General features: G+C 42.5%; 4 protein-coding genes across 5 annotated transcripts; 2 read left to right on the forward strand and 2 right to left on the reverse strand.

The window, feature by feature from the left end:
* The first annotated feature begins 23,065 nt into the window (after positions 1-23,065).
* Positions 23,066-23,984, forward strand: LOC120052208 (tripartite motif-containing protein 29-like). Its single transcript, XM_038999035.1, has 2 exons — positions 23,066-23,168; positions 23,489-23,984. The coding sequence occupies exons 1-2, from the start codon at positions 23,122-23,124 to the stop codon at positions 23,982-23,984; spliced, it is 543 nt and encodes a 180-aa protein (XP_038854963.1). The 5' UTR covers positions 23,066-23,121.
* Positions 23,985-24,401: 417 nt separating this feature from the next.
* Positions 24,402-36,017, forward strand: LOC120052870 (NACHT, LRR and PYD domains-containing protein 3-like). The gene is made up of 9 exons (XM_039000059.1): positions 24,402-24,601; positions 24,790-26,560; positions 26,755-26,928; positions 27,018-27,191; positions 27,316-27,489; positions 32,920-33,093; positions 33,260-33,433; positions 33,547-33,593; positions 34,696-36,017. Exons 1-9 carry the CDS (start codon positions 24,436-24,438, stop codon positions 35,220-35,222), a joined length of 3,381 nt encoding a protein of 1,126 aa, XP_038855987.1. The 5' UTR covers positions 24,402-24,435; the 3' UTR covers positions 35,223-36,017.
* Positions 36,018-38,123: 2,106 nt separating this feature from the next.
* Positions 38,124-48,269, reverse strand: LOC120052871 (cytochrome P450 4V2). Its single transcript, XM_039000060.1, has 11 exons — positions 48,022-48,269; positions 43,084-43,196; positions 42,279-42,364; positions 41,647-41,837; positions 41,418-41,484; positions 40,840-40,969; positions 40,402-40,575; positions 40,210-40,312; positions 39,383-39,517; positions 38,894-39,073; positions 38,124-38,514 (listed from the first exon to the last, which is right to left on the reverse strand). Exons 1-11 carry the CDS (start codon positions 48,212-48,214, stop codon positions 38,345-38,347), a joined length of 1,542 nt encoding a protein of 513 aa, XP_038855988.1. The 5' UTR covers positions 48,215-48,269; the 3' UTR covers positions 38,124-38,344.
* A 4,766-nt stretch (positions 48,270-53,035) lies between these two features.
* On the reverse strand, positions 53,036-58,781 carry tlr3 (toll-like receptor 3). 2 transcript variants are annotated; one of them, XM_039000061.1, is made up of 5 exons: positions 58,498-58,781; positions 57,661-58,156; positions 57,157-57,354; positions 54,775-56,627; positions 53,540-53,768 (listed from the first exon to the last, which is right to left on the reverse strand). In XM_039000061.1, exons 2-5 carry the CDS (start codon positions 58,120-58,122, stop codon positions 53,540-53,542), a joined length of 2,742 nt encoding a protein of 913 aa, XP_038855989.1. In that variant the 5' UTR covers positions 58,123-58,156; positions 58,498-58,781. The 2 variants fall into 2 exon arrangements, with proteins under 2 accessions (XP_038855991.1, XP_038855989.1); XM_039000063.1 differs by lacking the exon at positions 58,498-58,781 and having other exon boundaries at positions 53,036-53,768; positions 57,661-58,122.
* Positions 58,782-71,321: the final 12,540 nt, after the last annotated feature.

Here is a 71,321-nt window from a genome sequence, read left to right on the forward strand (position 1 = left end):
TAGGAGGCCTGCGTCTTGTGACCGTAGCGTACGTGTAGGTATGTACAGCAGGACCAACTCGGAAAGATAGGTAGGAGCAAGCCCATGTAACGCTTTATAGGTTAACAGTAAAACCTTGAAATCAGCCCTTGCCTTAACAGGAAGCCAGTGTAGGGAAGCTAGCACTGGAGTAATATGATCACATTTCTTGGTTCTAGTCAGGATTCTAGCAGCCGTATTTAGCACTAACTGAAGTTTATTTAGTGCTTTATCCGGGTAGCCGGAAAGTAGAGCATTGCAGTAGTCAAGCCTAGAAGTAACAAATGCATGGATTAATTTTTCTGCATCATTTTTGGACAGAAAATTTCTGATTTTTGCAATGTTACGTAGATGGAAAAAAGCTGTCCTTGAAACAGTCTTGATATGTTCGTCAAAAGAGAGATCAGGGTCAAGAGTAACGCCGAGGTCCTTCACAGTTTTATTTGATACGACTTTACAACCATCAAGATTAATTGTCAGATTTAACAGAAGATCTCTTTGTTTCTTGGGACCTAGAACAAGCATCTCTGTTTTGTCCGAGTTTAAAAGTAGAAAGTTTTCAGCCATCCACTTCCTTATGTCTGAAACACAGGCTTCTAGCGAGGGCAATTTTGGGGCTTCACCATGTTTCATTGAAATGTACAGCTGTGTGTCATCCGCATAGCAGTGAAAGTTAACATTATGTTTTCGAATAACAAGAGGTAAAATATATAGTGAAAACAATAGTGGTCCTAAAACGGAACCTTGAGGAACACCGAAATGTACAGTTGATTTGTCAGAGGACAAACCATTCACAGAGACAAACTGATATCTTTCCGACAGATAAGATCTAAACCAGGCCAGAACTTGTCCGTGTAGACCAATTTGGGTTTCCAGTCTCTCCAAAAGAATGTGGTGATCGATGGTGTCGAAGGCAGCACTAAGGTCTAGTAGCACGAGGACAGATGCAGAGCCTCGGTCTGACGCCATTAAAAGGTCATTTACCACCTTCACAAGTGCAGTCTCAGTGCTATGATGGGGTCTAAAACCAGACTGAAGCATTTCGTATACATTGTTTGTCTTCAGGAAGGCAGTGAGTTGCTGCGCAACAGCTTTTTCTAAAATTTTTGAGAGGAATGGAAGATTCGATATAGGCCGATAGTTTTTTATATTTTCCGGGTCAAGGTTTGGCTTTTTCAAGAGAGGCTTTATTACTGCCACTTTTAGTGAGTTTGGTACACATCCGGTGGATAGAGAGCCGTTTATTATGTTCAACATAGGAGGGCCAAGCACAGGAAGCAGCTCTTTCAGTAGTTTAGTAGGAATAGGATCCAGTATGCAGCTTGAAGGTTTAGAGGCCATGATTATTTTCATCATTGTGTCAAGAGATATAGTACTAAAACACTTAAGTGTCTCTCCCGATCCCAGGCCCTGGCAGAGCTGTGCAGATCCAGGACAGCTAAGCCCTGGAGGAATACGCAGATTTAAAGAGGAGTCCGTAATTTGCTTTCTAATGATCATGATCTTTTCCTCAAAGAAGTTCATGAATTTATTACTGCTGAAGTGAAAGCCATCCTCTCTTGGGGAATGCTGCTTTTTAGTTAGCTTTGCAACAGTATCAAAAATACATTTTGGATTGTTCTTATTTTCCTCAATTAAGTTGGAAAAGTAGGATGATCGAGCAGCAGTGAGGGCTCTTCGATACTGCACGGTACTGTCTTTCCAAGCTAGTCGGAAGACTTCCAGTTTGGTGTGGCGCCATTTCCGTTCCAATTTTCTGGAAGCTTGCTTCAGAGCTCGGGTATTTTCTGTATACCAGGGAGCTAGTTTCTTATGACAAATGTTTTTCGTTTTTAGGGGTGCAACTGCATCTAGGGTATTGCGCAAGGTTAAATTGAGTTCCTCAGATGGTTAACTGATTTTTGTCCTCTGACGTCCTTGGGTAGGCAGAAGGAGTCTGGAAGGGCAAAAAAAGGAATTTTTGTGTTGTCTGAGAATTTATAGCACGACTTTTGATGCTCCTTGGTTGGAGTCTGAGCAGATTATTTGTTGCGATTTCAAACGTAATAAAATGGTGGTCCGATAGTCCAGGATTATGAGGAAAAACATTAAGATCTACAACATTTATTCCATGGGACAAAACTAGGTCCAGAGTATGACTGTGGCAGTGAGTAGGTCCAGAGACATGTTGGACAAAACCCACTGAGTCGATGATGGCTCCGAAAGCCTTTTGGAGTGGGTCTGTGGACTTTTCCATATGAATAAGGTCCGATAGGAATTCAGGGAACTCAGAGAGGAACGCTGTATATGGCCCAGGAGGCCTGTAAACAGTAGCTATAAAAAGTGATTGAGTAGGCTGCATAGATTTCATGACTAGAATTTCAAAAGACGAAAACGTCATTTTCTTTTTTGTAAATTGAAATTTGCTATCGTAGAATAGAGACGGAGTGGGAATACCAATGCATCCAAACGTTTTAGTCCAAACAAGAACCCTAGTCACAGTGGAACTGAGTCTCACAAAGCATCCGCAATGAACAGAATCATACACATGGTTCTGCTGCGTTGTCAGTCAATTATAAATCAATGGTTTGAATAAAATACAAAGGCACTGACGTGAGCAGAGACGGTGAAGGGGGAACACTGAGTAAAGGGCATGCAGGCAATGAACAGAACATTGACCTCAGAACAGAGCACACACTTCTGAATGAATGAGAGCGAGAGAGGGGGGGGGGGCAGATTGCGTGTGTGTGTGTGTGAGAGAGAGAGAGAAACAGAGCAAGAACAGAGAGTGAGTAGAAAGACAGCAACACAATTAGACCCAACCAAATCATGAGAAAACAAAAATATAATTACTTAACACATTGGAGAGAATGTACAAAAAAACAGAGCAAACTAGAATGCTATTTGGCCCTAAACAGAGAGTACACCGTGACAGAATACCTGACCACTGAGACTCAAATAAAATTACATTTTATTTGTCACATACACATGGTTAGAATATGTTAATGCGAGTGTAGCGAAATGCTTGTGCTTCTAGTTCCGACTATGCAGTAATATCTAACAAGTAATCTAACAAATTCACAACAACTACCTTATACAACTTCTTGTCAATAGGGGGGCGCCATTTCGACTTTGTAAAAATTCATTCCCAAATTAAACTGCCTCGTACTCAATTCTTGCTCGTACAATATGCATATTATTATTACTATTGGATAGAAAACACTAGTTTCTAAAACCGTTTGAATTATTTCTCTGAGTGAAACAGAACTCATTCTGCAGCACATTTCCTGTCAGGAAGTGAGATTTCTGAAATCGAGGTCCCTGTTCTGAGGTCAGTTTATAAGTCCCCATGCAAGCTACGGGGCTACATGCACTGCATACGCCTTCCTCTAGATGTCAGTAAGCGGTGAGAATTTGAATGGAGTGGATTGCACCATCTGGGGCCCTATATAAGACCGTGGAACGGAAGTACCGTTCTTTTCAACGGGGCGCCTGGCGCAAGAGGGACATCACAATGGCGTCCTGCAAAGCTTTCGTTTTAGCAGTTCTATATCTCCGGTCATGTTTTTATTCGTTATAGTTGTTAAAGACATCACAAGGTAGTTAATTTAAACCGACTTATAGCAGTTTATATCAGTTTATTGCGATTTTCTGGGATTTCTTTGTGACGCGCTATCAGGAGTTGGACACCTTTCCGGCACATAGCTAACGTTAGCGGCTATTTCGACAGGAGAAGAGGACATCTTTCAACCAAAAGACGATTGTTCTGGAGAAAGGACACCTTGCCCAAGATTCTGATGGAAGCTCAGCAAATAGTAAGCAGTCTTTATGCTGTTAATTCGTATTTATGTTGACAAATGTCAAATAATAATTCCGCCATGAATTTCGGTGCGGTCTCGCTTTAGCGCACGCTGTATTGCGCAGTAACGTTAATTTTAAAAATATAACACAGCGATTGCATTAAGAACTAATTTATCTTTCATTTGCTGTCCAATCTGTATTTTTTAGTAAAGTTTATGAATAGTTTTCGATTAGATTAGGTGCCTCGCCAAGATGGCGCCGGACAGATTGCTTGAAGTTTTGGCCACTAATCACATTGTATAACCACGATTTGTGCCGCTAAATATGCACATTTTCGAACAAACCCTATATGCATTGTGTAATATGATGTTACAGGACTGTCATCTGATGAAGAATATCAAGGTTAGTCAAAAATTATATATCTTTTGCCTGTTTGTTACGATCGCTAACCTTTGCTGCTGGTAAATGGTGTTGTGTTTCTGGCTATTGTGGTAAGCTAATATAATGCTATATTGTGTTTTCGCTGTAAAACACTTAGAAAATCTGAAATATTGGCTGGATTCACAAGATCTGTGTCTTTCATTTGCTGTACGCTGTGTATTTTTAAGAAATGTTTTATGATGAGTAATTAGGTAATACACGATGGTCTCTGTAGTTATTCTAGTTGCTTTGGTGAGAGTTGTGATGGTGGCTGCAATGGTAAACTATGATTTATACCTGAAATATGCACATTTTTCTAACAAAATATATGCTATACAATAAATATGTTATCAGACTGTCATCTGATGAAGTTGTTTCTTGGTTAGTGGCTATTTATATCTTTATTTGGTCGAATTTGTGATAGCTACTGATGCAGTAAAAAAATGGTGGAGTAAGAAAAGTGGTGTCTTTTGCTAACGTGGTTAGCTAATAGATTTCATATTGTGTCTTCCCTGTAAAACATTTTAAAAATCAGAAATTATGGCTGGATTCACAAGATGTGTATCTTTCATCTGATGTCTTGGACTTGTGATTTAATGATATTTAGATGCTAGTATTTACTTGTGACGCTATGCTAGGCTATGCTAGTCAGCTTTTTTACTGATGGGGGTGCTCCCGGATCCGGGTTTGGGAGGAATTAGAGGTTATACAGACAAATGTAAAGGGATGAATAAGAATATGTAAATATAAATATATGGATGAGCGATGGCGTGCGGCATAGGCAAGATGCAGTAGATGGTATAGAATACAGTATATATACATATGAGATGAGTAATGTAGGATATGTAAACATTATTAAAGTGGCGTTATTGAAAGTGACTAGTGATACCTTTATTAAGTCTATTTATTTGTGGCCAGAGATTTGAGTCTGTATGTTGGCAGCAGCCTCTATGTTAGTGATGGCTGTTTAACAGTCTGATGGCCTTGAAATAGAAGCTGTTTTTCAGTGTCTCGGTCCCAGCTTTGATGCACCTGTACTGACCTCACCTTCTGGATGATAGCGGGGTGAACAGGCAGTGGCTCGGGCGGTTGTTGTCCTTGATGATCTTTTTGGCCTTCCTGTGACATCGGGTGCTGTAGGTGTCCTGGAGGGCAGGTAGTTTGTGCCGGTGATGCATTGTGCAGACCGCACTACCCTCTGGAGAGCCTTGCAGGTTGAGAGCGGTGCGATTGCCGTACCAGGCGGTGATACAGCCCGACAGGATGCTCTCGATTGTGCATCTGTAAAAGCATGTGAGTGTTTTAGATAACAAGCCAAATTTCTTCAGCCTCCTGAGGTTTAAGAGATGCTATTGCGCCTCCTTCACCACGCTGTCTGTGTGGGTGGACCATTTCAGTTTGTCTGTGACTACTGTCCCATCGATGTGGACGGGGGGTTCCCTCTGCTGTTTCCTGATGTCCACGATCATCTCCTTTGTTAAGTTGATGTTGAGTGAGAGGTTATTTTCCTGACATCACACTCCGAGGGCCCTCACCTCCTCCCTGTAGGCCATCTCGTCGTTGTTGGTAATCAGGCCTACCACTGCAGTGTCGTCTGCAAACTTGATGATTGAGTTGGAAGCGTGCATGGCCACGCAGTCATGGGTGAACAGGGAGTACATGAGAGGGCTGAGAACGCACCCTTGTGGGGCCCCAGTGTTGATGATCAGCAGGTGGAGATGTTGTTTCCTACCTTCACCACCTGGGGGTCCAGGACCCAGTTGCACAGGGCGGGGTCAAAACCCAGGGTCTTGATCTTAATGACGAGTTTGGAGGGTACTATGGCGTTAAATGCTGAGCTGTAGTCAATGAACAGCATTCTTACATAGGTATTCCTCTTGTCCAGATGGGATAGGGCAGTGTGCAGTGTGATGGTGATTGCATCGTCAGTGGACCTATTGGGGCGGTAAGCAAATTGGAGTGGGTCTAGGGTATCCGGTAGGGTGAAGGTGATATGATCTTTGACTAGTCTCTCAAATAACTTTGTGATGAGTGCAATGGGGCGTTCTTGGGAACATGAAAAATGGGTGCCATCTTGAAGCATGTGGGGACAACAGACTGGGATAGGGATTGGTTGAATATGTCCATTAACATACCAGCCAGCTGGTCTGCACATGCTCTGAGGACGCGGCTAGGGATGTCGTCTTGGCCGGCAGCCTTGCGAGGGTTAACACGTTTAAATGTTTTACTCACGTTGGCCACGGAGAAGGAGAGCCCACAGGCTATGGTAGCGGGCGGTGTCAGTGGCACTGTATTTTCCTCAATGCGAGCAAAGAAGTTGTTTGATGTGTCTGGGAGCAAGACGTTGATGTCCGCGACGGGGCTGGTTTTCTTTTTGTAATCCGTGATTGACTGTAGACCCTGCCACATACATCTCGTGTTTGAGCCGTTGAATTGCGACTCTACTTTGTCTCTATACTGATGCTTTGCTTGTTTGATTGCCTTGCGGAGGGAATAGTTGCACTGTTTGTATTCGGTCATGTTTCCGGTCACATTGCCATGATTAAAAGCGGTGGTTCGCGCTTTCAGTTTTGCGCGAATGCTGCCATCAATCCACGGTTTCTGGTTAGGGAAGATTTTAATAGTCACAGAGGGTACGACATCTCCAATCCACTTGCTAATAAACTCGCTCACCGAGTCAGTGTATACATCAATGTTGTTGTCTGAGGCTATCAGGAACATATCCCAGACCACGTGATTGAAGCAATCTTGAAGCGTGGAATCAGATTGGTGAGACCAGTGTTGTATTGATCTGAGCACGGGCGTTTCCTGTTTTAGTTTCTGTCTATAGACTGGGAGCAACAAAATGGAGTCATGGTCATACTTGTCGAAGGCAGGGCGGGGGAGGGCTTTGTATGCATCGCGGAATGCAGCAATGATCCAGAATGCTACCAGCTCGTGTCGCGCATTCGATATGCTGATAGAATTTAGGAAGTATTGTTCTCAGGTTAGCTTTGTTAAAATCCCCAGGTACAATAAATACAGCCTCAGGATGTATGGTTTCCAGTTTACATAGAGTTCAGTGAAGTTCTTTCAGGGCCGACAAGGGATCTGCTTGTCGCTAGTAAAGATTGAAAAATGTAAGGGGCCTGGATTATGTTGGAGAGGCTTTCATTAAAGAACACCCTCTGTGTCACGATCGTTATAAGGAGTGGACCAAGATGCAGCGTGGTATGTTTCCATCCTTTATTTTGGAATAGAACACTTTAAAGAACAAAACAACAAAACGAACAAACGAAACGTGAAGCTAATATAATGCTCAACAAGCAACTATAAATAGACAAGATCCCACAAAGCACAAAGGTGAAATGGCTGCCTAAATATGATCCCCAATCAGAGACAACGATAAACAGCTGCCTCTGATTGGGAATCATACCAAGCCAACATAGATATATAATTGCCTAGATGACCCACCCTAGTCACACCCCGACCTAACCAAAATAGAGAATAACAGGCTCTCTATGGTCAGGGCGTGACAGTACCCCCTCCGCTCGTGGACACGTCATCGGAGGAACCGGACCGTGAATCATCGCCGGATGCTCTGGACCGTGGATCGTCGCCGGAGGCTCCGGACCGTGGATCGTCGCCGGAGGCTCCGGACCGTGGATCGTCGCCGGAGGCTCCGGACCGTGGATCGTCGCCGGAGGCTCCGGACCGTGGATCGTCGCCGGAGGCTCCGGACCGTGGATCGTCGCCGGAGGCTCCGGACCGTGGATCGTCGCCGGAGGAACCGGACCGTGGATCGTCGCCGGAGGAACCGGACCGTAGATCGTCGCCGGAGGAACCGGACCGTGGATCGTCGCCGGAGGAACCGGACCGTAGATCGTCGCCGGAGGAACCGGACCGTAGATCGTCGCCGGGGACTCAGGACCGTGGTTCCAGGAGGTTCCGGACCGCGGAACGTCTCAGGAGGTTCCGGACCGTGGACCGTCTCATGCGTGGGACCAGTACAGGTGCCACCGGGCTGATGACACGCACCTCAGGGCAAGTGCGGGGAGGAGGCACAGGACGCACTGGGTTGTGATGGCGCACTGGAGACACAGTACCTATGGCCGGCGCAGGATATACTGGGCCGTGGAGGCGCACTGGAGGTCTGGAGCGTAGAGCTGGCACAACTCGTCCTTGCTGGATGCTCACTTTAGCCCGGCAAGTGCGGGGCGCTGGCACAGGGCGCACTGGGCTGTGAAGGCGCGCTGGCGACACAGTGCGTAGAGCCGGCGCAGGATATCCTGCACCGAGGAGGCGTACTGGAGACCAGGAGCGCTGAGCCGGCACAACCCGTCCTGGCTGGATTTTCACTTTCGCACGGCAAGTGCGAGGAGCTGGCACAGAACGCACCGGGCTGTGGATGCGCACTGGAGACACATTGCGAATCTCCGCAAAACATGGTGCCTGACTGGTCCCACGCTCCTCACGGCGACTGATTTGCTCCAGACACCAAAACATCCACTCTACCTCATCACTCCCCTCAACTATCTCACAATACTCCTCGCTCAGTCTATCCCAATATTCTTCTTCGCTCTCAGACTTGCCGACCAACCCGTGTGCCCCCCCCAAAAAAATTGGGGGCTGCCTCTCGGGCTTCCATCGTGGTCGTGAACTTCGGAGTTGCCGTTGATCCTCCTGCGTCTGCTTCCATGGAAGGCTTTCGAGGTCGAATAAATTGTCCATAGAGCTCCGAGACGGGATTGTGTCGAGGCACAGATCTGGGGAAGGTTACCAAACATTTCTGCAGTATTGAAGGTCCCCAAGAACACAGTGGATTCCATCACTTAAATTGAAGAAGTTTGGAACCACCAAGACTCTTCCTACAGCTGGCCGCTTAGCCAAAGTGACCAATCACTCAGTAAAAGGCACATGACAGCCTGATCTGATGAAACCAAGATTTAACTCTTTGGCCTGAATGCCAAGCATCCCGTCTGGAGGAAACCTGGCACGATCCCTACGCTGAAGCGTGGTGGTGGCAGCATCATGCTGTGGGGATGTTTTTCAGCAGCAGGGACTGGCAGACTAGTCAGGATTGATGGAAAGACGAACAGAGCAATGTACAGAGAGATCCTTGATGAATACCTGCTCCAGAGTGCTCAGGATCTCAGACTGGGGCAAAGGTTCACCTTCCAATAGGACAACGACCCTAAGCACACAGCAAAGAAAAAGCAGGAGTGGCTTCGGGACAAGTATCTGAATGTCCATGAGTGGCCTAGCCAGAGCCCGGACTTGAACCCGATCGAATATATCTGGAAAGACCTGGAAATAGCTGTGCAACGATGCTCCCCATCCAACCTGACAGAACATGAGAGGATCTGCAGAGAAGAATAGGATAAACTCCCTAAATACAGGTGTGCCAAGCTTGTAGGGTCATACCCAAGAAGACTCAAGGCTGTAATCGCTGCCAGAGGTGCTTCAACAAAGTACTGAGTGAAGGGTCTGAATACTTACAATACCAGTCAAAAGATTGGACACACCTACTCAATCAAGGATTTTTCCTTTTTTTTTTTTTATTGTCTACATTATAGAATAATAGTGAAGACATCAAAACTATGAAATAACACATATGGAATCATGTAGTAACCAATAAAGTATTAAACAAATCAAAGTATATTTTAGATTCTTCAAAGTAGCCACCTTTTGCCTTGATGATAGCTTTGCACACTTTTGGTATTTTCTCAACCAGATTCATTAGGAATGCTTTTCCAACAGTCTTGAAGGAGTTCCCACTTGTTGGCTGCTTTTCCTTCACTCCGCGGTCCAACTAATCCCAAACCATCTCAATTGGGTGGAGGTATGGTGATTGTGGAGGCCAGGTCATCTGATGCAGCACTCCATCACTCTCCTTCTTAGACAAATAGCCTGGTGGTGTGTTTTGGGTCTGTCCTGTTGAAAAACAAATGATGGACCCAGATGGAATGGTGTGACGCTGCAGAATGCTGTGGTAGCCATGCTGCTTAAGTGTGACTTGAATTCTAAATAAATCACAGACAGTGTCACCAGCAAAGCACCCCCACACCATCACACTACCTCCTCCATGCTTCACGGTGGGAACCATACATGCGGAGATCATCCGTACAAAGACACGGCGGTTGGAACCAAAAATCTCAAATTTGGACTCATCAGACCAAAGGACAGATTTCCATCAGTCTAATGCCCATTGCTCGTGTTTCTTGGCCGAAGCAAGTCTCTTCTTATTATTAGTGTCCTTTAGTAGTGGATGATTCTTTGCAGCAATTCGGCCATGAAGGCCGGATTCACGTGGTCTCCTCTGAACAGTTAATGTGTATATTTAATAATCTCATCCCACCCAATTCATATTAATTATATAGATAGGCACGTTTTATTTTGGCTGGTTTAGCGTCCCAGATAAAGCAAAATATTTTTTGCTCATATGATTTGAAAAAAGAATCATCAGGATTAAGCAGCGCCATAAGTAAGTGAGTAAACTGAGATATGACTATGGAGTTAATCAGGGCATTTTTTACCTCTTCATGGTTGCAGGATCTTGTCTATTGTTACAGGTTTTCCATTGAAATTCATTGTGGAGAGTTTATTTATAAATTTTGTGATATGAATACCAAGTATGTCTACTTCACCATCAGCCCATTTTATAGGTAAACTGCAGGGTAATGTAAAAGTTGTAATTTTTTAAAGATCCAAAACGTAATATTGTACAATATTGTACACACATCATAATTAGGTTTTAGTCCAGAGAGTACAGAAGTGTTATCTAGATCTTCAATGGGACATTGCAGGGATCTAGCTTGCGGACTTAATATAAAACTTGAGTCATCAGCATACATGGACACCTTTGTTTTTAAGCCTTGGATTTCTAATCCTCTAATGTTGTTATTGGATCTGATTTTAATAGCTAGCATTTCGATGGCCATAAAGATTAGATATGGTGACAGCGAACACCCTTGTTTAACTCCTCTTGACAATTCAAAACTCTCTGAGATGTAGCCGTTATTTACTATTTCACACCTGGGGATGCTATACATTATTTTTTACCTATTTTATAAGAGAATTACTGAAATTGAAAAAAATCCAGGCATTTATAAATACAATCCAGTCTTACTTTATCAAATGCCTTTTCAAAATCTGCTATAAATACCAGGCCTGGCTTCATAGATATTTCATGATGCTCTATTATTTCTAGTAGTTGTTATATACTATGTCCAATGTATCGTCCATGTAAAAAACCTGTCTGATCAGGATGAACAATACCTGGTAAAAACCCTTTTAATTCTGAGTGCTATGCATTTCGCTAGTATTTTTGCATCACAACATTGAAGTGTAAGGGGCCTCCAGCTTTTTAGATAGACTGACGGTGTTGCAATTGTGGTGGGGATCATGATCCTTAGTTCCTGGAGTGCCTTGTAAGGGAGAAGGAATTTGAGGTAGCAAAATTTAGAGCAGTTAATTGAATCTCCTATGCGGAGGCGATTCAAATAATTGAGAAAGCAAGTGATGCTAGTGAAGATATGGTAGTGGACGCAGCCTGTAGTAAATGTTTGCTACCAGGCAAAAGATACCCTGTGTGTTACAAAGGGGGATTTTGTGGAGTTCATTGCCAGTTTCAAACTGTAAGGCACAAGGCTCAAAGAAATCTAAGGAACTGGACATTATTGTGGCTGCGCAGAAAAGTTTTTGGGATTTAACGATTTTACATTTGAAGACTATTAAGTAGGGTTGCACATTTTGGGGAATATTCAGAGGTGGAAACTTTCCATGGCAATTAACGGGAATATATGGGAATTAACGGGAATATATGGGAATTAATATTAATACCATTTAAATATAGATTTTTTTGCATTGCACATATTTACCATATCATATGGAGACAGAAACATAAACCTTTACCTTATCATAAGTAGACATATTGCAAATGATTAAATCCTTCCAATAGAAATGTAAAAAACTATTTAGTTACGAACTTTAAACTTTAATTAAATGAGCTGAATCTTCATATTTCACTGAACAACAAAAGAAAGGGAATATTGAATGATCCCCAATGATCCATAGCATCCCTAAAATGTTTTCAACATACATCCTCTCAGGCTTCCATGTCTTCTCCCTGGACCTCCTCAATGTCCACCTCTTGAACATCAGACTCTATGAGGCCTCATCTTCACTGTCACTTTCCAACCTTGTTGAGGATGGCTCGTTGTCAGCATCAAAAAGCCAGAATTTGCCCAGATGGCCACACATTTTTCATTTAGGCCAAGGTGGTGAGACACGGTAGTGATGACACCATAGGCCTTGTTGATCTCTGCACCAGACAGGATGCTCTTGCCACGCTGCGGCATGTATGGGCTTCAGGCAGAAGTCTTCACACTTTTTGATGTATTTCAGAACTGCAGTTTCCTCTGCTTGGAGCAACAGCGAAGTGGGCAGGGCAGTACGGATTTATTCTCTTACATCTGCAAGCAGAGTCTGAACATCAGACAGGATGGCATTGTCTCCCTCAATCCATTGCAATGGCTATAGGTTTCAGGAGTTTCAGGCTTCTTACCACTCTCTCCCAAAATACATCATCCATGAGGATCCTCTTGATGGGGCTGTCCATATCGGCAGACTTATATAGCCATTCCTTGGAAGAGATTCCTTCCCCTCCAGGAGACTGTCAAACATGATGACAGCAGCTTCAATGTGGTGCTCTTATTCTTCTCACTTTTCTTGGTGAGGTAGATTGCTGCTATAACTTGATAACCCTTCACATTCCTAACCATTTTCTTGGCTCTCTTGTAGAGTGTATCCATTGTTTTCAGTGCTATGTTGTCCTTGAGGAGCAGATTCAATGCATGAGCTGCACACCCAATGTGTGTGATGTGAGGGTAGGACTCCTCCACTTTAGATCAAACAGCCTTCATGTTCGCAGTATTGTCTGTCACTAGTGCAAATACATTCTGTGGTCGAAGGTCATTGATGACTGCCTTCAGCTCATATGCAATGTAGAGACTGGTGTGTCTGTTGTCCTTTGTGTCTATGTTCTTGTAGAATCCTGGTTAAGGGGTGGAGATGATGTAGTTAATTATTCCTTGCCCACAAACATTCGACCACCCATCAGAGATTATTGCAGTTCAGTATGCTTTCTCTATGATTTGCTTGACCTTCTCTTGAACTCTGTTGAACTCTGCATCCAGCAAATTAGTAGATAAAGCATGTCTGGTTGGAGGGGTGTATGCTGGGCGAAGAACATTCAGAAATCTATTCCAAAACACATTGCTGTGAGCATCAGTGGTGAACCAGTTGCATACACAGCTCGAGCAAGACATTCATCAGCATTTCTCTGACTACGTTCCTCCATTGAGTCAAAAAAATATCTGATTCCAGGAGGACCATGAGCTGTTTCTATCGATAAGGTGTCTGATTCATAATTTTCACTTCGAATAGAAGTAGAGAGACTTTTGTCAGAGATTTCTTGTTGTGAGCGATGAGGGAACTTTATGCACTTGGCCAGATGATTCTGCATCTTTGTTGCAGTCTTCACATATGATTTGGCGACGTATTTGTAAATGTACACAGCTTTTCCTTCTACATTAGCTGCAGTGAAATGTCTCCACACATCAGATAGTGCCCATGGCATTTTCCTGTAATGATTAGAAGGAAAAAAAGTAAAACAACAACGAATACAATTCCATGTACAGTCGTGGCCAAAAGTTTGGAGAATGACACAAATATAAATTTTTACAAAGTTTGCTGCTTCAGAAATATTTTTGTCAGATGTTACTATGGAATAGTGAAGTATAATTACAAACATTTCATAAGTGTCAAAGGCTTTATTGACAATTACATGAAGTTGATGCAAAGAGTCAATATTTGCAGTGTTGACCCTTCTTTTTCAAGACCTCTGCAATCCGCCCTGGCATGCTGTCAATTAACTTCTGGGCCACATCCTGACTGATGGCAGCCCATTCTTGCATAAACAATGCTTGGAGTTTGTCAGAATTTGTGGGGTTTTGTTTGTCCACCCACCTCTTGAGGATTGACCACACGTTCTGAATGGGATTAAGGTCTGGGGAGTTTCCTGTCCATGGACCCAAAATATTGATGTTTTGTTCCCCGAGCCACTTAGTTATCACTTTTGCCTTATGGCAAGGTGCTCCATCATGCTGGAAAAGGCATTGTTAGTCACCAAACTGTTCCTGGATGGTTGGGAGAAGTTGATCTCGGAGGATGTGTTGGTACCATTCTTTATTCATGGCTGTGTTCTTTCGCAAAATTGTGAGTGAGCCCACTCCCTTGGCTGAGAAGCAACCCCACACATGAATGGTCTCAGGATGCTTTACTGTTGGCATGACACAGGACTGATGGTAGCGCTCACCTTGTCTTCTCTGGGCAAGCTTTTTTCCGGATGCCCCAAACAATTCCTCAGCAGTGCAATCCCTGTACCTTTTGCAGAATATCAGTCTGTCCCTGATGTTTTTCCTCGAGAGAAGTGGCTTCTTTGCTGCCCTTCTTGACACCAGGCCACCCTCAAAAAGTCTTCGCCTCACTGTGTGTGCAGATGCACTCACACCTGCCTGCTGCCATTCCTGAGCAAGCTCTGTACTGGTGGTGCCCCGCAGCTGAATCAACTTTAGGAGACGGGCCTGGCGCTTGCTGGACTTTCTTGGGCGCCCTGAAGCCTTCTTCACAACAATTAAACCACTCTCCAAGTGAATTTCTTGATGATCCGATAAATGGTTGATTTAGGTGCAATCTTACTGGCAGCAATATCCTTGCCTGTGAAGCCATTTTTGTGCAAAGCAATGATGACGGCACGTGTTTCCTTGCAGGTAACCATGGTTGACAGAGGAAGAACAATGATTCCTAGCACCACCCTCCTTTTGAAGCTTCCAGTCTGTTTTTCGAACTCAATCAGCATGACAGAGTGATCTCCAGCCTTGTCCTCGTCAACACTCACACCTGTGTTAACGAGAGCATCACTGATATGATGTCAGCTGGTCCTTTTGTGGCAGGGCTGAAATGCAGTGGACATGTTTTGGGGGGATTCAGTTCATTTGCATGGCAAAGAGGGACTTTGAAATTAATTTCAATTCATCTGATCACTCTTCATAACATTCTGGAGTATATGCAAATGGCCATCATACAAACTGAGGCAGCAGACTTTGTGAAAATTAATATTTGTGTCATTCTCAAAACTTTTGGCCACGACTGTACAGATAGAAAGTTAAGCATTTAGATTAAACTACTCCTTTGTAAGAAACATGTTTTAAAATGAAGCATGTATGGAAACAGTTCAATTAACACTCCTCAGTTAGCAGGCTCAAGCAAGTTAAAACCCACATGGTAGCAAAAACTAAGTAGCAGAAATTGTTAACAAGTTAGAAATGATTTAAACACACTTTGCTATAGGCTACTATTTACTAGTTAACAAAAAATAATGTACGTCATATAAAAGATATTCACCCCACCCAGTATTGTAATCAAAACTTACCAGAAAGCATGTAGTCCTTGGCTCAGACAGTGTAGTAGAGTGGGCTCAATTGCATATCATTAGTGTGCTAGATCTTGAGAATCAGCTGTACATGTGATGGAAGAATGCACTGTGCATGCAGAGGGTTGCAATTCCATTGAATTTGGGATAACCAAAATATGCCACAATACCTAGAATTGCCTTATGTGTATCCTACTTTTTTGAGGAATTTAAGCAAAATTCCCCAAAGACCCAGGCTTAACTTTCCATGGAAAGTTTCCGACCCTTCGCAACCGGTGTTGCCAATTTAGCGGCTTTGTCGATTTATTTAGCAAGTATTCAGACCCCTCTAGCGAACACATTTTCAAAAAAGCGACTAGCGACAAATCTAGCGACTTTTTCTGGTGTTATTGGAGACTTTTGGAGACTCTGACGTGAATGCACGTATCGTTCTTACTCTTCTCAACGAGCAGCGGATGCCACCCCGGTCCCACACCAGTCCCAAAGCATTCACAGGCGGCCCAGTCCTTGCGCAGTAGTCCCTCCCAGCTGCAGTTGGGAGATGTTAACCCCTCCGCGTCCAGACTGCAAATGAATTGCGCATGCGGGAAGCCGCTGCTGGCTGATCCCACCCTGGTTTACATTTTTTTTAAACAATAAAACTGAATTAAGGCCAGACTATTTACTCACATTGTCATTGATAGTTTTTCATATTGTCTCTTTTTGGTCCCTCTAGATTGTTAAATTAGATTGTATACAAAATAATGTAAAAAATGTTATGGTTAAAAATGTTCATGTTTTATTGTGACTTGTTGTAGGCTCTTAATAAGTGGACCATAAGGTTAGAAACCAAACCAAATTAAGAATTTAGTTTAGTTTATTTATTTATTGATAGTTTGGTAGTAGTTTTGGTATTTTGTTCCTTTATTGGGAATCTTGTTTGCATCCTGCCCAGTAGGTAGCGGATTGCACGTTAAATTGTGCGATCGCTAATATAACATAGAAGAACTACAATAACAACAGTAAGTACAATGTATGGTTCTGAATCACAATTCAAAGGTAACGCGTACCAAATTCACCACATGACTGATGTGATTGGTATGATGATTTCCACCTTTTAATCGGTTGATTGTAGTGTAATCGGTTTCGGGTTTCTGCAACAAATACTTTTTTGTTGAAATCGAAAGTAAATCTTTTGAACGACACAGAGGATCTGCCTGCTAAGCTACCAGGCGGAGGACATGTTGCTGGGCGTTGGCCTCTAAGGTTAGTGTTGTTGTTTTTTGTATTTGATTTAATGATGTGTATCGTTGTTAAATAATTGCCATATAAAAGCCTACTGTGGTGGTAGACCAATATATTGTAATTCAATTAAAATTAGCTGATTTTAAGAGTGTTAGCCTTGTTGTGGCCTATAGGTTTGCATTCACTAAAACAGTTTAGCTTTTTAGCTATATGTATGTAGCAGACATTGTTGTAGTATTCGGTCTCGAGACTACATTTTGAGTGTCTCGGTCTTGTCTTGGTGTCGGACACAATCGTACTCGGTCTCAGACAGTGACGACTCATATAGGAGTGCACTTTTTGTAAAACACAAAAGGGCCAGTGGTGTAGTGGATGCTATGCGCAGTTATACGCTTTATACCCACTTTTTTTCAGTGGGCATTGCGTAATCTCATTTCTTAATCCCCACTGATGTATATCAAAGTCGTTTAGTGGAGGTATATGAATGATCAATTATGTAGTACAATAGTGAAATCACGAGCAAAGTAGCCTACACAATTGCAAAACACGTGAAATATATTCGCATGCGCGCCGTACACATTGCCCAGTTTCAGGGGAATATCATCTGCATTCAGCAAGAGCGCGCAGGTATGGGATCAATATCATGCCAAATGTATTGTGAACTCACAGCATGCATTTTGTATTCGTGTATCATGATCTGTACAAATAAGTACCAATCCACAAATGTAAATCACCAATCCGAATATCTCTGCTATGTGCAAATCTTTATGGAAGTCATTTTACAGAAGGCCCTTGGAAATGACATGCATATCTGCAGTTATAAAACAATTGTAATGCAATATATCAATTTACAAATACAAATCAAAAGGTGTTTGTTTGTGGATAGTGATTTACATTTGTGGATTGGTGATTTACATTTGTGGATTGGTACTTATAGATCACTACCTTACAAGTTGTACTTAATAATACGTGTTTCACTACTTATTTACTACGTACATGAGTGGTAAGTCAGGACTGATGTTGACTGGTTTCCTTATATGAATTGTAACTCAGTAAAATCTCTGACATTTTTGTATGTTGCATTTATATTTTTGTTCAGTGTACATAATATTAAATTATCTTTATAATGTATTTCACTCAATTTTAGGTCCCACAGGCTGTCCCAACACATTATGACATGAAAGTGAATTCTGACAGTGTAAAAGGCCCTTAGTTGACTCTAAAATGTTGTATTCTATACTGATTTGAAGAGAAACAAGTTAATGTGCTTGATAAGATTAAAGACTCTCTCAGGGGACCCTATTTACATTTTAGGGGACCCCATATGGGTCCTGGACCCTAGGTTTTGGAACCACTGTGCCCACTGTACTACTAACCTCTCTCCCTGCTTGCTTCAATGCTTCCTCTCTCTGTGTATCTATTTGCCTCCTTCATTGCAGCCTGATTCACCACCGTCTGTCTCACTACTCTCTATAAAGAAAAGGTATTTTGTTATGAGAACTTATAGTAGCCCATCTTTTGATTATAGCTACCTTAATTTCAGTCAACTGCTCCTGCTGAGGTCAGGTTCTGTTCAACGTTAGCTTCTAACGTCATCCTTCTAGCCACCTAGTTATAGCTAGCTACCTGGCTAATAGCCAGAGTCCTTGAGGTAACTAGCTAGCTAGACATCTGACTGAAATATCAGCGACTATTTACCAGTTGTACACTCATTTTCCGAGAGTCAGGGGGGTTTGGGGGATATCTGTTGACACGGCAGGAGTCGAGGGATGTTAAAAGAATTCCCACTGACAGTGGCATTGTAGGTCTGGGCTGAGGTACACTACATGACCAAAAGTATGTGGACACCTGCTCGTCGAACATCTCATTTCAAAATCATGGGCCTTAATATGGAGTTGGTCCCCATTTTGCTGCTATAACAGCCTCCATTCTTCTGGGAAGGCTTTCCATTAGATGGAACATTGCTGCGGGGAATTGCTTCTATTCAGCCACAAGCGCATTAGTGAGGTCGGGCACTGATGTGGGGCAATTTTACCTGGCTCGCAGTCGCCGTTCCAATTCATCCCAAAGGTGTTCGATGGGGTTGAGGACAGGGCTCTGTGCAGGCCAAGTTCTTCAAGTTCTTCCACACCGATCTCGACAGACCATTTCTGTAAGGACCTCGCTTTGTGCACAGGGGCATTGTCATGCTGAAACAGGAAAGGGCCTTCCCCAAACTGTTGCCAAATAGTTGAAAGCACAGAATCTCTAGAATGTCATTGTATGCTCTAGAGTAAAGATGTCCCTTCACTTGAATTAAGGGGCCTAGCCCGAACCATGAAAAACAGCCCCAGACCATTATTCCTTGTCCACCAAACTTTACAGTTGACACTATGCATTCCGGCAGGTAGCGTTCTCCTGCATGTCCGCCAAACCCAGATTCGTCCGTCGGACTGCCAGATGGTGAAGCATGAGTCATCACTCCAGAGAAGGCGTTTCCACTGCTCCAGAGTCCAATGGCGGTGAGCTTTACACCACTCCAGCTATTGCACATGGTGATCTTAGACTTGTGTGCGGCTGCTCGGCCATCAAGCTCCCGACTAATACTTCTTGCGCTGACCTTGCTTCCAGAGGCAGTTTGGAACTCGGTAGTGAGTGTTGCAACCGAGGACAGATGATTTTTACATGCTTCAGCACTCGGCGGTCCCGTTCTGTGAGCTTGTGGGGCCTACTACTTCGCGGCTGAGCTCGTTGCCCCTAGGTGTTTCCACTTCACAATAACGGCACTTACAGTTGACCTGAATACCTGTTCTCCTAGGTGCCCAGCTTGTCTCTGTCTGAACTACCTTCACTGCTTCTGCATACGATATGTTACACTCACTTCTCACCTGCTGCACTTCCACCTGTCTTTTCATCACTGCACAACTCCGATATGCCACACTATGGGCGTCCCCAAAGTTACAGCACTTTAACTGGACCCCATCTCCACATTCCTCATATGCATGTTCTCCCCCCACACTTAACACATCTCCTTTTGCCTTTACACACCGTGCCCAAACCTTTGACAATTATAGCAACGCAGTGGTTTCTGAACATATGCTCGCACATCATAACTCATATGCCCAATCCTAACTTTTCCTGGCAGTACCCAGACCCTCAAAGTTTAGTAGCACTGACAGGCTATCCACCTTCTTCCCTTCTCGTGTCGTCTGGAGGTGCTTTGCTTCATTAAGAGAGCATTCACTTCAAGTGGTCCTTTATTTATTTAACGTTAACTATTTCTGGAACTCTCTTGACTCAGTGCCGTCCGGTTTTATCCGGCATGCTACTATCAACCACACGTTTACATACCTGCTTGAGTTTGAGCACCTTTTTGATGCTGTTTAGCATTGATATACACCACCACCAACAAACTTCCATCACAAAGAACTTAATCGACTATATGGCCAACAGCCGGCGCTTATGGAAAGCACTGTTGTTCATTGTTGGTTGATAAGTGTATTTCCCATTGATCTGTTCTGTCTTTAGGTGTGACCCACTGCCTCTAAAATGAGTCTCTCTGGGGAGAGAGAGGAGGGGACCACTGCCTCTAAAATGAGTCTCTCTGGGGAGAGAGAGGAGGGGACCACTGCCTCTAAAATGAGTCTCTCTGGGGAGAGAGAGGAGGGGACCACTGCCTCTAAAATGAGCCTCCCTCAAGACATCAGCTCTGAGAGGTATAACATTCATTCTGAAATATATATTTTCTTTTATGTCATATTTTTTAAAACAGTACATACATACACGTACAAAGACAACATACAGACGCACACAAACATCAACGACATCACACCTGCCCAGACTCACCTGTTCTCACCCCTATCTTCAATAGCTGCATTACTCTCCGCCACAAGTCCTCAAATTGCACCATTTTGTTTCTCTCCATCACCCACACTCTTTCAATATTTAGATAATGAAGCCTGTGATTTTTCCATTGTCTTAACGATGCTATTTAAGTATACGTTTTTTCAAGATGATTGACGAGAAGAGTATAGTCCAACCCATCGGGTAGCTCACTGCACCCTCATATTTTGTGGCGGCAAGTAGCCTAGTGGTTAGAGCGTTGGATTAGTAACCGAAAGGTTGCAAGATCGAATCGCTGAGCTGACAAGGTAAAAATCTGTCGTTCAGCCCCTGAACAAGGCAGTTAACCCACTGTTCCTAGGCCATCATTGAAAATAAGGATTTGTTCTTAACTGACTTGCCTAGTTAAATAAAGATTAAAAAAATTATATAACATGGCTTAAAATATGCAGACAGATGGATTAAAAGTACATTTACATTGTAATACTTCTAACAGCCAACTTTCTAACTCTGCCGATAACTTTTGAACTTTATAGCATTCCGAGAAAGAAATAATTATTGAGTCATTGTTAGTTTTACACTTAAGACATGACGTTGCCGTTGTGCTATAGAATTTGTGAAATTTGTCTAATAAATTCCATACATTAATTTATACAGGATAAAGCGTACATTTTCATTTACTAATTTCGTAAGTTGTGTTCCAACATTCCCTCCATCTTGTGCCAATATCAGTTATTTTCAAGTCTTGTTCCAATAGTTAATGTTTTTTTAACTAAGAGATTGTCAGTTGGACATCCTCTCTGCAAGGTTTTGTATATCTTACCTATGATATGAACATCCTTTTCTGACACAAATAGGATTCCCTCAAGATTGCTCAGATGTCCAAAATATGTATACATTCTGAGTTACAGTTATGCAACTGTTGAAACGTAGTTGTTGAGATGATCTGTCTCCCTGTTTTTGTTTAGTGTCCAGCAGCACCGAGCAGAGTCACCTACACCCAGCCTGGTATCAATGAAGAGTGACAACTCAATGTTTCTTCCACCTACTTTCAATCAGGAAACACAAACAGTTGACAACGGGTATGATAAGATATAAGCTACGCTTGGATAGACGATGGGTAATTGATGAAGCTTGGGTAGAGGATGGGTAATTGATGAAGCTTGGGTAGAGGATGGGTAATTGATGAAGCTTGGGTAGAGGATGGGTAATTGATGAAGCTTGGGTAGAGGATGGGTAATTGATCAAGCTTGGGTAGAGGATGGGTAATTGATGAAGCTTGGGTAGAGGATGGGTAATTGATCAAGCTTGGGTAGAGGATGGGTAATTGATGACACTGGAAGTCACATGTTAATGTTTCCATGGCTTTCTCTCCAGAGTTAGAAAGAGAAAGAGAGCAGAGTCACCTACACCCAGCCTGTTATCAAAGAAGAGTGACAACTCAATGTTTCTTCCACCTACTTTCAACCAGGAAACACAAACAGTTGACAACAGGTATGATAAGATATAAGCTACGCTTGGATAGACGATGGGTAATTGATGAAGCTTGGATAGACGATGGGTAATTGATGAAGCTTGGGTAGAGGATGGGTAATTGATGAAGCTTGGGTAGAGGATGGGTAATTGATGACACTGGAAGTCACATGTTAATGTTTCCATGGCTTTCTCTCCAGAGTTAGAAAGAGAAAGAGAGCAGAGTCACCTACACCCAGCCTGTTATCAAAGAAGAGTGACAACTCAATGTTTCTTCCACCTACTTTCAACCAGGAAACACAAACAGTTGACAACAGGTATGATAAGATATAAGCTACGCTTGGGTAGACGATGGGTAATTGATGAAGCTTGGGTAGAGGATGGGTAATTGATGACACTGGAAGTCACATGTTAATGTTTCCATGGCTTTCTCTCCAGAGTTAGAAAGAGAAAGAGAGCAGAGTCACCTACACCCAGCCTGTTATCAAAGAAGAGTGACAACTCAATGTTTCTTCAACCTACTTTCAACCAGGAAACACAAACAGTTGACAACAGGTATGATAAGATATAAGCTACGCTTGGGTAGACGATGGGTAATTGATGAAGCTTGGGTAGAGGATGGGTAATTGATCAAGCTTGGATAGACGATGGGTAATTGATGAAGCTTGGGTAGAGGATGGGTAATTGATGAAGCTTGGGTAGAGGATGGGTAATTGATGAAGCTTGGGTAGAGGATGGGTAATTGATGAAGCTTGGGTAGAGGATGGGTAATTGATGAAGCTTGGGTAGAGGATGGGTAATTGATGACACTGGAAGTCACATGTTAATGTTTCCATGGCTTTCTCTCCAGAGTTAGAAAGAGAGCAGAGTCACCTACACCCAGCCTGTTATCAAAGAAGAGTGACAACTCAATGTTTCTTCCACCTACTTTCAACCAGCACCCCGTAAATGAAAAAAGGTTTGATAAACATAAGCTCATAAATCAAATAACTATGGCATAATAGAACAATGTCCAGAACACTATTGCTGTAGTTCTTGAATAAAACGGTTTATTACAACTCACTGTATGGTTGTAAGAAATGCCTAATAAAAACACTATTTTTGAGATGTAAACAGCAACATGCATCTCATGACTTGTCAGGGCATAAATAAAGTGAATATGACAATGCATTGCAATAACACTGAACTTATGGCTCATTTATGCCTTGTGGTTCATTTGCATTGAACAAGCAGGTTGAGAAAGACCTATAAACTGTTCTCCCTTCCTCATCTCTTTAGTGGGCTAACGATAGACCTGTGTGCCCTGTGTGAAAGAGGGCCAAAGGCTCAAGGATCCATCCCCTGTGGACACAGTTACTGCAAGCAGTGCATAAGCGTCTTGGTCTCACCTAAACCTCTCCAACATCAACATGCAGAGTCAAGTCACTACTACGCTGGACCTGGAGATGTGGCCTGTGATCTCTGCACTGAGAAAAAGCTCAAAGCTGTGAAGTCCTGTCTGATCTGTACTGCCTCCTATTGTGAGAGCCACGTACGGCAGCATTACACAGTAGCAGCACTGCAAAAACACACCCTGGTGGAGGTGACAGGAAACCTGGAGCAGAAACTCTGCCAGCTGCACCACAAAGCTCTGGAAGTCTTCTGTAAGACCGACCAGATACTCATCTGTAATATGTGTGCCGTGGAGGACCATAGAGGCCACAGAAAGCGCTACATAGAGGTAAGAAATGATGTTCTGTATCTATTCTTACTAGAGGAACACAACGTTGAATAACCATCTCACTGGGCAAAAATGTTGAATCAATGTTGTTTCCACGTCATTTAAGCAAAGACAAAATAAATGTGACGACATTGAGTCAACGTGGGAAACTGACTGGCTTTGAAAAGTCATCAACGTAAAAGCATTTTGTCTTATTTTCACCCAAATTTTAACCTAAATCCAATGGCATGTTGACATGTTTTGTTAAATTCACGTTAGTTGACAACTTAACCAAATGTAAATCAAAACTAGACGTAGAAGTGACATCTGTGCCCAGTGGGATCTAGCCTTGTAGGCTGAACAACTTTTTAATCTTTCTCTTATCTTGCGGTCTTGTTTATATATTGACAGCTTTTTCACAAGATTGCTTTCTTGTAGAATGCTCTCAATAAGAGATATCTGCCCTTTTTTTTAGATCCCCATGTTGTTGGACACTTCATCTCTACTAGGTCAGTCACTGAAAAACATGAGTGATTTGAATCTCTTCAAAAATCATCTGATCCATTGTTACCCAGAGTGCTTTGAGACCCAGCTGGACAATGAAGATGTTCAAGATTTGGTTGAGAAGATGCTGGAGAGTTTTGGAACCGAGGGTGCCTTGAAGATCACACTGAACTTTCTAGACCTAAGAAGTAAGACTGCAATTCAGACAAAGGATCAAAGGGGGTTACAACCACCATCTCTTATACTTCTTCAACCCCCAACCCCCATTTATCGAAATCACTTTTAATGAGTAGTGTCTTGATAATCTAGTTTCACTTTTGAACTACTGTATCTTCTTGTTTTGTGGTAACTAATATCAATTGTATTATTTTCCTAGATAAAACTCTTTGGAAAGCCAGAGAAATTAAAACTAAAATGGGGCAGAAGTTTCAACAAATATTTGAAGGAATTGGACACCATGGAAAGCAAACTCTCTTAAATGACATCTACACAGAGCTCTACATCACAGAAGGTGGAAGTGGAGAGGTCAATAATGAACATGAGGTGAGACATATCGAGACGGTTTCTAAGGAACAAACCACACAAAAGACCGCCATCAAATGCAACAACATCTTCAAAAGGTTACCTGGACAAAGAAAACCTATCAGGACTGTGCTGACCAAAGGAATCGCTGGCATTGGAAAAACAGTTTCTGTGCAGAAGTTCATCCTTGACTGGGCAGAGGGAAAAGCAAATCAAGATATTCATTTCATATTTCCTCTTCCTTTCCGTGACCTTAACCTTAAAAAGGGTCAATATAGTCTGATGCAACTTCTGCAATACTACTGCCCAGATCTAAAAGATATTGACAGCATTCAGTGTGGTGAAATCAAAACTCTTTTCATTTTTGACGGTCTGGATGAGTGTCGACATCCTCTAAATTTCCAGAACAATGAGGACCTGTATGACATCACAGAGCCAACCTCAGTGGATGTGCTGCTGACAAACCTCATCAAAGGGAATCTGCTTCCCTCTTCTCATCTCTGGATAACCACACGACCAGCAGCAGCCAATCAGATACCCTTTGAGTGTGTTGACCAGGTGACAGAAGTAAAAGGTTTCAGTGACCCACAGAAGGAGGAGTACTTCAGGAAGATAATCGGTGATGAGGACCTGGCCAGCAGAATCATCACACAGATGAAGACATCAAAAAGCCTCTACATCATGTGCCACATGCCAGTCTTCTGTTGGATATCAGCCACTGTCCTTGAAACAATGCTAAAAGAAACAAAGAATGTCGACGTCCCCAAATCTCTGACACAGATGAACACCCACTTCCTGCTCATCCAAACCAGTGTGAAAAACAAAAAGTACAACAAAGCCACAGAGGAAAACCCTCAGAAACTGTCTCAGTCAGACAAAGGCATGATCCTTAAACTAGGAGAGCTGGCTTTCCAACAGTTGCAGAAGGGTAACCTTATCTTCTATGAGGAAGACCTGACAGAGTGTGGCATCGACGTCAGAGAGGCGCCAGAGTACTCAACCTTGTGTACAGAAATGTTCAAAGACGAATGTGGGCTATACCAAGACAAGGTCTTCAGCTTTGTGCATCTGAGCATTCAAGAGTTTCTGGCAGCAGTATATGCTTTAGAGTCATGGCTGGGGAAGTCTGAAAATGTGTTTGAGGAATCATTCAAGTGTGACAAGTTGTCTGACTTGCACATGAGTGCAGTGGACAAAGCCTTGCAGAGTAAGAATGGACACCTGGACCTGTTCCTTCGATTTCTTCTGGGCCTCTCACTGGAGTCCAATCAGAATCTCTTAAAAGGCCTTCTGACAAGGAGAGGAGGTCAAACACCGAGCATTGAGGAAACAGTCAAGTACCTTTCAGACAAGATTAAGATGGAATCCTCACCAGAAAGGATCATCAACTTGTTCCACTGTCTGAATGAACTTGGGGATAACTCTGTAGTTGAAGAGATCCAGACCTCCCTGCGATCGGGAACTCTTTCAGAAACAAGGCTACAACCTCACCAATGTTCAGCCCTGGCCTTTGTGTTACTGATGTCAGAGGGGGTGCTGGATGAGTTTGACCTGAAGACATATAACACATCAGCGGAAGGTCGTCTGAGGTTGCTGCCAGTAGTGAAAACCTGCAAGAAAGCATCGTAAGTTGTGTTGTATAATGAGATGCCGGACACCCGACATTAAACTCAGAAAATATAGGTCTAGATTGACCATCATCTGAGCTACTCTAAACATTGCATTAGTTTGAAGTAAGAGACTTCTTTTTCATTGTGTTTATGTATGTCATATTATTATTACGGTTTGGAATATCTAAAAGTGTAATACATCTCTTTAGACTGGCTGGCTGTGACCTCACATATACATCCTGTTGGACACTGGCCGCAGCCCTGCAGACACCAAACTGCCCCCTGGCAGAGCTAGACCTCAGCTACAATGACCTGGGAGACAGAGGAGTGAAGCTGCTCTGTGCCGGAATAATCAGTCCACTCCACAACATACAGACACTTATGTGAGCATCCACTGTGTGTGTGTGTGTGTGTGTCTGTGTGTCTGTGTGTCTGTGTGTTATGTTCAAGTGTGTCCTCTTCTCCACTACAGTCTAGGTCCATGTGGTCTGACAAAGGGTTGCTGTTCACATCTGGCCTCAGTCCTGAGGTCACCCAACTCACAACTGAAACAACTGGAGCTGAGATACAACAACCTGCAGGACTCAGGAGTTACACTGCTGTGTGCTGGACTGAAGGATCCAAACTGCAAACTGCAGACACTAGGGTAAGTGTGTGTGTGCACGCTGCATGCACATGTTTGTTTATGTTCATGTACTATTGTGTGTGTGTGTGTGTGTGTGTGTAAGTAAGATCGTGTTGGCTATTCAATGTTCCTCTACTCCCTCCAGCCTAAGTCAGTGTGGTCTGACAGAGGGTTGCTGTTCAGATCTGGCCTCAGTCCTGTGTTCAACCAACTCACAACTGAAACAACTGGAGCTGAGAGACAACGACCTGCAGGACTCAGGAGTTACACTGCTTTCTGATGGCCTGGCGGATCCAAACTGTAAACTACAGAAACTAGGGTAAGTGTGTGTGCGTGCACGTGCCTGCCTGTGTGTGTGGGTTAGGACTAGTGTTGCACGGTATACCAAACGTAGGTGCATTTTTGATACTTGACATGAAAAATGGTTCTGTACTAGAATTATTTTTACTTTTTTACTTTACTTTACATTCCTCCGGCCTGCCCCACTTAACCTGCACTGGGCTGCATCATGTTAGCTTCCCACAACCTGCACTGGGCTGCATCATGTTAGCTCCGCACTTAACCTGCACTGGGCTGCATCATGTTAGCTTCCCACTTAGCCTGCACTGGGCTGCATCATGTTAGCTTCCCACTTAGCCTGCACTGGGCTGCATCATGTTAGCTTCCCACAACCTGCACTGGGCTGCATCATGTTAGCTCCCCACTTAGCCCGCACTGAACTGCATCATGTTAGCTCCCCACTTAGCCTGCATCATGTTAGCTCCCCACTTAGCCTGCATCATGTTAGCTCCCCACTTAGCCTGCATCATGTTAGCTCCCCACTTAGCCTGCATCATGTTAGCTCCCCACTTAGCCTGCATCATGTTAGCTCCCCACTTAGCCTGCACTGGGCTACATCATGTTAGCTCCCCACTTAGTCTGCATCATGTTAGCTCCCCTCTTAGCCTGCACTGTCCTGCATCATGTTAGCTCCCCACTTAGCCTGCACTGTGCTTCATCATGTTAGCTCCCCACTTAACCTGCGCTGGGCTACATCATGTTAGCTCCCCACTTAGCTTACACTGGGCTACATCATGTTAGCTCCCCACTTAGCCTGCACTGGGCTACATCATGTTAGCTCCCCACTTAACCTGCGCTGGGCTACATCATGTTAGCTCCCCACTTAGCCTGCACTGGGCTGCATCATGTTAGCTCCCCACTTAGCCTGCATCATGTTAGCTCCCCACTTAGCCTGCACTGTCCTGCATCATGTTAGCTCCCCACTTAGCCTGCACTGTGCTTCATCATGTTAGCTCCCCACTTAGCCTGCACTGTGCTTCATCATGTTAGCTCCCCACTTAGCCTGCATCATGTTAGCTCCCCACTTAGCCTGCACTGTGCTTCATCATGTTAGCTCCCCACTTAGCCTACATCATGTTAGCTCCCCACTTAGCCTGCACTGGGCTGCATCATGTTAGCTCCCCACTTAGCCTGCACTGGGCTGCATCATGTCAGCTCCCCACTCATGCTGCTTCAGAAAACACACTTGAATAATGCAACACGGCATTGAAACTTTTCATTACCAGAGACGTGGACTCGAATCACGTCACTTGGACTCAAATACTACTCGAGTCGCAAATTTTGCAACTTGACTTGGTAAAAAGAGCAAACATTTGCCACTGGACTTCGACTTGAGCATCTATGATGCGTGACTTGACTTGGACTTCATCTGAATGACAATCTGACCTTCATATCGGAGTGCTGCAGGTTCTGTGCGTTCTGTTCTGTGCCTTGACCAATCAGATTCACTGAAATCACAGGTCCCGCAGGCTGGACACAAAGCAAGTCGTCTAGCAAAGCGCAAAGCGTGTGCCCCTCTCCACGGTCTTCCGGTATTTATTTAGCAAACCTTGATAACACTTCACTCCCGACAGACACAAGAAAGAACTCTTCACAGAAATGTTGCAGCAGCCTACACCTGAACAATATGGGAATATGATTTTCTTCAGCAGCAGGCTACAGCTCCCTGTCCCTTCTTGCACTCTGGCCGGGGTAAACGAAGGGGGAATGTTATGTAGCCTGTTTATAGCCCATTTATCTGTGTTAGGAGAAAATGTGAACGAGATCAAATTTGGTTTAGTCTATATTCAAACTCGGGCTGGCTAGGCCTCCTTGACTTTTTCAGTCCAAAATTGTGAACTGAAATGAATCAAACACAATACAGATTACATAGACTGTGCGAGTTACTTTTTTAATTACATATGCAAAGGCTCGACCCTCTTAGTTCTATTGTCCCACTGCAATGGTTGTCTCTGTGTCTGTGTGAAGGAAACCCCTGTTTGTCTTGTTTTAAAATATAATTCATATGAACATGTACAAGGTTGCTGCAGTTTGACATCCTCCCTATGTCCAGAAGTTGTTACAGATTCTTTTTTAAAACCATGTGACCTGATTAGAAAATCACTGGTCCCACTCCCATCTTTGCCCATAGAAGAAATGTTTTTTTACAACTGATGAATCACTGTCATACCCTATAGGGTCCTGAATATATACATGATTAGGTTACCAGAATAGGAAAAGCTCCGGGGAAAACAATTTGCCGCACCACTCTGGAAACTGTGCTGCTACCTCTGCATCAGGGCATCATCGGTCCCAAAAATGGTTGCGTTCGGTTTCAAGGACTATGTGGTAGTGGGAAAAAATGGTTCCAGTTTGTAAAACATGTGGGTCCAAAACCACTGATGCATTGCAATTTCAAAGAAATTGGCATAAAACACTTAACCATTGACTTGAGGACTCGAAATTAGTGATTTGTGACATGACTCGACCTGAGCTGTAGAACTTGGGATTTACCCATTATTACTTGGGACTTGACTCGAGACTCGAAGGTTAAGACTTGAGACTCGCTTAGGACTTACAAATTGTGACTTGGTCCCATCTCTTAACTACTGTTTGCAAAACAATGTCCATTCATACAGACTAGAACACTTTACAATGCAAGAAGATACTGGTAGCTTCTAGCTTTTGTAGGCTAACTTTCCTTGCTCACTTACAGCTGAAGATAAGATCAATTCACTACCTTAGTACTTTGTTTTTGATAATCAATAAAGCTAAATATGCTGATTTCAAAGCTGATTGCCACCAAAAGTTTATTAATTTACTTAATCTCACTTCTCTCCCAAATATGATCTATTGCCTCAGCGGACGTGTGTGAGTGAGTGAGAGAATAGGGCATGTTTTGCCTCATCCCAAATGGAACAGAAACAGATTGTTTGTCATCTGTAGCCCCATGCTATCAGCCAAAACAAGCTCAATAACTCAATGCATGCATACACTCCTATTGAATATGCATTCACCTGCATTGTGAATAGGTCTAGGCTACATCTTTACCCAGTTTATCAATAGAGATTTACCATTCAAATAAATGATTACCATTTTGTTGTTATGTAATTAGATTGTTTTTACCAAAGTCAAATTGATTGGATGACTGTATAATCGATTCGTTAATGCATGCAGGGCTGTCTCTGAAAAGTTTTGATGTAAACATTTTCAAATGTAATGATATTGGACTCAAAAGATGGCCAACGATCGAACAGAGCAGTAGTTTTATCTGTCTGGATCAAGTGCCATCCTGTGACTTTGGCTAATGTGTCTTCTTTTTTTGCCATGGAATCGTGATGGTATCGAGTGTGGTGATACTAAACCTGGTATCAGTAATCGAAGTCAAAATTCTGGTATCATGACAACACTAGTTAGGGCTGCGCAATTAATCTAATTCACATCAAAATTGCAATATTGACATGTGCAATATTTTGAAACGCCACTCAGCTGCATGTAAAGTCCGTTTTTATAGTTTACTCTGTTTGTCGTCTCTCTCCCTCTCGCCTCTCGCAGCTGCTTCCCACACACATAAAGCCTCCTCCCCACTTGTAGATATAAGTTTGCTTGCTGTTCTGTTAATTCAAATGCAGTCAACCGATTGCTCCAAACAAGAACGATGCTGCGTTAAAAACGGCTTCTTAATATACATTTCTATGATTGAATTTTTTTTTTTCAGAAGTGTAATGATCTATTGTATATCACAAATCAAATCGCAATTACATTTTCTGCCCATATCATGCAGTCCTAGTGTGTTTCTTTGCTCTTTTTTTGTGTCATATATACACACACACACATACAGTGCAGTCGGAATGTATTCAGACCCTTTCACTTTTCCCACATTTTATAATGTTACAGCCTTATTCTAAAATGGATTAAATATATTTTTTCCCCTCATCAATCTACACACAATACCCCATAATGTCAAAGCAAAAACAGGATTTTAGAAATTTTTGCAAATGTATTACAAATAAAAAACTAAATATTCAGACCCTTTACTCAGTACTTTGTTGAAGCACCTTTGGCAGCGATTACAGCCTCAAGTCTTGTACAAGCTTGGCACACCTGTATTTGGGGCGTTTCTCCCATTCTTCTCTGCAGGTCCTCTCAGGCTCTGTCAGGTTGGATGTGGAGTGTCGCTGCACAGCTATTTCCAGGCCTCTCCAGAGATGTTAGATTAGGCTCTGGCTGGGCCACTCAAGGACATTCAGAGACTTGTCCCGAAGCCACTCCTGCGTTGTCTTGGCTGTGTGCTTAGGTTCATTGTCCTGTTGGAAGGTGAACCTTCGCCCCAGTCTGAGGCCCTGAGCTCTCTGGAGCAGGTTTTCATCAAGCATCTTTCTGTACTTTTCTCTGTTCATCTTTCCCTCAATCCTGACTAGTTTCCCAGTCCCTGCCGCTGAAAAACATCCCCACAGCATGATGCTGCCTCCATGCTTCATCGTAGGGTGGTGCCAGGTTTCCTCCAGACGTGATGCTTGGCATTTAGGCCAAAGAGTTCAATCTTGGTTTCATCAGACCAGAGAATTTTGCTTTTCATGGTCTGAGAATCCTTTTGGCAAACTCCAAGCGGACTGTCATGTGCCTTTTACTGAGGAGTGGCTTCTGTCTGGCCACTCTACCATAAAGGCCTGATTGGTGGAGTGCTGAGAGATGGTTGTCCTTCTGGAAGGTTTTCCCATCTGGCGCTCTGTCAGAGTGACCATCGGGTTCTTGGTTACCTCCCTGACCAAGGCCCTTCTCCCCCGATTGCTCAGTTTGGCTGGTGGGCCAGCTCTAAAAAAAGTATTGGTGGTTCCAAACTTCTTCTATTTAAGAATAATGGAGGCCATTGTGTTCTTGGGTGCCTTCAATGCTGCAGAAATGTTTTGGTACCCTTCCCCAGATCTGTACCTTGACACAATACTGTCTCTGAGCTCTACGGACAATTCCTTCGCCCTCATGGCTTGGTTTTTGTTCTGACATGCACTGTCAACTGTGGGACCTTATATAGACAGGTGTGTGCCTTTCCAAATCATGTCCAATTAAATGAATTTACCACAGGTGGACTCCAATCAAGTTGTAGAAACAACACAAGGATGATCAATGGAAACAGGATGCACCTGAGCTGAATTTAAATTCTCATAGCAAAGGGTCTGAATACATATGTAAATAAAGGGTTCATGTTTTTGATACATTTGCAAACATTTCTAAAAAACAGTTTTTGCTTTGTCATTATGGGGTATTGTGTGTAGATTGAGGAAAGTTTTTATTTAATCCATTGTAGAATAAGGCTGTAACGTAACAAAATGTGGATAAAGGGAAAGGGTCTGAATACATTCCGAATGCAACGTGTGTGTGTGTGATTATCATGAATGCATCCTCAACATACTCGTGTGAACCCATGCTGCAGTCTAGGTCAATGTGATCTGACAGAGGGTTGCTGTTTATATCTGGCCTCAGTCCTGAGGGCACCCAACTCACAACTCAAACAACTGGAGCTGAGAGACAACGACCTGCAGGACTCAGGAGTTACACTGCTTTCTGATGGCCTGGCGGATCCAAACTGTGAACTGCAGACACTAGGGTAAGTACAGCTGTTTAAAGAAGAACAATGTTGTGAATTATTTCTGTTATCATTATTGTCTGTCAAAGTCTGGTTTTGTTTATGTCACGGACAAACGTATACTGTAGATGCCACGTGGTAGATCATTACACCAACCTACACAGCTGTTGTGTCTGTCCCTCTGTAGACTGTCTGGCTGTGAAGTCACAGAGGAGGGCTGTGCTGCTCTGGCTTCAGCTCTGAGGTCAAACCCCTCCCACCTGAGAGAGCTGGACCTGAGCTACAATCACCCAGGAGACTCTGCAGGGGGACTGCTTTCAGCTGGTCAAGGGGATCCCAGATGCAAACTGATGAAGCTGAAGTAAGAAAACAATTATGCAGACAGTAAGACCTGGTAGTGTGAGGAGCTTTTCTATCACATGAGTATGCATGTGTGTTCCTTGTTACGTAATAACCGTGTTGTTTTTACTACAGTGTGGATCACGGTGCAGAGTGCAGGCTGGTATCCGGGCTGAGAAAATGTAAGTCCTTTCAATTGTAATCAACTGCATCTTCAGAACTACAGATGTAGTAACTAATACATACTTCCACATACAAAATAGCATTTTATATGATTTAGTGTTTTTGTCGTTGAACAAACAATTTACCTATTTTTTTACATCATGTCTTACCAGTGTAAGACATTTTAATTGAGGGGGTAATGTGCAGTTCAAACGACAGCAAGGTGGTCACCCCACCACCGTTTTTGGTAAACAGCTGAGAGATGGGGCTGGAGAAAGAGAGCTATGGGTGCAAGGACTGACAGTCAAGGAGATCAAGTTCAAGTTTTAACCATGTTTTGAGGCTATACAGTGTTTGTTTACAATTATGTTGTTCACAAACATTGGAGTAAAACAAGCTTATATTTTGGGTTCTGATGGGGTACGACCATTGAACTAAGCTCATGAGTCATTTATTAGTTATATTCTTCAATAATCAATGGATATATAATATACACTGAGTATACCAAACATTAGGAACACCTTCCTAATATTGAGTTGGCACACATACACAATCCATGTCTCAAGGCTTAAAAATCCTTCTTTAACCTGTCTCCTCCCCTTCATCTACACCGATTGAAGTGGATTTAACAGGTGACATCAATAAGGGATCATAGCTTTCACCTGGATTCACCTGGTCAGTCTGTCGTGGAAAGAGCAGGTGTTCCTAATGTTTTGTACACTCAGTGTATATCGCTAACTTAAAAGTCCAAAAATGTATGTAGCAACTGCAGATGGCCCCTTTAACCATACCAGTGTATACATGCTGTAGAACCTCAAAGAACTCTGATTCTGGATTTAGCTCAAACCCTGTAGTAAAAAATAACTATTGATGTCATTGGGGTAATAAAAAAAAAAGATTGTCAAAAACGACACAAAGTTTCCAGCCAGTAGGAGGATGTTTGCCTGCTCTCCATGTTACTGCAAAATATAACTCACCGTTTTTTTATACTTCTGATTACATCATTGAGAGTAATGCACTTAGTTTAACTACAGAACATAGAAAATGACTAGTTTCATTTATGTAGACACTGGTAGGGTGCTGGAGATAATGAATATGATAATGTGTCCCCATTGTCTACAGATGCCTGTCAGCTCACCATGGACCCAAATACAGCAAACGCACACCTGTTACTCTCTGAGGAGAACAGGAAGGTGACACGGGTGGACAAGGAGCAGCATTATGAAGACCATCCAGACAGATTTAAATGGCATCCCCAAGTTCTCTGCAGAGAAGGCTTATCTGGATCTCGATATTACTGGGAGGTGATGTGGGATTGTGGAGAGCCTGACATTGGAGTGACTTACAAAGGAATGAGTCGGATGGGATGGGGGTCTGACAGTTGGATTGGACAAAATACCAAGTCCTGGAGTTTGAACTGCGCTGATGAAGGTTACTATTACTTTTACAATGCGGGAGGCAATATCACATTCTTCCGTGGTCCTGTTTTGCACAGAGTTGGTGTGTATCTTGACTGGCCAGCTGGTACTTTGTCCTTCTATAGTGTGTCCTTTGGTAAACAGAAACATCTTCACACATTCTACACCACATTCACTGAGCCCCTCTATCCTGGGTTTTGGATTTACCCAGACTCTTCCTTGTCTACATAAGTAGGGGTGCTGCAGCTGTCCCTGAATTTTTTTTATCATTTTCAAAAAAGTGACAGTATATAAATAAAAATATTTTTCCCTAAATTATATTACTCCTGTCTGAACAGACCAATACAACTTATTAAAAATAGTAAACCAGATAGAAAAAAATCAGAATTAATAGCATCTAAAAAGTTAGCTGTGGATTTTATCGTAAGCACTTCCTGTCAGGAAGGTTGCAATTTATGCAGCACATGCAGCAAATATAGAACAGCTTGTTATGAACAAGGCAGTTAACCCACTGTTCCTAGGTCGTCATTGTAAATACGAATTTGTTCTTAACTGACTTGCCTAGTTAAATACAGGTAAAATTTTAAAAACACGTTGTTGTCAATGGGAACTGCCATCTGTGGATTGTAATTCTATGGTTGGTTGCGGCTGTCAGTTTGCCGAGATAAGCTGGTTGGTTGTGGCTGTCAGTTTGCTTGAGATAAGCTGGTTGGTTGTGGCTGTCAGTTTGCTTGAGATAAGCTAGTGCAGTGTTTCCCAAACTTGGGGGTCGCCTGATTATAAAATTGCACTTCGTTCATAGAACCGGGGTTACCTGAGTAACCTGTAGTCACAAAATGTTTTTTATTTTTTTAATTCCTAGAAATGTGGATCTAACTTAACAGTTTAAGCTACAAAACATTATGACCCCATCACTGAAAGCTAATACTCTCAGGAACACATACACACAAAGGTATGTGGACACCCCTTCAAATTTTGTGATTTGGCTATTTTAGCCACACCCGTTGCTGACAGGTGTATAAAATCATGCACAGCCATGCAATCTCCATAGACAACCATTGTCAGTAGAATGGCCTTACTGAAGAGCGCAGTGACTTTCAATGTGGCACCGTCATAGGATTCCACCTTTCAAACAAGTCAGTTCGTCAAATTTCTGCCCTGCTAGAGTTGTCCAGGTCAACTGTAAGTGTTGTTATTTTGAAGGCGAAATGTCTAGGAGCAACAATGGTGCAGGCATAAGGTGGTAGGCCACACAAGCTCACAGAATGGGACCGCTGAGTGATGAAGTGCGTAGCACGTAAAAATTGTCTGTCCTCGGTTGCAGCACTCACTACCAAGTTCCAAACTGCCTCTGGAAGCAATGTCATCACAAGAACTGTTTGTCGGGAACTTCATGGAATGGGTTCCATTGTCATGAAGTTCCCGAAGTTTCCGAATGCACAAGGGTGGCTACTTTGAAGAATCTCAAATATAAAATATATTTTGATTTGTTTAAACTTTTTTGTTTACTATATGATTCCATGTGTGTTTTGAAGTCTTCACTATTATTCTACAATGTAGAAAAGTCAAAATAAAGAAAAACCTTGAATGAGTAGGTGTTCTAAAGCTTTTGACCGTGTGTGTGTGTGTGTGTGTATATACACACACTATGTGTACAAAACATAAAGGAACACCTGCTTTTTCCATGAAATAGACTGACCAGGTGAATCCAGGTGAAAGCTATGATCCCTTATTGATGTCACAGGTTAAATCCACTTCAACCAGTGTAGATGAAGTGGAGAAGACAGGTTAAAGAAGGATTTCTAAGCTTTGAGACAATTGAGACATGGATTGTGTGCGTGTGCCATGCAGAAGGTGAAAGCTGGTGCAACTATATTAGGAAGGCGTTCCTGATGTTTTGTGCACTCAGTGTATATATTCCTCTTAATATTGTACAATCTGTATGTTTGTTCATTGGCCTGGGCTATTGGTTTGTATTCAAGTCCAGGTTGTTTTTATTGCTCTGTTTCACTGTCAGAGTAGCCATTCATTTCGGTCATTTGTCTGGTATTAGAAGACATGAACATAATGTTTTTTCATCATGTAAATGACAGAATTGCAGTTCTTTTTTTCTCCAGAACCTGATTTTTTTGGGGTGGAAATCCTAAAAACCCCTCTGCTTAACTGTATGCCACTATGCAAATGTGATTATAGATGCATAGAACGCTTTTTCTCACCCCCCCCTTTGAGTTTTTTGATTCCCATTATAATAAATTATTCCATGCATTTAATAATGCGATTATAGGGGATTTCAACTCATAACATTCTTCCCAAGGCTATGCTTGTCTACCCAGACGCATTCATGTTTGCAAAAAAAAAGTTGTCTATCTTTTCTGATTGTAAATAAAAAACGATTTTGTACGATATCTGGCCTGTTCATTACCATGCTCCTTCCCTGACTTTAGCTTCGAGGACCTGACATTAGGATATTAAAAGGTGGCATAGTTCGGCTATGTTATAATTCAAACCCCCAACGTAACAAATAAATGCACAAATAAGAATACTCTTATTAAAATATACTATCCAAAGAGCTTGAAAAACAAGTGAAACAGCTTTGATGTTGGTGAAAAGGTTCACATGTGAAAAGGTTCACATGTTACAGTAGCAACACATTTTCAAGTTAATAACACATGACTTATAAATGAAGTTGTGGTAAAGTGTTATCGGATAGGGTAAGTATTCTTGGTGGTATAATTATGTGTTAATATGGTCTGTACCTCAGAAGCAGTGGGGGCTGGTGGGAGGAGCTATAGGAGGAAGGGCTCGTTGTAATGGCTGGAGTAGATGAAATGGAACGGTATCAAACACAAAACTATGGAAACCACCTTTGACTCTGTTCCATGTATTCCATTCCAGCCATTACAATGAGCCTGTCCTCCTATAGCTCCTCCCACCAGCCTCCATAAATAAAATAAAAATACCTATCTGAAGTCAATGTTGGGAAAATAAATGTTCCCCTAGTTTCCCACTTGGAAACTCAAACGATTTTGGAAATCAGAAAGCTGTTTATGACGATTACAAGAACTTTCTGCGAGTTATGCAGTTGCGAGTTTTTGATTTTCCTGTAATACAGAGAGAACACGAAACGCAATGTAAGCCTATGGGTTAAGGGTTTTATTCGGCCCTGTTGAAATACTTTAAGAATGTTTCCTTCCTTCCTGGATAGTAGAAACCTACAGTATTGTGCTATAACTACTACAGTATTGTGCTATAACTATTTACTTATACCTATCAATTAGTGTTAGATCAGCGATTACTCCAGAGGGAGGAAGAAATGGTCTCTTTTAAAGTATTCAAACAGTTCCCTAGATGATCTAGTGCTGCTGCTTCCTCTTCTCAAGTTTGATCCAGATGCCTTTCTCGGGGCGAAGAATGAGCTCCCCTAGTGGACGGAGGTCCTCGCGCTTCTGACACGCCTCCACGTTGAAGTAGCGCAAGATGGACGCCAGGATCACCTTCTCCTCCATCATGGCAAATCGCTGACCTGGGGGTAGGGATGTAACCAAAGCATGTGAGGATGACATCCTCATCGAACACACTTTTAAATTGTCCATTTTGTTTTCACCATTTCAAATGCCTTATTGTCTTCAACCTTAATCTGTAACCATTATTAAAGTAGCGAGAGCATGTGAGGATGACAACCTCACCGGACACACGTTTAGAGGCCCACTGTCGTAAAAAGTCTATGTTCCAAGGTGATAAAAGGTAGCCTGAGATTGATAAATACGAGTGATATTCTACAACAACGTGACAAATCGTATGTCGTTGATCTCAAATGGAATGATGTTGATTTACAAATGTTCTAAAATGTTTGTGCTTTAAGCGCTATTCAGTTGAATGTCTTGAATGTTTCCTGTTCTCACCGATGCAATTGCGGAGTCCAGCAGAGAAGGGGATGAAGGCATAAGGATGTCTCCCAACGCAGTTTTCCGGCATGAAGCGTTCCGGGCGGAACTCTTCAGGCTGGGGGAAGTGGCGCGGGTCGCGGTGAAGGGAGTAGGGCATGATGATGGCATTGGCACCTTTGGGAACCTTGAAACCATCTACAGGTGCAAAAATGTGAAACAAGTTAGGTTATTAGGTCCACAAAATGTACATGTGAATAAATTAACTAATTAACACAACCACAAAAAAGTATTAAACAAGATGACTGAAATGGAAAGGCGCTGAATAAACCAGGGTTGTAGGTTCCTCTTCCATATGGCACAGGCCACCCATTGTGAATATGTACATTAATTAGTATTAATTAAAAGTAGTGTATAGCTAATCCTGTAAATTTAAATAAGTTAGAAAATGAATGACAGACTGAAATAAACATTAATGGTTAAGAATGTGTCATTCATGTCACTCACTGATGTGGCAGTCTTCACAGATGCTGCGGGCGAAGAAGGGGACGGAGGGGAACAGGCGAAGGGACTCTTTGATGACACACTCCAGGTAGCGCAGCTTCTTCAGATCCTCTGTGTTTATTGGCCGGTCGGACACACCTGAGCACGGGGGTACAAGAATGCAGGTTACATCCCATTATATATGTTCCGTGGTGATGGGGCAATCGGACATAGCTATGAATGGGGGGGACAAAAATGGATGTTACACCGTATTATGACTGTTCTGTGGTGATGGGGCAATCGGACATAGCTATGAATGGGGGTACAGGAATGGATGCTATGTTATTCTGTCATCGATCATAGTAACTACACCGAACCCGCATCTACTGTCAAAGAGATACTCGTCATGGTAATATTTGAATGCTTGTTTGAATGCCAGGTCTGCCATGGCAGGGATGGAAGACATTCCAAAAACTCTTCACAAATCAGGCGATTACTGTATACAACAGCCCATTTTGATATGCCACAGAACCTAATTCAGTTCATTAAATCATTTTGCTTTGGTGAGACTTTCCACACTTTCCCACTGTGCGTGAACTCACTTTGACCTGTGAGAGAAGGATTTGAACGAGAGTCAAGGTGGATGAGAACCAAAAGTGACGTCATTTGATAAGAGAAGCGAGTATAGTGACGGGAGACTATGGGATTAGATTTTACCAAGTACTTCCTGCAGAGCCCATGGTCTAGCGGCATGTATGTGTCTGGGAAAGGAAGTCCCATGTGGGTACATATCATGTGACTACCAAAGCACATAATTGGCTATTCTAGGGTTAAAAAGAGGGGGGGATTACCGAACACCTCCTGAAGCTCTTGTTGAACCTTCCTCTGCACCTCTGGATGGGAGCCCAGCAGGTGAATGGCCCAATTCATGGCTGCGGCTGTAGTGTCATGACCCTGCAAGACGGGGGCAATAAAAATTACACTAATGATAAATCTGGAACACATTCCACATGGAGCGTGGGATAGTGGTTTTGACCTCTGACCCTGAACATGAAGGTATCCACTTCCTCCTGGATGTCCTGGTGGGTGAGCTTGTTGCCCTCCTCGTCCGTGGTCTTCAGCAGCATGTCCAGGAAGGCCCGCCTCTTCCTCATTCCCTGGTCCGATTCGCTGTCCGACTCGATGTAGGCGATGTATTCTGCCCTCTCGTAGATGACCTGGGGTGTTTTCAGTGAAAACATTTGACATGTTTCTGAACATTGCAGATAGAAATATAATGAATAGAGCTGACAGGATTTCTCATTCTATCATACAGACAATCATTGATGTTCTACACAATACGTTTCTATCTAAACATTCTGTAATGGTCATCCTTCTGAACAGGCCCTTGGCTGGATGGATGAGGTCTGATGGATGACAGCTTATTTCCCTGGGTGCAGCTAAGTAGTCGAAAGCCCCTTTTAGATTGACTGATGACTCACATTGGAGGTGAAGGAGTGGAGGACCTTGAGGCTCCTGTTGTGCTCCCAGCCCTCGCCAAAGTAGTTGTAAAACAAGTCGGGCCAGAACCACGGCATCCTCTGTCGCCGTGTGATGATGTCACTCATCCTGGGGACAGTAGGAGGGATGCAAGGTAGAGAAAATTATATTCATTCTATTACATTTTCTGCAATTAATATTATCCCCAAATGTCTGTTTATTTGTAGCACTTACAGACTATAACATGTGTGGTACAAGGTGGCTACTACTTGAGAGAGAGAGAGAGAGAGAGAGAGAGAGAGAGAGAGAGAGAGAGAGAGAGAGAGAGAGAGAGAGAGAGAGAGAGAGAGAGAGAGAGAGAGAGAGAGAGAGAGAGAGAGAGAGAGAGAGAGAGAGAGAGAGAGAGAGAGAGAGAGAGAGAGAGAGAGAGAGAGAGAGAGAGAGAGAGAGAGAGAGAGAGAGAGAGAGAGAGAGAGAGAGAGAGAGAGAGAGAGAGAGAGAGAGAGAGAGAGAGAGAGAGAGAGAGAGAGAGAGAGAGAGATATGATGGGACAGTGATGCATTCAAGACGAGGACTCACTTGTACACACCGGACATACTCTGAGTCATAGTTACTCTGAGCGTAGATTTTCTTCCCCATTGCAGTCTCTGAAAGGAAAATCATATGCAGAGATATTTATTGCAAGATTGGTAGCAATTTTGATATATATTTTTAGTTGATTTTAATATGGCCACAAGAATGGGAAATCTTTTTAACCCAATGAGCCTTTGGACCCACTAGAAACACCCCACATCCAGACCCGGACCCACCACAGATGATGTCGAGGGCACAGAGGGTGACGTGGTTGAAGCAGTTGAAGGGGCCCTTGCCTGCCTCCTTGTCCAGCTTCTCCACCAGCACCTCGGCCTGCTCGTTCATCACCTCCAGGAACTCCGTCAGGATGGAGAAGTGGAAGGTGGGGGTGAGCAACTTCCGCCGCCGCCGCCACTTGTCCCCCGTGCTGGGGAGAGGGAGGTGGGGAGCGAGGGAAGGGGGGAGAAATAGAGGAAGACAGAGACAGAGGGGTGAGGGGTGAGGGGGACAGAGAGAGAAAGAGAGGGAGGGCGACAAAGAAAGGGTGAGGCAGACAGACAAATAAAGGGAGGGGAGGAAGAGAGAGGGAGATGCAGAACAAGTGACACAGAGCGAGACCGTGTGAGAGATAGACAAACGATGGAGTTCAGAAAATATGGAGGGAATGTGTTGACTGGAAAGTATTGCCATTTCTCAGAATGTATTGTTCTTTGTCATAAAAAAAAAGGAAGTGTTTTCCCAAGAATTGTCAAAGGCTTATCTAAGAATTCCACGTTCCTATCTTGCGTTATAATACATATTTTCCGTTGTCTCAAATGCATATATACGTTTGATCTTTCTCAAATGAGGTCTGTTTTGAAACACCCACCTGGTTAGTAGACCAGTGCCGAGCCAAGGGTGCAGGAACTTGTAAGCATAGGCCTTGTCCATATGAACAGGGTTGTTAAGAACCGTCTACAGAATCAAATAGAATCAAATAGAGAATCAAATAGAGAATCAAACAGAAAATAGAATCGAATATAGTTGATTTATTTCTCTGAGGGAACGTTGGTCATTGGCATGGCATCATCAACAGACAGTTAACAGCAAATACATAAAAACTTAAAAGCCCAACTACTTATAAAAATAATTGTTAAAGTTAATTGCTTTAATAAATTATGTTTTTATGGAAAATTCAACTCTAGTATTGTATAGCCACGCCATTGTTTTTTACTGCTGATCAGTAATTATTTGTTATTCTTTTCTTACTTTTTGGGGGGTATTTTCTTAAAACTGCATTGTTGGTTAAGGGCTTGTAAGTAAGCATTTCATTGTAAGGTTGTATTCGGCGCATGTGACAAATACGTCGATTTGATTTAGTATTCAATATAGTCCATGTTTGCATTGGCACGCTTAAACCCAAAACAGCAGGCCAGAAGGGTTTGATATTTGATAGCAGTAACCATATATCGGTTGTCAGGCTACCTGTATGTGGTGTAATTACCACCTTATTTATGGAGAGTAGATTTCCATCTCCGGAGTGAAACGATGTAGTGTTCAGTAGGCAGAAATGTTGAGGTTTCAAAACAAGTGTGACACCACCTTGTATGTTTCACCATATTTAAACACTTTGTAAAACATTCAGGTGTTATGCATCAAGTTGATTCAAGTCAATTATTTGATTAATAGCCTACCTCAATGGTTTCTGCATGGAACAGAAGGAGGAAGGGTACTGGTCCGATCCAAATCTTCAACAGTGGGGAGTCCCTGAACTGCTCTGTGTAGCCAATGATTTGACGGAAGAAATCTGAAACCAAAGAAAGAGAACTCTGAAGTCATTCACTAGTTCAAGCTTCTGACTATCTGAGGTAGATAGTAGATACATACAGTTGAATTCGGAAGTTTACATACACTTAGGTTGGAGTCATTAAAAATCGTTTTTCAGCCACTCCACACATTTCTTGTTAACAAACTATAGTTTTGGCAAGTCGGTTAAGACATCTACTTTGTGCATGACACAAGTAATTTTTCCAACAATTGTTTACAGACAGAATATTTCACTTATAATTCGCTGTATCACAATTCCAGTGGGTCAGAAGTTTACATACACTAAGTTGACTGTGCCTTTAAACAACTTGGAAAATTCCAGAAAATTATGTCATGGCTTTAGAAGCTTCTGATAGGCTAATTGACATAATTTGAGTCAATTGGAGGTGTACCTGTGGATGTATTTCAAAGCCTACCTTCAAACTCTGTGCCTCTTTGCTTGACATCATGGGAGAATCAAAAGAAATCAGCCAAGACCTCAGAAAAAAAATTGTAGACCTCCACAAGTCTGGTTCATCATTGGGATTAATTTCCAAACGCCTGAACGTACCACGTTCGTCTGTACAAACATTAGTACGCAAGTGTAAACACCATTGGACCACGCAGCCGTCATACCAATCAGGAAGGAGACACGTTCTGTCTCCTAGAGATGAATGTACTTTGGTGCGAAAAGTGCAAATCAATCCCAGAACAACAGTAAAGGACCTTGTGAAGATGCTGGAGGAAACAGGTACAAAAGTATCTATATCCACAGTAAAACGAGTCCAATATCGACATAACCTGAAAGGCCGCTCAGCAAGGAAGAAGCCACTGCTCCCAAACCACCATAAAAAAAGCCAGACTACGGTTTGCAACTGCACATGAGGACAAAGATCATACATTTTGGAGAGATGTCCTCAGGTCTGATGAAACAAAAATAGAACCGTTTGGCCATAATGACCATCGTTATGTTTGAAGGAAAAAGGGGGAGGCTTGCAAGCCGAGGAACACCATCTCAACCGTGAAGCACGGGGGTGGCAGCATCATGTTGTGGGGGTGCTTTGCTGCAGGAGGGACTGGTGCACTTCACAAAATTGATGGCATCGTGAGACAGGAAAATTATGTGGATATATTGAAACAACATCTCAAGACATCAGTCAGGAAGTTAAAGCTTGGTCGCAAATGGGTCTTCCAAATGGACAATGACCCCAAGCATACTTCCAAAGTTGTGGCAAAATGGCTTAAGGACAACAAAGTCAAGGTATTGGAGTGGCCATCACAAAGCCCTGACCTCGATCCTATAGACAATTTGTGGGCAGAACTAAAAAAGTGTGTGCGAGCAAGGAGGCCAACAAACCTGACTCAGTTACACCAGCTCTGTCAGGAGGAATGGGCCAAAATTCACCCAACTTATTGTGGGAAGCTTGTGGAAGGCTACCCGAAACATTTGACCCAAGTTAAACAATTTAAAGGCAATGCTACCAAATACTAATTGGGTGTATGTAAACTTCTGACCCACTGGGAATGTGATGAAATAAATAAAAGTTGAAATAAATAATTCTCTGATTAAATGTCAGGAATTGTGAAAAACCGAGTTTAAATGTATTTGGCTAAGGTGTATGTAAACTTCTGACTTCAACTGTATGTAGGTAGATTGGGAGAGCAATGAATGACTGAATGATTGAGTGAGTGTTCGAATCTCCCCTCCCTAAACTACTGTCCTCTCCTCTCTCTTCCCGTCTCCTCGCTCCTCTCTTCCCACGTCTCCTCTCCACTCTCAATTCCGGCGTTGAACTGCAGTGAAATCCCTATGAGGGGGTATGTGCCTTCAATCTCCTATATGGACTTCATCTCCCACCATTTATACAGGTAAATGCTGAGTAGCTGGTAGGTGACGTAGGTCAGCATTGCAAAGAAGAGGCTCACCCCCAGCAGTTCCAAATTGTAAGCCCCCAAAACGATCACCATCTCTGGGTAGTACGTGCCATAAACATCCTCCAACTGGATGTCTGAGACCTGCTGGCTTCACCTAATGTCAGGTGGACTTTAATCCTGACCTGTTTGTCATGCACACGCATACACACAGAAACACTTAAATGTGCAAACAAACGCACATACTGACAAATATTGAATACATTTGTGATGTTTCACATGGAAAAATTCATTTTAGATGTTGCTTACAATGCTGCCCTGCACATTTATAATTCTCTAGAATCTAGATCGATGCTTCCTCTTTATGAAGTTATAGAGGAAGAAAAAACCATAGCTTTAGTAGTAGCTTTTTAATAGTAGCTTTTCAAACCATAGCTTTAATAGTTGGTTGCCCATGCCTTGCCCGTAACGTTGGGCCCTCTAATGTATTTCACAGTCACAAGGTCTAATGCCCCGTATACATCTCATTACGCCATACTTCATTTTCACGCAATCTCGTCCTGCTACTGGACGGAGAGCATAGGGTTTCACAACGCAAGACAAGATGGAGGCTAGTCTCTCGTCAGAGATCACATTTATTTTGGGAGATTGCAAAATATGACCTTTTCATTCAAGACAGGATAAACATATTGTTTCAGGTGATAATAAAACATGTTTTGTCAAGTTACTTTTTCTCAACTTGTTTCTCTAACTTCTAGCTAGTCACGCTAGCGTACATATTAGCTAGCTAGCTAAAAGCAAGGCTAGGTTGACGATACTGTAGCTAGCAACCTCCACTTAATAATTATCAAAAACAAACGTCAGTACCATCACAATAAACTTAAATGAGAGGCAACAGTCATGTAATATAATTGGTTAACAGCCACTGTGTATTATTTAACATTACTATTAAAATAGTATTCACTTATAGGAATGGGTAATTGTTTACAAGTTGCTAGCTATCCCATAAAGCCATCACCAAAAACCACATATTCATTCATCTTCTTCTGTGGTTTGGTAATTTCCTGTTCTATTGACAGACTCTGGCTGCGATAAAGAAGACACAAAGTTGGGAAAAAAATTATTGTATGCGGAATCCGTTTCGCAACAGAGCCTTCAACGCAAGGGGGCGCTGAGATAGCACAATGTTGCTGCTGTGATACCACTCCATTGCGGACGGTCCCCATTGAAATGAATGACATCCGGCGCAATGGACTGCTCAGACATAATGTGAATGAGGCTTACAAGCAGAAGTCCATTCATTCCAATGGGAGGCAAATTCGCACAGTTGCGACTCATCTGCCAAACAAGGATGCAGTGCAGTGTTGTATGCATTGGAGTTTTTCCAACTTGTGCATTGCTTTGCCGTGCGGTATCAGGAACGGAAGAAGATAAACCACAGAAGAAGTTGCTAATGTGTAGCGTGATCATTGTTGTTGTGATGCGCCGCATGGATTGTGAAGACGGTCACATTTACACGAGTCTCAGTACAGCAACAATGCAGGCAATACATTGGGTTTATAACTATTCTCATTTCTAGGACAGATTAACAGGATTCACTGTTCAAATGGGAAATTTGATTCACAAATCTTTTGAATCAATGGATTTATTTTCTCTCGTGTTAACAAGTACTTCTTAAAGTTATTATGGAAAGGCTGGCATCATTTATGTCATCATGGTTTGAACCCAAATGTTAAACTAATAAAAGCAACCCCTATTCAAAATACCCTTCTCGTCTCCCCCCCTCATAACCTCTCCTCTCTCACCTCCGGCGTTGGATTTGAACTGCAGTGCGTTCCCTATGAGGGGGTATGTGCCTTCAATCTCTGGTATGGGCTTCATCTCCCTCCATTTATACAGATAACTGCTGAGTAGCTGGTAGGTGGCGTAGGTCAGCATTGAAACGAAGAGGCTCATCCCCAGCAGCCCCAACGTGTAAGCCCCCAAAACTATCGCCATCTCTGGGTAGTACGTGGCCTTAACAACCTCCGAATGAATGTCTGAGACCTGCTGGCTACACCTCATATCAGGTGGACTTTAATCCTGACCTGTTCCCCACTTTTCCCTGATTCTCTGGCCTCTAGTTATGAATGATTAACCAGTTGGGAGGGGGTAAGAGGTAAACCTGGATGTTCATCAAGGGATAGTATTTTGTACTGTCATGCACGCACATGTAGTACACAGGACAAAAAAAGTATGAAAATGTATGCACTCGCTATTTATTGTAAGTCGTTCTGCTAAAGGACTAAAATGTAAAATACAAATGTAAACATGCACACAGACACAGACAGGTATAGATACACGTGCACACACACTCAGATGGTAACTCCCTATGATAACACAGCAACGTTTAATTCACAGCCAGTTATAAACCAAAACATGGTTAAAACTATAATTTTTATATCATGGATGGTCAGTCCTTGAATCCATAGCTATGTCTCTAAAGTTGAGTGGTTACATTTTCATTTTCCAGCCCAATCAGATTTTTACCAAAACAGTGCCAGCTTGACCGCTTTGTTGTTGTATGAACTGCAGATTGCATCTTTAAAGTGGGGGGCCCTCCAAAATATTTAACAGTCACACCAGGTCTGAATAAGTTGCCGTGCAACGAATCTCCATACAGCAACAATGCAAACAATATATTGTGTTAATGAGAACAGCCTCATTTCTAGGACATTTGGGACAAACAGATTGAAGTGATTCACCGTTCAAATTGGATATTGTATTCACATATCTTTTGAATCAATTGATTAATTTTCTTTCTTGTGTTAACAAGTACTTCTTAAAGTTATTATGGAAAGGCTGGCATCATTTATGTCATCATGGTTTGAACCCAAATGTTAAACTAATAAAAGCAACCCCTATTCAAAATACCCTTCTCGTCTCCCCCCCCCTCATAACCTCTCCTCTCTCACCTCCGCCGTTGGATTTGAACTGCAGTGCGTTCCCTATGAGGGGGTATGTGCCTTCAATCTCTGGTATGGGCTTCATCTCCCTCCATTTATACAGATAACTGCTGAGTAGCTGGTAGGTGGCGTAGGTCAGCATTGAAACGAAGAGGCTCATCCCCAGCAGCCCCAACGTGTAAGCTCCCAAAACTATCGCCATCTCTGGGTAGTACGTGGCCTTAACAACCTCCGAATGAATGTCTGAGACCTGCTGGCTACACCTCATATCAGGTGGACTTTAATCCTGACCTGTTCCCCACTTTTCCCTGATATCCCGGGCCTCTAGTTATGAATGATTAACCAGTTGGGAGGGGGTAAGAGGTAAACCTGGATGTTCATCAAGGGATAGTATTTTGTACTGTCATGCACGCACATGTAGTACACAGGACAAAAAAAGTATGAAAATGTATGCACTCGCTATTTATTGTAAGTCGTTCTGCTAAAGGACTAAAATGTAAAATACAAATGTAAACATGCACACAGACACAGACAGGTATAGATACACGTGCACACACACTCAGATGGTAACTCCCTATGATAACACAGCAACGTTTAATTCACAGCCAGTTATAAACCAAAACATGGTTAAAACTATAATTTTTATATCATGGATGGTCAGTCCTTGAATCCATAGCTATGTCTATAAAGTTGAGTGGTTACATTTTCATTTTCCAGCCCAATCAGATTTTTACCAAAACAGTGCCAGCTTGACCGCTTTGTTGTTGTATGAACTGCAGATTGCATCTTTAAAGTGGGGGGCCCTCCAAAATATTTAACAGTCACTCCAGGTCTGAATAAGTTGCCGTGCAACGAATCTCCATACAGCAACAATGCAAACAATATATTGTGTTAATGAGAACAGCCTCATTTCTAGGACATTTGGGACAAACAGATTGAAGTGATTCACCGTTCAAATTGGATATTGTATTCACATATCTTTTGAATCAATTGATTAATTTTCTTTCTTTAATGCTACAAAGTAGTTCCTAAAGATATTATGGATGGCATAATTGAAGTCTTCATGGTTAGAAGTTCCCCAGTGCTAAATTGATAAAAAGCACACCCTCTTCAAAATACTCAATATTCTTATATAAAAAAATATATATATATACACCTAACCTCTCGCATTACCTTTAAATGACAGAGCACTGCCCAGTAACGGGTAGCTTTGACTTATCCCTGGTATTGGCTTCATCTGGGTCCATCTGTGCAGAGCTGCTGAGGAACTGCCAGGTGAAGACGCTGGTCAATATGGTCACGAGTAAGACCAAAACGATCGAACCAATCAGCACCAATATCCACAGTCATCTTGGTTAGTTAGGTGGTGGTCCAATATTGACTCATAAATATACATTTGCTTCAGGGTCTCATTCTTTCACAATAGCAAACAAAAAGTTCTGTGTAATTATGGAAAGATGTCCAATCACTGACCATGTAATGCTCCTTGGTCAGTGGTTGGTCAGAATCGGGTAGGCTACCCCTACGAGTACCCCTGAAGTGATACTTATACAGTCAACTTGTTTAGGATGCAGGCCCCCTTGGCAAGCAACCGTGAGATGCTCTTAAAAAAAGGGTGTTACTTTTGTAGCGAATGAAGGGGGAAGAGCTATGATTGAAGCTTGAAAAAGTATCAAAATCAGGAAAAGGGGCCCACTTGCAATCCCCAAAACAAATAGGTTGGGTGTTGGACTTCCAATGAAGGCCTTGGACACTTTGGAATCCAAGGTGGGAGGGGGCCTGGGCTTGAACTAGCAGCCCGGCAGCGTAAGCGTCATTTGGGCCTCTAAGGTCTTAAGGTCCAGACCTCTTGGAAGTACTTTTTGATATCACACAAGAGAACATTTCAATCTTAGGATGTATTTTTATCAATAGTACATTTCCATACTCTATACCACACCAACTCAACTCTGGACCTGGGAGCCAGTTCCACTGGATTTTTAAAATTGTTCCCTTCTAATCAGATACTGATTTAGATCTGGGACACCAGGTGTGCACAATTAATTATTAGGTAGAACAGAAAACCACCAGGCTCCGGATCTCGTGGAGTAAGAGTTGATGACCCCTGCTCTATACTATTTCCAAACATTTCTGACACACATAAAGGACTCTGGCAAGGCTAGCCCTTGGTGGGCTAAAAGAGAGATCCGAATAAATAAACATAGTCCAATGTGTGTCCCCAAGCATATACAAATAGGGTAACATCATGTAGCGTATAATACAGAACTGATGGATTACTGACTGCTTATGAATGAAAATATGATCGTGTAACTAATAACCCACTGGTCAAAAACTGGTTGAATCAATGTTGTTCCCACGTCATTTCGACACCAAAAATCTATGCGATGACGTTGAATCAACTTGGAAAAATTTATTTTTCTCCCCACCCAACTTTGAACCTAAATCCAATGACATGGTGAATTGTTTTTGTTGATTTGACATTGACAACTCAACCAATTGTAAATCAAAACTAGATTTTAATATTATGTTTGTGCCCAGTGGGAGTGTTCATTATCAATTGAACCAGGGGAGAAGGTTAATCTACCAGCTGTATCTCATTAGCAATTAGCCTGTGAATGAGGTTGTTACTAATATAAATCCAAAACACATGTGTGAGAAAGGACAGTGTTTATCCCTTTTTCCTCCCTTTCTTAATCCACAAACCCTTGAAGTAAGCCTCCTTCTTTCTTTAAATTGGGCAAAGTTTAGTTATTCCTCTTCTTTAAAAAAAAATTCAAGTTAAGGAATGTTTTAAGTGACCCAAATGCCAATGGCTTACTTTCACGGTCCCATAGCTCCTGAAGTTAGTTTTAAGGATGTTGCCAGAAGCTGGCTAGTTTTTGGAATGCCTTTTTATTTTTTAAGTTATTCCTCAAAATAAAAATAAAATGTGAGAATGTCACATTTAAAACCTAGCTTTTTCTCGACCACTTGAGGGCAGAGGATTTAGGATTTCAGTTAATTTGTTTATTTTTTCACAAAGTTTTGAAGTAAAGACTAATAATACAAATGTCAAGAATCCAATTTTACTGAAAACTTTAAAGACATGCTGAACAGCATACAGATGGGAAAAAGAGTGTGTTCAAATATACTTGCAGTTCACTCAAATCAACACTAGGTGTCATGAGACAAATACAAAGAGATTTTTGTTGAACCATACTCTATTAAACAAAATTCGAACTTTCAATAAGTGTACAAAAGTGCTGAAACAAATATATTTAATATAGAGTTGTCCCAAACCCTTAACCTGAAATGACCTAATTAAAGCATTTCCCACAGTGGAAAAATAAGAATATGTAGGTTTGTTAAAGTTCTAAGTTCATCTGACATTTTGGTTATGAAGAGAACATTACATGGTTAATGTGTGCAATAGTGGGTTATTTTACAGTGTAGTTGTAATACTCCTGCTAGCAATACTAAAGTAACGCTGTAAAATAACCCTACTGTAATTGACCATGAAACCACATTTCAAAGCATTTTGTTAAGTCAGTGATCTACTCTGTCAGTGATCTGCAAATCACCTTGTAAATAACTACTCATTATGATTTGTAGATCAGTCAATGATCAGCGACTCAGCAGAATTGATGCTCTCAAACATGGCCAATACCTTCTACATCGAGGTCAGCAATAGACAACCCGCGAGCAAAAACCTTCAAGTGTTTTTTTGGGGTCCCCCAAAGTTATAACTTTTTTTGTTTTCGGTCAAAAAAGACTGAAGTCAAGAATTCAGCTAAACATGTGTTTAATTTAGGAAATCTGTTCCCAAGTATTCCTATGAATAATTTTTAAAAAGAGACCTGATCGTGTCTCAATGTAATCAACATATAAAATTGTTATTTTCAAATACAAATCACTTTTTGGGCTTAGATGTGGTCAATTTGCAGTGTATAAATATAATTACTGTATGTTCCGGCCCCCCGATCTAGTTGCCTACCCTGTTCTACATCAAATGAACCCGGGGTTTCTGTGCTAACACAGTTTTTAATTGCCAATACGCTGTACAAGTGACATTGTCCTACGTTATAGATCCTGGTCCTGTCCCCTAATCTTTTGAATAGGCTTGACGATCATATAACCAAACTCAAGGGTTAAAAATAGACTGTGCAATAAAACGGTAGCTACAACAAACATACAATTCCATGAAACAGTGTGGCAGGAGACGCCATGTCCTATACAGTATAGTGCGAAAACATGCTGGGTCCATTTAGTCAAATGTCACCTGTACAAATGAGTGCTAGGTCTAAGATATGTCTCATTTCCAAATCCACACTGCAAAAAGTTCAATCTAAGCAAGCCTAAATATCTTATATTGACTGATAATTCACTTACAATTAGTGATATGTTTTTTCTTACTTAAAAGGTAAAATCCTTTTTTTTTTTTTATCAATCACTCAATATTATAAGCTTAGATTTCACTTTTTGCACGTCACTCGGCTACTGAAACTGTGCCACTTAGCCCATTAAGTCCACTTACTTTTTCGTTCAGCGGTTAAATGAGACTTGCAAAATTGCACACCTTGTATCCTCGACCATTGTTTGAAACCGCAGCATTGTACAGCATTGTACTTTCAAGTACACTTCCTTAAAATCTTAGCCACTGAATGGAAGCTACAGTAGTGCACACTGTTAACTTTACTCTGAACCATACAATGAGAGCAACAGTTTTGCACACTTTCCACACCCTTACACCCACTGTCATCATTTAAGAAATATAGCCAAGTATTACATAAACGTAATAATACCATCTGCAAGCGCAGGGCTCTCCAGAGGGTGGTGTGGTCAGATGTCCTGGAGGGCACACTGCCTGCCCTACAGGACATCTACAGCACCCGGTGTCACAGGAAGGCCAAGAAGATCATCAAGGACCTCAGCCACCCGAGCCACGGCCTGTTCACCCGCTACAATCTAGAAGGCAGAGACAGTACAGGTGCATCAAAACCGAGAGACTGATAAACAGCTTCTATCTCCAGGCCTTCAGACTGTTAAACAGTCACCACTAGCCGGCCTCTGCCCAGTACTCTGAACTTTAGTCACTGTTACTAGCAGGCTACCACCTGGTACTCTACCCTGCACCTTAGAGGCTGGTGCCCTATGTACAAAGTCATTGAACACCGGTTGCTATAATAATGTTTACATCCTGTTTTACACACTTCACATGTACAGTATACACTGTATTCAAGTCAAGGCATATCCTATAGAACTACTGCTGTGCACACCTTTTCTATTCATATAGTGTCCATACACACCATCAAATACACACCATCAAATACATACAGTATATATTCATATCCCAAACTCAGACATTTCTTTCTTTACATTTTGGGGATTTGTTTTGTATTGCTAGTTATTACTGCACTGTTGGAGTTAGAAACATAAGCATTTCGCTGAACCTGTGATAACATCTGAAAAATGAGTACATGACCAATACATTTGATTTGGCTTAAGTCAAATTTTCAGTACACCTTTAAGCATAATGGCATGGAGAAAGTTACTGCACTCGGTTGGTGGTGCTCAGGGCGACGCGGAGCCTCTGGTGGAAGGCGGGCACCCTCTCCCTCTGCAGGGGCCAGTTGAGGATGCAATGTGGACGAAGCATGCCCCTGCGCAGGAGCAGACAGCGGGACAACTTGTAGTCCTGCACGTCCTCCAGGAAGACCAGCACCACCGAGTCCCGGCTGTCCTCGATCACCTGGTGCAGGGCGTGGTGGGCCGTGAACCTGAGGGGAAAGGGAGAGAATGGTAGGAGGTGAGGGGAGGGAAAGGAAATGGGAGGAAGTGGTTTTCAGGGAGAGGAGGGGGGGGGGGGGGAAGTGGGGAAACGCGGAGAGACAGAAGAGGGCATTTGTCAGAGAGGGCAAGTAAAAGAGGCTCAAAGTACAGAAACATAACAGGAATAACATTTCAGATCTCAATCATATACATATCATTTACACTTATCCAGAGTGATGTGCAATCAAATCAATCAAAAGGGTGAAACATGAAAAGTGCTAGAATAAAATACAATCAAAGTTTAAAAAATATATATAATCAATGAATGGCAACATTTAACACTGGTTTATACTGTACTGTTAGAGCAGCTTTCAAGAACACAGATTAAGCCAATAACCTCAACACTTCAAGGGTTTAGACAGAAACACCTGCCTTGGATCAGTGCTGTGTAGATCCTTTAAATATGCATTCTTCACTTAGACATTCTTTGAGCATTATGGTCCATAGCCAAAAAAAGGGTAACGAGTTCAGAATAATAGCATTTTACATTTATGTAATTTAGCAGACGCTCTTATCCACGGCGACTTGAGTTGTGAGTGTACTTACATAGTTTACACATTATAGAATCATTATTGAACTCAAATATTATTATTTTTTTGATGAAGAAATGGTTGTCCAGACGCTAAGAGAATTTTCTGTGTAAAATGTTTTTTTTTACTGCTTGTTTGGGTTTCATATCTTCTTCCAGAAATACCTAAACTCACTTACCCACTTCACACAATCTCCACTTCCCCTGTATGAGTAAAACTTGTTCAGTTTAATTTTAAAACAGAACAATTATGGTATTATCACTATCATAACACATTAAAACGCCTGAAATAAAGACTCCTGCAGATTTTCCAACCACTGTCCTTATCAATGTTCTCTTTTCCATGACCAGTGACCACACATGCTCTACCAAAGCTTATGTAACGTGAATGTTAGAAAAAATATAACAATATTCATTTTACTTACTGTCGACACATGGGGTCTTCGAGAAGAGTTTCGGTGACCACAAATAGTATTTTTCTGGACCTTCTCATATTCTCCACAATGGACTCCAGTCGCGAATCACCTGGCACTGCATCTCGATCCTGCAGATAAAATTTATACCCCTGTTCTTTCTCTAAGGGGATCAAGCTTCGATCCACCCAGGTTTTATCCTTTGCAACATGAATGACGTACGCGTCGTAGTTGAACTCTCTCCTCTCCCCGGAACTGGCATCGCTCAATCCGAGTGTACGGTTGATCAGAACTTTCCAGTAGAACTGAATCCTCCAACCCTGGAAGCGCACTAGGAGTGAGGTCACCATTAAGGTCAGGACCGCAGTGCTGGTGAGCACGTAGAGCGCCTGGAATGGTGTCATGTCCAGGCAGGAGAGCCTGTCGAACTCCATGATCGAGCGGTTGTAGTAGGCTTGCGGCGTGTTGCACACATATTCATCCCTGAGGCCCGGCACACTGGCGTTTGATCCGTTCAGCCACACCACAAACCACAGGATGCTCTCGCAGGTGCAGTCGAACGGGTTCTTCTCCATGACCAGCTGGCTGAGGTTGGCCAAAGCCGGCCCAAACACTTCCTTCCTCACCGACGTTATTAGGTTCTTCTGGAGCCGAAGCACCCGGAGCGACCCCAAGTCGTTGAAGACTGAGTCCTTGAGTTGGTTCAGGATGTTCCCACTGAGGCTGAGCTCTTGAAGGTTGGTTAATCCATGAAGAGCCTCCTCGGGGATCTCATCCAGACCGTTGAAGTCCATCTCCAGGGCAACAAGGCTGCGGAGCCCCCTAAGAAATAGCACCGGCCCACCCGGGTTGGCACTCTTCCACAGCCGGGCCAAGTTGTTGTGCTGAAGCTTCAGCACCTTCAGATTCTCTAGTCCATCCAGAAGATCAATTCTGATGTTGGCGATGTTGTTGTTGCTGAGGTCCAGGATGGTGAGGTTGGACAGCGGCTTGAACGGAGAGGTATTCATATACATGGTGCTTGACAGAGCTCTCCCCAGCATCAGGGTCCTGAGAGCGGGGACATGGACGAAGGACATAGGGCTGAGGATGAGCTTCTGGTTGCCGTTAGAGAGGTAGATCTCCTGTAGCTGGCCCAAACCCTGGAACTCTTTTCCCGTCAGGGTCTGGGAGATGGAGTTGTTGCCCAGCAGAAGGGTGGTGAGATTGCCCAGGCTGGAGAAGGCTCCAGGGTCTAGACGGGAGATTTCAGTGCGTGTAAGCTTTAGCGTAAGAAGTGGTGAATGTGCGAGGGACACAAAGGTCTGGTTGGTGATGATTTTGAGCGACATGCAGCTGGTCCCGCTCAGGTGGAGTTGGCGGAGACTCATCAAACCCGCAAAGGTGAGCACCGAGATGTTTCGAAAGGCAGTATTCTCCATGCTCAGGCTCTCCAGTGCCCCTAGTGGCTGGAAGGAGAAGTCGTCGATAATAGGGTAAGAAGAAGTGTGACTCTTCACCAGCGCCATATTCAGGTTGAGCCGTGTCAGATTCCCCAGCCCGTGGAAAGTGTTCTTAGTCAGGCGCTTGATGTTGCTCTGCTCCAGAGAAAGAACTTCCAGCATGGGCAGCCACTGGAAAGAACCATCCCCGATCTTAGCTATGCTGTTGTGGGATAGATCCAAAGTAGTGAGGTGGGTCTTCACCAGGCCTTTGAAGGTGGTGTTGTCTAGTGTAACTAGCTGTGTCTTCTGAAGGAAGAGGCTGCGGATCGCTGTCCCAGAAAGCTCTGTACAAAGTTTAGACGTGAGCGAAGGGCCAAGTTTGCTCCCATTCATGACTAACTCATGTATGCTTGCAATGGGCTTCAAGCAATCAGGCTCAAACTGCAAGGGAAAAAAACACTGATTAGTTGCTGATTAGATGCTGCACAAGATGCTGCCATAGACTGTAGATACGTTGTCAAAAGACCTTGAACCTACTAATTCCTACTTATTTGTGGTTCAATCAATGTTGTTTCCATGTAATCTCAACTAAATTACGTTGAACCAACGTGGAATAAACGTTGAATTGACGTCTGTGGCAAGTGAGCTGTCGCATTATTACAACCTTTCAAGTGAGGCGTTGAGTGATCCAGTTTTCACTACCATTGTATTTTTCTGGACCCTGCCTTGCTCTGTTCCTCTTTTGCCTAATTTGGCATCCATTAGTTTAATATGAAAATGTTGGTTCAAAATGCCCTCGATGTTAATTTGGTGGCTTTGCACTATGCCTAGAAAATAAGAGAGGAAACACTGAAGGGATCTTGACAACATAAAAAAAGGTGTGATTGGTTGAGCATGGTTCTTATTCCTAGTGTCAGCAGCTGAAATCATTAACATCCTTTCATTTCCCATTTCACAGGATCTTTCGTACCTTTGCTAGAGTTGTTAGATTCGACAGGTGGAGGACTCGTAGGGATGAGGAATTACTGAGAAAATTGAAGTCATCCTTTTTCAAGGTTGATATGCTGTTGCTAGACAAGATGAGAGTCACCAGGCTTGGAAGCTGAAGGTAGGTGCCCAACTTGGCTGTCTTCAGGTCATTTTTGGACACGTCCAGCAGTGTCAGACTCTGGTGAAAAATGGAAAGATATTCTAAGAGGGTTTGAGAGAAAATGTAACTGAGACAACTGCAATCAAATCATAATTTGTCTATGGTTTAGGCTTAGGCTTGAAAGAGAATAACCCAAATCCAAATCATTGGATGGTATATGAAAGAAACAAAAAAAATGGTCCCAAAATATTGTCCTGAAGAGTCAAGAGCATCCCCCGCTCTCTCATCTGTATCATCATCATCTAGTACTGTATATCATCATTATCAACACATCCACAACCCCTGCCATCCTTGTCTTCACCATGACACCAGGCAGATCCCTACCTGTAGGGCAGCAAAGGGCTCTCCCTGTAGCTTCAACCTGTTGCCAGCCAGGTTAAGCTCTGTCAGATTGGTGCAGTTGCTCAGGTCCTTCTCCGTCAGCCGATGTACCTCGTTGTGCTGCACGGTCAGTGTCCTCAGCAGGCCCAGGGTCTGACACAGGCTGTCCTCCAGCTTGGTGAGGCTGTTGAAGCCCACGTCCAGGTGCACGAGCCCTGGGTAAGTGGCCAGCGATGCTGGGGGTAGCTCCACCAGCCTGTTGTGGGAGACATCCAGGCCGGTGATATTCCATGGCAGGTTGGGAGGTATCTCCTTGAGGCGGAGGTGGCTGCAGTCGGCCCGGCCGTTTCGCACCTGGCATTCGGATTTCTGGCGCTTTTGAGAGGCGTGGCATAGGGTAGGGCCAGTGATGAGGTCACCCAGATTGACAGCCAATAGAATGAGGATTATATCTGGCCAATTCATAGCTTCAGATGGTTTTAACAGTTTTTCATAAAAACTGCAAAAGAAATGGATAGGTATATAGTAAGTAAGCAGAGCTATATAAAGAGTTCAATTATTTGGCAATGAATATTTGTGAACAGGTTTGGCAACATATGATGATTTATCATGAGTCATCAGAGAGAGAAAACAAACATAGCTTCTCCCATTTAATATACAGTTGCACTATCAGAGCCATTGTGTCATTTTGCACACAAGATTATCACAATCTACATTTTGATAAATTGAAACAGTTAAACTGACAACTGCTGCAAAACTCTGCAGAGCAAAAATAAGATACACATTGGCTACAGAAACCTATTTCGATTCTAACATTTGAAAGAAGAAAACAGAACCTACCAGATGTCGTTTATTGAGACGGAGAGTGTTGCTCGTCAGTCATTTTGAACGTAAAAGTTGCAGAGTTATATACACAGTAAATCCGAGGAAGCATAGAAGGCTTTGAGACATGAACAGCTGCCGTGTGGGCGGCTGCAGTGTTGTGGGAAGTGAAATGACACGTATCTGCATATCTATAGCAGTGCGTTGTTCCGTCAGGCTACGTGCTGGCCCACAGACAATTTCTTCAAAAACGAAACTGGCAAGGACCCAAGGTTTGTGGGTACAGTTGAATCTTTGGCTGCCACTTTCGTTGTTGGCGGGATGTCATTGGAAAGAGGACCCAAACAACTGTGCAAACCTTTTAAAGGCATCACCTTTGAACGTTTCTGGTTCATGTCCGGGTCTGTGTAGGTTATGTTAATGTACTTTAATAGACATGCAGTTATCAGTCATAGAAAATATGAATTATGTTTAGAAGATAGTTTTCCGTAAATGTGTATTTTTTTTTGCTCACTGTTAGGACACTTGAAGTAAGCCTATAGTGAAACATGTGCGTCGCTTTCATTGCCCATCCAATTACACAAGAGTCCTAGTGAAATTGATAAACTGTCTAGGGGCCACTTTCACAGACTTCACCCACTAAGCCTAGCTTTTTGCCTTTTGATTTAAAAAAAAGCTATACATAAATTAAAGCTATAGTCTGCGATTGGTGCATCAATTTGTTTACTTTTAAACTAATGAAATATTGATTATTGAATAATATAATATGTAAATGCCAAATGACCTTAGTTCAACTGAACACAAAATATAATGGCTATTATTAATTCTAAGTCCAAAAATGGACCAATTGCAGACTGCAGTTTTAATAATATTTGATGAACTTAATGTCAATGACTTGTTCAGCCTTGTGATAACTGCAAAGCTCACTAAACAGGGGCGGCAGGTAGCCTAGTGGTTAGAGCATTAGGCCTGTATCCGAAAGGTTGCTGGATTGAATCCCCGAGCTGACAAGGTAAAAATCTGTCATTTTGCCCCTGAACAAGGCAGTTATTAACCCACGGTTCCTCAGTAGACCGTCATTGTAAATAAGAATGTGTTCTTAACTTCTTATGGCTGGGGGGCGATAGTGGCGATAGTGATCAAGCAAAAAGTTAATTGGAAAATGTGTAAATAAATGAATAAAATAAGTAGGTTGCGTAATAGAACATGACTCAAGTCAGAGTCACCCAGTAAAACACTTTTTGAGTGAAAGTCTAAAAGTATTTGGTTTTAAATATATTTAAATATCAAAAGTAAAAATAAAAATAAATCCTTACATTAAGCAAACCCGACAACACCCTTTTCTTGTCCTTTTAATTTACAGAGGCACACTCCAACACTCAGACATCATTTACAAACTAAGTATGTGTGTTTAGTGAGTCCGCCAGATCAGAGGCAGTAGGGATGACCAGTGATGTTCTCTTGATAAGGGATTTTCCTGTCCTACTAAGCATTCAAAATGTAACAAGTACTTTTGGGTGTCAGGGAAAATGTATGGAGTAAAAAGTACATTATTTTCTTTAAGAATGTAGTAAAAGTAGTTTATAAATATTATAGATAGTAAAGTACAGATACCAACAAAAAAAATCTACTTAAATAGAGAACTTCAAATGAATTGTCTAAACAAGAAACTGTTCCATTACAACAATCTACCATTTCCTTAAGTCTATTTTCATTTCCCTTTTTGGTCCATTCTTTGTGTATCGGGATTTCCCCCTCAATCCCTAAAATAGCGGTTTATCCCTTTGAAGAGTAGAGTAAGACAAAGAGTAAGACAAAATTCCACAATATATTCCAAAATCAGCATGGCTATGAATTCATCTGAATCAAAGTAGTCTAAAATAGTTTGGTAAATAAACATAACTCTAATTTCTCCTTTGTCATAGTCTGAGATTTCGAACTTCTCTGTGGTACTTTCGCATCCCCATTCACACTGACTAATATGAATGAAGTTAGTTCAGTTGAATTTACACAAAATTACATTTAAGGAGTTTGTTTGGCTACCAAACGTTCTGGATTTCTTTCTCTATTGCTGACCAGGAAGTGAAAGTAGACCACATTGTGAATTTACAGAACCCAATGTTTTTTTATTACCATCCGAATCAGAGGTATTGTGTCGACAAAGAAGCAATACAATCTCACTCCTCGAGCTAATCCATTCCCCCGTCTCTAGGAAATCCAACAGGTTTGTGTCAAATCTAGTGATTGATAGGGGAGTCAACTATGCTATCCACTTCTCAGCACAGGTTTACTCAATTGACGAAGGGAGCACACCTCCGCTTTGCCTGTCTTAGAGCTGTAATCACCAAGATTCTATAGGCAAGTGGGTTTCAGCGCCATCCATTCTGAAACATTGGCATTCAAATCTCAAATAGACATTTTTGTTATAGTCCTGCACAAACACACCTGGTTCAACTAATCATCAAGCCCCTGACTTTTTGAATCAGGTATGTTAGGAGTGTTAGAACTTGTAGTGGCTTCCTTACCAATTGACTATAGCCATTGCCCAAGCCTGAAGCGTGGCTGTTTCGGACGCATACAGTCCACATTTCGAAGTTCCCAAAAGCCAAACGGCAAAACATTCAATGAGATCCAGGGATATGGTGCAACAACAACAACAAAAAAGGTTAATTCTTCTTATATATAACACAAAATTCTTCTCCAATCAACTTAAAGCATAGCTTACTTGAAATGAAAATAAATAATATGGTTTATTTGTATGTATCTATCTATGTATGGTCAAAAGACTATAACGCTCCCGAGTCTAACTAGGATTACAGTACCTTCGCCCACGAAGGCCCAACTTCCTGCCTTTATCCTATCACTAACACACTTACCGCAGTTCAATGAATGGGCAAGAGGGGGAGCCAAAACCTAAGGTACACTAATGCCAAAGGAATATATCTCAATCAGGTAAATACAGATCATAAAGGTACGTACCTAATATATTTTTTATTCATATTTCATATATTTACAAATACAGACATGGAGCTCTGTATGTTCTGTCTTTAATACAAATATGTCTAAATCGGCTCTAACAGTGCTAGTCTGGAACAAAAATGTGGAAACCATGTTGAAAACCATTGCCATAGAGTCGTAGATCTATAGATTCTAGACTGTATTGATTGACTTATTTACTCATCGCATCGTTGCCTCAGAAACAAACCAAATAGGGAAAGGATCCATACCTACCATATCTACCATACGATAGCTTGATTGAAACATAATCTTTTGGATATACACCCATTGATTCTTGAGGAATATAGCTTACAAATGTCTCATGGTCTTAGTTAAACTGCCTACCTGCATTAGAACCCAAAACGCAGTGGTGTAAAGCACTTAAGTAAAAATATTTGAAAGTACTACTTAAGTCGTTTTTTGGGGTATCTGTACTTTACTATTTATATTTTTGACAACTTTTACTTTTACTTCACTACATTCCTAAAGAAAAGTATGTACTTTCTACTCCATACATTTTCCCTGACACCCAAAAGTACTCATTACGTTATGAATGCTTAGCAGGACAGGAAAGTGGTATAATTCACACACTTATCAATAGAACATTCCTGGTCTTCCTTACTGCCTCTGATCTGGCAGACTCACTTAACACATGCTTCCTTTGTAAAGGATGTCTGAGTGTTGGAGCGTGCCCCTGGCTATCCGTAACTTTTTTTTTAAATAAAGAAATGGTGTCATCTGGTTTGCCTAATATAAGGGATTTGAAATGATTTATACTCTTACTTTTGATACTTAAGTATATTTTAGCAATGACATTTACTTTTGATACTTAAGTATATTTAAAACCAAATACTTTTAGACTTTTACTCAAATAGGATTTTACTGGGTGACTTTCACTTTGACTTGAGTCATTTTCTATTAAGATATACTTACTTTTACTCAAGTATGACAGTTTACAAAAGTATGGTACTTTTTCCACCACTGCCAAAATGTAAGCCTGTTTAACTGTACTGTTTGTAAACAATGCAATTGTAAAGCTTCAAAACACGGTTCAAAGTATCATTGTGATCTCATGGATGGTCAGTCCTTGTGTCCATATCTTTGTGTGTGAATTTGAGAGTACTTACATTTATCCTGCCCCATCCCTCAGTTGTGGCCCTTTGTTATTGTATGACATTCCGATTTCCCCTTTACATGTGCATATCGGAACAGTTCCAGTCTGGCACTAAATGACTTTGAAACGTGTTAATTGCAGAGCTGTCTGGGAGCTTCCCGTGTGAAATTACAGCCCTCTGATTCGCAGTTGTGTCGTTACCTGGCAACAACAGCAGGAAGAGAGCTGCGGTGAAAGGAACTGTGCGGAGATAACTAATTGACAGAGCGCTGCTTTACAGTTCCTGAGAATACATAAGAGGATGAGGGAACTGTGGGGCTCAATTTGCTCAAACTTGAACTGATTATCACTTTCCTTTGTTGATATTCGGAATATGAAGTCTGTAAGGATGAGGATGTTCATTATAACTCGCTTTGAATCGTTGGTAATTGGAGAATAAGTTGATCATGTCCAGTGGGAATGATGGCAACGGTGAAGGGATCAGTTTGCATGCTCTGATTGTGTCTATGAGTATCATTTCCTCAGAAAGTCTTACATCTAATGGCCTTCTTTTTTCTCTCTCTCAATCTGTCTCTATCTCTCTCTCCTCCCTCCTCTCTCTTTACTCTGCCATTTCTATCTCTTTCTGTCTCTATTGATCTCAGTGGCTGGGGGGGGTGGGGGTGGGGGGGGGCACCAACTGTGCTGTCAGTCTGCAGTCTTTCCACTCCAGCTCTTCTGCAGGGCCGATCACTGATCAATCTTTCGGGCCGTATGAATCTCTCCAGTCTAATGGATTACTGTACTACCGGGTGACAGAGGAGAGGATGTTCAATATGCTAGCCCGGCGCTATAGAGCGTGTAAGATTGGAATTACACTCTCGTGTTGTATTTTTATACCTTATTGAGACAGGTTAGAAGTGTAGGAGGGGAGATAAAGTCAGAAGGGTACACGTGGGGATTGAACTCCGGTCTCTGGTGGGGAGACACACATAACATATTATGTGACTAGCTTTGGACATACTGCTGTGAACTGCTATTTGTCTTTTATTTCAGCAATATAGTCCTCATTGATATAATAGGATGACTGATGCCATTGAGATTGAACGCGTCCTAGATTGTAATGGAGAGGTATCCCAAGTGTGTGGAAAGCTACCAATTAACAATTGAAGTCTTACAGTTCACATAATACACTTTTTTACACATCATTTGTTATTTGCTAAATATGATTGGCGAATTTACATTATGTTTATGGTAGTTTTACCATACACTTACTGTAATACATTTTAGGATAAGGTACGGAACAAAAGGACTCAAGTTTTTGCCCGACTAAAACTGTATTTTAAACAGATTCAGTGTAATTACTTATTTGTAGAGACAAGGGGTTCCTATGAGGCTTAGAGGGCTCTGTAAACACCAATAAATGACGACAACCACATAGTCATTCTCTGTCAACACTCATCTGAACACCAAATGAATCTTTGTTTTTATAATACACACCCCAAGGTCGTAATTTTAAAGCATATTGGATCGACGGATGAGGTTAGTGCTGTTGTAAGCAAAAGTCCAATTAGCCCCAAGTCCCGGGATTGCACTTGATCGGAGTTTCTGGATTTATTTATTGATCGCAATGTGGTTATTAGATTCTGGCAAGGTACCAATTAAAAAGATATGGAGGAGCCGAACAGTAGCTGGTTTGTGAACGTTTCATGAAGATGAACGGCATTGCAGTGGGATTCAGAAATCCCTGTTCATTCACAGTCAGTGGTTGCTTGACTTATTAGTTGTGTATAGCTCAACTTTTTCCTCCAGTATGTCTGTTATTAGTGTGTATGCTGAAACCAAGAACACTAGTGTTATCCACCATACTTATTAGTACTGTACGCTACTGTAATTACAATACTGTAAACAAGTCATGTAGTTGGCGTTTTGTTCTTCATTCAAAATTGCATTACACTCCATACATGCACAACCAACAATAGTATAATATTATAATCACTATTTCACGTGACCATTAGAGATTTCAGTTGAGTTTGAGAAATGCTATTGACATTAAAGGCATTTCTATATCATTTATTGTACAAATGATTCCTTTTCGAAATTTCTATGAGAGGAACACCTCCCTTCAAGTGCCTTCCCGAAACAGCTCCTAAGTTCCCTCACTTATTCATGTGTACAGCAACACTTGTTTGCTACATTATTAAACAGATACAACGATTTGCCCGTCTGTCTCAGGAGAGCTGAACCTGCTTTTGTTCCCGCTGTCTTTATGATCTCTCCCATGAGACCTTTCACTCAGAGCTGTGACCCTACCATGACCTTTTGTCAAAACACTCTCTCTCGCTCTCTCTTTCAGAAACCTTTGAGTCATGTTACTGTGAAGGAGAAGCATAAACATAATCACACAAACTATGTTGGTTCCCCTGTAGGGATTTTGGTTGTGTTATTAAAAGCAGTTATATCCAAGATAATCACTGACATTTGAAGTCATTGAGTAGTAGCCTATATTGGTGTACAGGCTAGCAGGATAGCATCAGCATAATCACACTATTGGTTCTCTTGGGGATGTTTTGTGTGATTTGAAGCAGGTATATCCAACCTGATGGACATATCTTGGAGGTTTTGGAGTAGTAGCCTGTACTGGTGTATACTGTAGTCTACCAGGGTTTGGCTCAATTCCATTTCAATTCAGTTCATTCAGGAAGTTCATTCTCATTCTCATAGAATCATTTCATTTTATTTCAATTCTGGTTGCAGTACTTCCTGCCGTGACCGAGCTGAAATGGCGTAATCCATGCTGTGAGTGTGTAACGGCAGTCCTCCTCCTCTTCAACCGAAAAGGAGGAGTAGTGATCGAACCAAGGCGCAGCGTAGTGAAATGACATAATTTATTGAACACGACGGAAAAACAAACTAAACTTGTATAAACAAACAAAACAAATAAACGATGCAGACAGACCTGAACGACGAACTTACATATAACGTGAAGAACGCAATGAACAGGAACAGACTACATAAAACGAACAAACCGTAAACAGTCCCGTATGGTGCAAACATATACACAGACACAGGAGACAACCACCCACAACGAACACTGTGAAAACGCCTACCTAAATATGACTCTTAATTAGAGGAACGCCAAACACCTGCCTCTAATTAAGAGCCATACCAGGCAACCCAATAAACCAACATAGAAACAGAAAACATAGAAATGCCCACCCAAACTCACGTCCTGACCAACTAACACATAAAACTAACAGAAAACAGGTCAGGAACGTGACAGAGTGGCTGAAAAGCGGAACATAATGGGACCATAGGTCAATGCAGATGTTCCTCTATTGGTCTTTTTTATTTCTAACTATCATACTTACACATACTGAACATTTTCAGGTCTTGGGGTAAATACTGTATTTTATTGGTTCAAGGTTATTAAGAACCATGGTCAAACCTGCACCTCTTGAACCCTTCTAGGATTCCGGTACAAATTAACATTTGCCTCCATGATGTGTAATGTGAATAAAATGTTATTACAGCAACACATTTTGGAAAATTCATGTCATTCAAAATGTTTAATTGCATGTCTCTGTAAGGAACGACGCTGCAGAAGAGAAGCGGGTAGGGGGAGTTGACATTTCATTTGGAACAGACATGCAACAGGACAAGAACAGTGTCAGAACTGGGAAACACAAAGACAGATGACAATCAATGCAGCGGCGGGGAACAGAGCTGGGGAACAGACGCATATAGGGGAGGTAATAAACAGGTGATTCCAATATCGCTGATGCGCGTGACGAGGGAAGACAGGTGTGCGTAATGATGGTGGCGGGAGTGTGTAATGCAGGGCAGCCTGGCGCCCTCGAGCGCCAGGGGGGAGAAGAGCGGGAGCAGGCGTGACAATTTCAAACATTCTCACTTACACTATCCACATTAGCCGCAATATAGTGGAGGCTGCTGAGGGGAGGACGGCTCATAGAGGCTGGAGTGGAGCAAATGGAATGGTAACAAACACGTTTTTTGTGTGTTTGATACCATTCTATTCACTCCATTCCAGTCCCAAAACTCCATTCCAGGCATTATTATGAGCCTATCAAGGCACAAAGCGAGACCCAAATGCAGACACAGGAGGCAGATGGTTGGAGTCTTACAATGTTTATTAATCCAAAGGGGTAGGCAAGAGAATGGTAGTGGACAGGCAAAAAGGTCAAAACCAGATCAGAGTCCAGGAGGTACAGAGTGGCAGACAGGCTCGTGGTCAAGGCAGGCAGGCAGGTACAAAGTCCAGAAACAGGCAGGACTAGAAAAAGGAGAAAGCAAAAAGCAGGAGAACGGGAAAACCGCTGGTTGACTTGGAACACACAAGACGAACTGGCACAGAGAGACAGGAAACACAGGGATAAATACACTGGGGAAAATTTTTATTTCACCTTTATTTTCACCTTTACCTTTATATAAATAAGCGACACCTGGAGGGGGTGGAGACAATCACAAGGACAGGTGAAACAGATCAGGGTGTGACAAAGTCGTCCTCCCCTCAGCAGCCTTCACAGCCACAATAAGATGGATTGCCCGTCTATAGTGAGCCGCTCTATGGCTGGATCCTAAATGATACCCTATTCCCTATATAGTGCACTACTTTTGACCAGGGCCCATAGCGCCTCATACCCTGGGTCAGTGTCTGTGGATACAGGACAGTACCTTGTAGACATGGTGCAGTAGTGGGGCCCAGCTATTGAAAACTGAGGTTGGCTGTTATAATACTAGCCCTCCTGAGACAGGTTTCTATAACTGTGCAAGATAGATGCAGCGATAGAGAGATATGAAGAAAAGAGAGTGAGGATTTAGAGGTAGATAGAGAGAGATCGAGAGAGAGAGAGATACTGAAAGGGAGACCAGAGAGGAAGAGAGAGAGGCAGATAGGGAGACAAAGAGGAGAGAGGGAGGCAGATGCCTCCAAAGATAGACAGACAGAGGGAGACAGGGAGACGGAGAGAGGAGAGGGAAGCAGAAAAGGAGACAGTGGAGAGGGGGAGTTAGAAAGACAGAGAGAAACTGACAGTGAGGGGGGAAAAAAGAGTAGAGAGAGAGAGATAGAGAGAGAGAGAAACTGACAGGATTCCAATGCGGATCAGATATCCCCACAGGAGTGAAACGACTTGCACTGGAGCCAGTGAGCAGGGGCTTGTGGGAAAAGGAGTACACCCAATTGTAGTACTTACTGACAGGCACAATGTGTTCTAGATACTGCAAGAGAGGTTAGTGTGTGTGCATGAGTGTGTGTGTTTGTGTTTGTGCGTGCAAGTGTGTCTGTGCATGTTTGTGTGCACTCATGCAGAATGGATAACTGAGGGGGTGGTGGATCCATCATTGATCGTGTGTGTGTGTGTGTGTGTGTGTGTGTGTGTGTGTGTGTGTGTGTGTGTGTGTGTGTGTGTGTGTGTGTGTGTGTGTGTGTGTGTGTTTCGCTCCTGACCTCCCCAACCTGGTTCAAATCCCTACTCTGTCAGTTGCCGACTGCATCTCTCAGGTGCTGGAATACCACGCAAATGACAGAAAGTTTTACCTTCTGCTTCTCTTGTGTTTTTACACACTTGGTCTTGTGCTCAGTGTGTGTCACTGTGTCTGTGATATGGTTGTGTTTCTGTGTAGTAAGTCAGTTTAATCTATATTTTTACATGTGTCTCTGCATGTTTCCTCTTCCGACCGTGGCCGATGTGATTGGCTATTGATTTCAGTGGTGTTTTCCTAATTGCATTGTGGTCAACCTAACACTTTATAACATGTATTGTATGGTGCATTGTCTGAGTTTAAAGGCATAATCTGCAAGATTTCCTGCAGTTCAATAGTTATTTCAATTGGACTAAATGTCCATGAATTGTAATCCACATAATAATTCACATTTCCTGTTGCTGCAAGATTATTTTCCTGCTGTAGCAAACTGGCTCAAATTAAGATACTACACCTGTGTCTGAAAAATATCTTTGCAGTTGGATTAGGAACATTACATCGGACAAGCAAATGTAGTTAAATAACAATCAAAAAGACACATGCGCTCTTATCTTCTTATGGGAAGTCACATAATGTTAGCATAAAGTATATTTTCTATGTAAACATGGTAATTGAACTGACAGTTGCAACACGGGTTCCTACTGAGCAGAACAGCTGAGGTAAATAGAGCCTTCAACAGATTTCCCAACCCCAGGAGGAAGGGAAGAGGGAGAAGAAGAGAGAGCAAGCAGGAGAGGAGAGGAAAGAGAGAGGGTAGTAACGCGAGAAATAGAGAGCGGAAGATAGAGACAGAGGGGTGTGGAGAGTTTAGAGACAGAGAGAGGAAGAGAGAGGGGGTACATCGAAAAATGTAGAGACAGAGGGGGGAGCTTAGCGCGAGAGAAAGAGGGAGTGGGAGAGCAAGAGAGAGCTAGGAAGGGGAAGGAGAGACGGGGGAGCGAGGGAGAGGTGAAGCAGGAGAGGGGAGGAAAAGAGAGAGGGCTAGCGAAAGAAACAGAAAGATATAGAGACAGATGGGAACAGAGACAGAGTGAGAGAAAGTGGGATAGGGGGAGGGAGAAGGCAGCAGTACTACATTATCTCTCCTTGTAAAAAAAGGAAAATCCCTGCAGTACATCTCCCCCTCCTCATTTGCTGACAGAGGATGTTTAGAGATCAGACACAGGCAGGTGGCAGCGGTGGGATCCAGAACACACTGGGCTTGCGTTCCCAATTGCATCCTATTCCCTACATATGAGGTCAAAAAAGGTCAAAAGTAGTGCACTATTAAGGAATAGGGTGCCATTTGGGACACCGTCTGGGTAGTACTGGATCAGAAAGTCAAGGACACAGAGTGCGTCCCAAATGACACCCTAGTCTCTGTGTAATGCATTACCTTTGATCAGGTCAAAAGCAGTGCACTATGGGCCCTGTTCAAAATTTGTGCACTATATAGGAAGTATGCGGCCATTTTGGAATCATCCAAACACAAAAACATGGTGTGCTCAGAGCCATACTGCATGACATAGCCATTAGTCATAGTGACAAGGGCTCAACAAGGGCAGTACATGCTGGAAAATGGATTATAGCCATATACAAACATTGCAACTTTTTATGCTTATATGGTGACTTTCAATATTCAAAAATCTGAAATCATGTTCATCCATTTCTTATACTGTGTAGTTGTGACTCATTTGATTAAAACGATTCAAATACATCATTATTGCATCATATACAGCTTACATTTTAGGTCAAAGTATTGCATCTTCATTATCATTTCCCGCCAATCCGCTATCAACCCTAACCAAAGAGCCCCTACTGCATATACAGTAGCCAGTAGGCGCTGTTATTATCAATGAGGTCAGTGGCATAGTGATTTTGAACAATGGCTGATGGTGTGTGTTTCTCATTGCTGGCCCGTAGACAGGGACAGACTGGGACCAGAAATAGGCCCTGGCATTTCTAACACACTGGCACAATATATTTTTTCGAGGGCCCCACACTTGCCCATTTTGTTTTCCCTTGAGGCTCCATTATTAGCCAAATAATGTGATTTCTGCATGAAAACTCAAACTTAGACAGACCTGCTGGGCTATATGTGGACCAGCCCATCTGGCATTTGCCAGATGTTCCCGATGGTCAGTCCATCTCTGTCCAGGTGCTGAGTCAGGTCTCTTCTCAATCTAAAGCCCTGGGGGGGGGGGCGACAGAACATCAATAACTGAACTGGGATCAGCAGCGTGGCTACTCTAGGCTCTCCCCTCTGCACTGCACTGTAATGTATTGTAATAAGATGACATCAACACTGAACTGGGATCAGCAGTGTAGATCTACAGTACTAGGATCTCTCCTCTGTAGTGTATTGCAAGAAATAATGTAATGAATTGAGAGGCCCACCATGGTTGACAAATCAATCTGCTATCGGTGCTACATGACATCAATACTGAACTGGGATCAGTACCGTGGATCTACATCACTGTGTTTTCCTCTGTACTGTAATGTAATGACATTAATACTGGACTGGGATCAGTAGTGTTGATCTATTAGGCCCGGGAGCAGACAACTTCAATGTCAGTCTGTGTGCAGGGCCTTTTAAAAGACAGTTTGATGCATATGCAAATCAAACGATAAAAGGCCAGTTGATTTGATTGATCATTGCTCTGAATCACATGCACAGTGAGGCTAGGGTGCATATGTTTGTGTAGGTGTATGTGTGACTAAGGAACACACTCTCTAAGTTGAAATGTGCAAGCCCTCAGCAAAAATCTCCTTTCCACACTCTCATAGGCTCTCCAACCCTGAGCTTTGACAGATGTGTGTGTGCATGTGTGCTTGTGAGTAAGTGCATGTGATTGTGTGTGCATGTTTCTGTATTTCCTCACACAAACCACACACACACACACACACACACTCACGCACACACATACACTGTGCATAGCCTAGGCTCTCTTGGCAGCGGCCGTGGGACCTGGGTCTGTTGGGCAGATAGAGGAGGGCTTGGTGGTGATAGTGAGTGGTGGTGGTGATACTGACTGGTGGTGGTGATACTGACTGGTGGTGGAGATACTGACTGCTGGTGGTGGTGTTGGTGTTGATAGTGAGTGGTGGTGGTGGTGATAGTGAGTGGTGGCGGTGGTGGTGATAGTGAGTGGATGTGGTGGTGGTGGTGATAGTGAGTGGATGTGGTGGTGGTGGTGATAGTGAGTAGTGGTGGTGATAGTGATAGTGAGTAGTCGTGGTGATAGTGAGTGGATGTGGTGGTGGTGGT

Source organism: Salvelinus namaycush, chromosome 8 (assembly GCF_016432855.1).
Source record: "Salvelinus namaycush isolate Seneca chromosome 8, SaNama_1.0, whole genome shotgun sequence".
NCBI classification, from domain to species: Eukaryota; Metazoa; Chordata; class Actinopteri; order Salmoniformes; family Salmonidae; genus Salvelinus; species Salvelinus namaycush.

What these genes read in the sequence shown, in the direction of transcription:
- LOC120052208 (XM_038999035.1), top strand. Translation starts at nt 23,122, where the DNA reads ATGTTTCTTCCACCTACTTTCAACCAGCACCCCGTAAATGAAAAAAG. An exon ending in CACCCCGTAAATGAAAAAAG is followed by an intron (nt 23,169 to 23,488) that starts GTTTGATAAACA and finishes TCATCTCTTTAG; the next exon opens with TGGGCTAACGATAGACCTGT.
- LOC120052870 (XM_039000059.1), top strand. Translation starts at nt 24,436, where the DNA reads ATGAGTGATTTGAATCTCTTCAAAAATCATCTGATCCATTGTTACCCA. An exon ending in TGCAAACTGATGAAGCTGAA is followed by an intron (nt 33,434 to 33,546) that starts GTAAGAAAACAA and finishes TTTTTACTACAG; the next exon opens with TGTGGATCACGGTGCAGAGT. An exon ending in GGTATCCGGGCTGAGAAAAT is followed by an intron (nt 33,594 to 34,695) that starts GTAAGTCCTTTC and finishes CATTGTCTACAG; the next exon opens with ATGCCTGTCAGCTCACCATG.
- LOC120052871 (XM_039000060.1), bottom strand. Translation starts at nt 48,214, where the DNA reads ATGGCGATAGTTTTGGGAGCTTACACGTTGGGGCTGCTGGGGATGAGC. An exon ending in TGGATACCTTCATGTTCAGG is followed by an intron (nt 40,313 to 40,401) that starts GTCAGAGGTCAA and finishes CCCGTCTTGCAG; the next exon opens with GGTCATGACACTACAGCCGC. An exon ending in CTGTGAAGACTGCCACATCA is followed by an intron (nt 39,074 to 39,382) that starts GTGAGTGACATG and finishes TTGCACCTGTAG; the next exon opens with ATGGTTTCAAGGTTCCCAAA.
- tlr3 (XM_039000063.1), bottom strand. Translation starts at nt 58,122, where the DNA reads ATGAATTGGCCAGATATAATCCTCATTCTATTGGCTGTCAATCTGGGT. An exon ending in AGCCCTTTGCTGCCCTACAG is followed by an intron (nt 57,355 to 57,660) that starts GTAGGGATCTGC and finishes ATTTTTCACCAG; the next exon opens with AGTCTGACACTGCTGGACGT. An exon ending in ATCTAACAACTCTAGCAAAG is followed by an intron (nt 56,628 to 57,156) that starts GTACGAAAGATC and finishes TTTCCCTTGCAG; the next exon opens with TTTGAGCCTGATTGCTTGAA.